The sequence below is a fragment of a genome, unplaced genomic scaffold (assembly GCF_019419815.1).
Source record: "Pyrus x bretschneideri cultivar Hongxiangsu unplaced genomic scaffold, Pyrus_bretschneideri_v1 Contig38, whole genome shotgun sequence".
NCBI lineage: Eukaryota > Viridiplantae > Streptophyta > Magnoliopsida > Rosales > Rosaceae > Pyrus > Pyrus x bretschneideri.
This window is the reverse complement of record NW_025999701.1, coordinates 3,459,950-3,527,694: the sequence shown is the minus strand read 5'-3', so window position 1 is coordinate 3,527,694 and position 67,745 is coordinate 3,459,950. Positions and strand designations below refer to the sequence as shown.

Sequence of the window (67,745 nt, the reverse complement as noted above, 5' to 3'; positions counted from 1 at the left end):
CAACCATGATTGCAAGACAAGGGTACATGCCATAAATTATGTAATGTACCAGAATGAGTTGTACCAAAAAGGTGAAGACGATATGTAATTATTATGTCTTGGCCTGGAAGAAGTAGCCTAAAAGATTACAGAGGTAAATGAAGGAATATGCGGGGTGCACCAGACTCAAAATGCATTGGATGCTTCGCCGACATGGATATTTCTGGCCAAGTATGTTAAAAAATTGCATTGAATACGCACGAGGGTGTGTACAATGTCAAATCCATGGGCTTATACAGAGGGTCCCGGCCGAATTACTTTACTCAGTCACCAAACCATAGCTGTTCAGAGGATGGGCCATGGATGTAATCAGCAAGATCACGTCGTCTTCCAGATCAGCAAAGCATGCATGGATACTCATAGCAACTGACTACTTCACCAAGTGGGTCAAGGTGAAATCTTATGCTGAATTAACGTCTAAAGAAATTTGTAATTTTGTGGAAGAAAACATTGTAACCAGATTCGGCATACTAGAAACCATTATAATAGACAACGACACAATTTTCATGGTTGACAGGTTTAGAGAATACGCGGCGAGTTTGACAATTCGATTCGATCAGTCCACGCTATATTATCTACAGGAAGTAATAAAGATTTAATTGGTATCCTCGAAAAAATGATAAAAGAAAAGCCTGGGATGTGGCATTTAAAGCTAAACGATGGGCATATCGAACTTCACTTCGATCAACAACAGGGATGACGCTATATGCATTAACTTATAGGCGTGACTCGATACTACCAGTCGAGCTAAGCATAAACTCATTACGAGTTATCAAATAAAGTAGTTTGTTTAGTGCCGAGTACAGTCATACCATGAGGCAAGAGTTAAAGGACTTAGAGGAAGCTCAACTTGATGCCTATAATTTACTAGTGGCGTAGAAGAAGATTGCTGAGCGAGCTTATAATCAATGAGTTAGGCAAAAGACGTTCAACGAAGGTAACTTAGTGTGGCAAACCGTGCTACCAATAGGGATTAAAGATCCCAGATTTGGACAATGGTCGTCGAATTGGGAATGACCTTTCATCGTCCATAAAGTTCACGGTAATGGGGCATACCACCTCAGAGATCGAACTGGTTTGGTCCATAAATTACCTATCAATGGAAAATTCATAAAGAAATATTATCCAGTCACTTGGGAAATGCAGGAATAAGGAATTTTTTTATTAATTTTCAAAGTACGTACAAGCAAGATTACAAAAATCAACCAGCTTACAGCTAAAAACAAGAAGTCCTAAGGGGTCGAAGAAAGGAATGCTTCAAGAGTGGCTTTCAGTTCTAACCACCTTACTTCACCCATCGTGACTTCCGCCTACCTTATCCTTTTATCAAGTTGTAATTGTTGTATCCGCTTTATGCCAGCCACGTATTATGCTAGTCGAGGCTTATTCGACTCGAAATCCTTTTTGAGCTCCGAAGCAACGGTCGACCTTTGACATTAGAGTTCAGCAATTTGATAGTCAAGGTCGCCCAATCATTCATTCTTTGCCTTTATTGCCTCGAGCTCCGGTCAGATAGCTTCATGTACGACCATTGTAGCCTTCAGCTCATCCTCTGCCTGGAGAGCCCTCTCAAAAATAGTAAAGTATTGCCGAGTTAGCTATAGGACATCGGATAGGTGAACAACACTCTCGTTGCTCAGTAAGCCGCTGGTTACAAGGTCATTTAGGCATTCCCCTGCGGAGTCGAGGCCTTCACGTTGGAAGATTTACGGGGCCGAAAGGGACAAAAACTTTTGTAGCTTGAATAAGGCATCAGACTCGGTCGCAATTGCAAAAGGCTTGGCCATAGAGGCAGAAGGCCCAGGCATCCCAGAAGTGTTGGAGAGAAGGGCGTCGAGCTCGACTTCCCATGAAGACTATACATATATAAAATTTGTTATAAAAGAGAAATTAAAAGAACGGTAGATAAGGAGGTTGGGTTAGACCTGCCGAGAACAGTATTCAGCCATATCTACTGGTTCATTACTTGAACTCAGAGAGCTTAATGGGCAAGCCCAGTGTTTAAGGCAACCTTTTAATTCATGCGGCCAACGAAGGTTATCTACGTTTGATGACCATTGGTGTGGCCAACAAATATAAATAACGCCTTTCAGCGCATAAAATTTTCGATGAAACGAACGATTTTGCATCTGACATTTAATGTTTTTCTTGGTTTAGAGTTCTTTTAAGGTTTGGAAATTGATATAAAAGAACAAGGACAAGACTTACAAAGGCCGAGGTGACCTCTTGAGGATAGATGCTAAGATTTTGGTCTTGAGGATAAACTGGCATCTCTGGTGTCGTTTCTGGCTTAACTGAAGATGCTACTTCCTGTCTTGGACCCGTTTTCACAGCAGAAGGGTCGGCCTGGTCAGCCGCCTTGACCTTCAGTTGGGGATTGGTAGTTAGAAGTTCAGCTGGTCGAGGGCGCCTCACCAGTCGGGGTACTTTACTCTCGCCTTCCTGGTTATAAGAAGATTGTTCGTTAGTTTGAAGACCCAATTAAAACACATCATTTTTAGGAAAATAAGAAGAGGCGTACCTTTTCTTCCAGGATAATCATTAGATTCTTCTTCGGATTAGGGAGAAGGGTTTTCTTGGTCATGGTAGCCGCCTTCTCCAAGGCAACAACTGCTAGGCTGACTTCAGGAATAATGGTCGGCCCCGGAGTTACAAGACCTTCGACCAATGGGGCAATAACTGGTTATACCACGGCTCGAGTGGTAGGACGAACTTCAGTTGTTTAGTCTAATAGAGGGTTTTGCGGTACTCCTGTAGAGGCTTGGACGACATGAGAAGGGAGATGGACACTAGGAGTAGTTGCTCTTATGGTTTGACTTGAGATGACGTGAATTTCCCGTTCTCCCTTCTTTGCCTTTTTCTTGGTACGCTTTTAGGGTTGGGCAATGTTATCAATCGTCTTGACCTCTGGGCAAGGTCGTTTGCTCGGCACGGTCAGTGCAGCAGAGGTCACCATTGAAGTTAGTTCGGCTGAAGGAGGAGCAATGGTCGCATCCCTCTTTGGGGGAAGAGAGAGTTTCTTTTTGGCCGCGACCATTGCAACCACTTCGGCCCTTTTTATTGAACGAGCATTTGGAAAAACTGAGTTTGAGTTAGAATAAAGTTTGAATTAAGTATATATAACAAAGAGAAGGAAAATGTATATACCTTGTGACATTTCTTTCGATTTTGGGGCGAGAGTTTTCCTCCGCCGATCGCCAAAAAGTCTCTTCTAAACTTCCTCGACCAAGATACTAAAGAAATCCTTGACATATGCATCTCACCAGCCGGCGAAGGTGTTGGTACTGTTGGTCTCTGGGGTATATGGCCGAAGGCAAAATTTGGCGCACTGATCTTGGAACTTTTTCTCGACCTCTTTGCATTCCCTCTCCGAGCAACCGGAGATGCGCTATCGGCTTAGAAGCGAGTGAGAAGTAAGTAGTGGCAAATCATAGCCTTGGAGGTAGCCTAGTTGACGAGCCATGAAGTAAGGATGGTAGACTTCCCAACTGGCCTGTCAAGCATCGCAACCGAAGGGAAGGTCATGAGACAAAACAAACGACCCTCAAGACTATCATGAGGGGGTTTGCTCCTCATGAGGATCGATCAAATCCTTTCATGAGGGGGATTGGTTTAGATAATAGTGGGGTAATCAAAACCTAGTGTAACAATGATTCTTTAAGGCTAAGACCTAGAAGATGAATCTGGTTTGTTAAAGAGCTTGGTTCAAAGTTATATTGGCGTTAAGATTGGTTGATACCTAATCAGATTAGGATGAGGAGTTCTAATCCAAGTAGAATTCTAGCTCGGCTATGAGGGGGTTTGTTACTATAAATAGAGAAGGGAGTGCATCATTCAAGGCCCTTCTAATTCAACATATAAATTGCCCTGCGCAAAGCTTCTCAAAAACCTTTGAGATTTGATCTTTCTCCCCTTTATTCCTGCCAACACATCTTCAGTTTGGATAAACAGCACTGTGAAAGCAACCAACGACATCTTCAGTTTGGATAGACAGCACTGGAGCCATAGAATCAGCCGATCGATGAACACCTTCAGTTTGGATAGACAGCACTACTTCGAGGTCGACTAGTTATTTATCTAAGTCTTGGTTGAGAAAGATTTTCGAATCCTTATTGGCAGAGGTCATCTCATTAGCCTTTTCAGTGAAGTGAGGTGTTACAGATTGCTAGGCTCGGCACATTAATGTCAAGTTGTTTTATGATTGGATACTCGCAAGTAAGTTTTAGAGTTCGGCATTCCGACGGTCGAACCACATTTACCATCAAGACATACATATCTTTCGGGTATTTGTGTCCGTATAGTCTGGTGCTAGTTCGACGTGCTTATACTTTCACGAATATAATCACCGTGACTGAACCTGGCGCCGACGATTTATGAACTTCGCAGAACTAGTAGCCTTGTCTTCATGCTCTAGAACCCAAAGGTCGAGATGTGTTCCTTCATCGACCGCAATCGCAAGACACATAAGTCAGCAGCGCACCTAACGCGACATCAACACATTTTACTCCCCGGTCAAGCTCGGCCGATGAGTTGGTATACCCTACACATAATTGAAGGACGTAGTTAGGTTATTAGTTACTTGGCCTACGCGACACGTAGGCTTGGTAGTTTTTAGGGTCAACAGTATGTCAAAAAGATAATAACTTTAAAAATAAAACCAATTATCTAAAAACACGTGGTGTACCACCCGTGTTCCGGTCTTAATGAAAAATTTCCCTGATTACTGAGTGTAAGTAAGCAGTGTGTTTTCTAACACTAAGATTGCAAACATATCCTTCAAAGGCCACTACAGTACTACACAAATCCCCAATCTTAATTTATTGTAGGACGTTCCCTAATATTAATGTACATCTCCATTGCACCTGAAAAAATATATCTCCTGTATAGTTGTTACAAGGGATTCTCTCTGGATCTCTTCCTCCTAATCCACCAAGTTCGGAGATTTGGACCATTGAAATTTGATAAAGTGAGCCCCTGTTTGTAGTCGTTGGATCAAATTTCAATAACCCGTATCCCAAAACTTGGTGGATTCGAAGGAAGGGATCCAAAAGATCCCTTTCCATGAGAATCGAACCTAAGACCTCTCACTTACAAGTAAAAAGGAAACCACTAGACCGTAGTACTAAATGACAAATGATCCAAAAGTTTGATGTGGGGTTTAAGTGGTGAATATGGGATGTATGCAGTGAAGTGTGAGGTGTGAGGGTAGTATTAGAATGTATTTGAGGAAGGTAGATATAAGGTGTATTAAGTATGTATGTGTATTCAATAATACATGAGGTGTTAATGCAACAACTCTTTTAAAAATACAATTTATTAAATATTCAACTATTTTATTATACATCTGATTATTCTTAAAATACATAAGAAATAATTTATTATTTATTTGAAAAACAATAATCCAAAACTGCCCCTTTTTTTAATTTTTGTTGTCAATTAACCGGTTGCACTTAACAAACCGGTCATGGTATATCCACGGCCCACGGAGCATCCATTTCTAAAAGACGAAATATCCCCCCCTCTCTCTCTCTCTCTCTACTACTTTCTCTCTCTAAATCTCGCACTGCTCGTCCACTCGTCCCCCCACTGAATTGAAACCCAAAACTCTCTCTCTCCTCTCTCTCACTCGCTCCCAAACTCACAAACAAACTCACTACATTATCAAAAGTTTAATCACTCACCCAAATAAACCCCTCAAATTTACCCGCCAAAAAAGCTTTAGTCTTTCTCCCTCACAAAAAATTCGCCTTTTCAAATCCCCAAACCCCCAACGGCTAAGCCTCTCCGGCTCTCTCTGTCCTAGCTAGGGTTTCTCCCTCCTCTTCTGTCTCTCTCTCAGCTCCCCCTTCCTCTACGCGCTGAACGGCGTCGTCTGGGAGCGTCGCTCTGTCAGCCCCTTAGTTATGGATCCGCCTCTGAACGCCGAACTCACTCAGCCGCTTCCGCCGGCGGTCTCAATTGGGGAAAAGAGGCCGATTGGGAACGGAGAAGGAGATTTGGGGACCCAATTGCACAAGAAGCCCAGATTGGGACCCAATTCGGGGAAGGATCTGAGGAGGGTGGCGGAGATTGTGCTGGCCTTGTCGACTATGGCCAAGATTCGAGGGGGCAAGAAGCCCACGGAGCCGGAGATTGGGCTTATGGGGGAAGCTAGGTCGAAGCTGGTGGAGCTGTGTGAAGGGTTGGCCCCTAAGGATATTGTGGGTAGGGATGCAATTGGGGCTGTGATTGAGGATTTGGGGCTCAATGCTATGCTTAAGGAACAGAGATTAGGATTCCGGGGTCCCAAGTTGACGATTGCGGAGAAGTTTTTGCAGACGAAGAGGAAAGTAAGGACTCAATTTTTTGATTTGGTATGGTTTTTGAGTTTTGCGATTGTTGAGTAGGTTTTAGTTTTTAATTGGTCCGATTTGTTGTTTGATTGATGGGAAAGTGTTCGGCAAATGAATAAAGAAAGAAGCTTTGGATTCTGAATTATAAATTATAGGTAAATGGACTGATAGTAAAATAGTTCATATGGTTTGGCGTTTTGATTTTATATGCGTTCAAGGTATATGTGTATGGTTTTGAGACATTAAGGGTGAAAGCATTTTTTGTTATGGTTTCGTAATTGGTCACGGTGGAACTATTTGGCTTAGTTGATGTGAACATCTTGGGCTTGTTGGTTACTTTTACCATTATACTTTATATATGCAGTTCATTGCATAGTGATAGTCTTCGGTTATACTGAAAGGTTTAATTTTTATTCAAAAAAGTATCAGATTTCTGTAAGCGTGTGTGCCAGTGTTTGAATTAGTAGCTAGTTGTGAAGTCTAAAGTCATTAGACCAAGAAGTTGTCTTTGACATTGTATGGCTAATGCCATATTACAGCATATAAGGGTTGCCAAACTTTCAGTTTAGGATTTTTTTGGACTGTAAAACTATTTTTGCTGAACTTGAAATTCATTTTTAGATGGAAGAATCCAAGAAATTCTCTGCACTAGCTCAACCTGCTACGCATCCAGCTCACCAGTTTAAAAAAAGCTTCAATGCAGCAGCTGAAACCCATGGAATGCCGCATACTGTTCATATGATTCCTACAAGCAAACCAAGTCATGCACCAATTTCCTCAGGTGGTTTCCCCGTTACTCCATCTCTTGTTCATGTATCTACAGCAACTCCCGCACCTACACAGTATCAGTTTCCCAACAATGATGTTAGAGCATCCATGGTGTCTAGTGGTTTTCCTAGCAGCCATCTAGGCAGGGATTCTACTACCCCAACAGGGCTTAGAATTGAAAGAGCACAGTTCAGATCAGATGGAGGACCAAATGCAAATGCATCTTCTTATGCATCTCAAGTACAAGGTAACTAATGTCCTTTAACTTTACTTGTATGAAAAGGTATCCTTTTTATGGAATTTTTTTTTGCGTCATTACTACTGATTCTGTCTCCTCTCTGCATATGTAAGTATTTACACCATATTTTTCCATGTGCAGCAAATTTGTCCTCAAATCATCCACTTCCATCAATGAATGCTCCAGCTTGGTCAGTGCAAACTCAATCTGCCAAAAGTGGACCAGAACACAAGGTGCCAAATCATATATCCGTCAAAGTTGAAGGAAGTACTGGTATGAGTATGCCACAAATGACTCCTGTAGCTGCATGGAATCAGAATACCAAGCCATTTGTCTCCCAATTAGCTTCTGGAAATCTACCCGTTGTACATCAGCCTTTGCAACAGATGGACTTTGTTAAAGCTCATTCACTTTCTAACAATCACAATGACATTGCGAAAATTATTCAGAAATTATTACAACCACAGCCTCCTGATCATCCTACATGGATTCCTCCATCGAGGGATTACATGAGTAAGGCTTTGACTTGCCAGAGTTGCCAGCTTACCATCAATGAGGTAGACAATGTTCTTATTTGCGATGCGTGTGAGAGAGGATATCACTTAATGTGTGCACAGTCATCTAATCAGAGAGGAATTCCTAGAGGTGAGTGGCACTGCATGAGATGCCTGTCATTGAGCAATGGAAAACCTTTGCCTCCCAAGTATGGACGTGTGATGAGAAGTAATATACAAGTAAAAGTCCCTTCTAACATAGCTGGAGTTCAAACATCCTCGGAGAATAAGCTGGGAACTTTAGATCCAAAGGTCAATCAGCCGAAGACAACTGCAAATGGAAGTTCTGTTTTGCAGAATATTGCTGGTATAGGTGGTGGGGCCAGCAATCACGTTGAGTCAGCACCAGATCTAAAGATTTTAAATGCAAAAGAATCTCAAGTACAGAATCTCACATCAAGTAGGAAAAATATGGATGAGAAACCTCTTTCTGGAAGTTACCTGTCAAGTGAAAGATCTGAGGAGAGATGTTCTGAATCAAAATCAGAGCCTCCTGCTGAACCAAAAGAAATTACTAGATCATCTAGAGTTGAAGAAAGACATTCTGAATCAATTGCAGAACCTCCTGCTGAATCAAAAGCAGAGTGCCCTGCTGAATCAAAAGCAGAGCCTCCTACTGAACCAAAAGAAATTACTGAATCATTTAGAGTTGAAGAGAGACCTACTGAATCAAAGGCAGAACCTCCTTCTGAATCAAAAGAGGACCTTCCTGCGGAATCAAAAGCAGAGCCTCTTGGTGAACCAAAAGAAACTACTGAATCATCTAGAGTTGAAGAGAGGCCTTCTGATTCAAAAGCAGAGCCTCCTGTTGAACCAGAAGAAACTACTGAATCATCTAGAGTTGAAGAGATACGTTTTGAATCAAAAGCAGAACCTTCTGCTGATTTTTTCAACAAAGGTGCGGATAAGTCTGATCACTCCCGACCCCCTTCCAACACACAAGTTGCAGACTCTGCTGGGCTGCCCAACTGTTCAGAAGTTCCATCAATGATATTCCATGACCAGAATTCTGCATTGAAAAACCCAGAAACTTCTCACTCGGTAGGAAACTCTGGCTCCTCTTTAAGATATGACATCAAACAGGATGACCAAAGCGGTGCACAAGCAAGTACTGGTGAAAGTTCTGTAGCTAGTGGTCGGGCTCTAGAGCATTTCAGATTTTGTTCAGATGGCTTGAAAGTTGTTGAATGGATTGGCAATATAGTTCAAGGTGGTGATGAAAAAATATATTACCATACTTGTTGCATTGATGGGGTAACATATCAACTGCAAGATCATGCTCTTTTCCAGTCTAGTCATGGAAAATTGATACCCTTGAAGCTTCAGGTAAGTGAATTATTAAGCATCCCTTGATACTTCAGTAGCAGAATCACTTCTTGTTTGTTTTAGAAACATTTTCATCTGTTTATGGTTATATTGAGCTTTTTTCTTTTTATTAGAAGGGTTGTCATGACTTTGTAATTTCATTACAGTCCATGTGGGAGGATAGGAAAACTGGGTCAAAGTGGGCTATTGTCAACAGGTGCTACTTTCCTGGTGACTTACCAGAGAATGTTGGTCGCCCATCTACACCTGAAAGCAATGAGGTAAACGTTTATTCCTGTACGTATACATTCTATGAGATGACCAAAAAGTACTGTTCTATGTATTTATGTCTTTTGTAAGATGTTCATATCAGTTGACAAGTAGAATGGGACTATTGATTTTGTCATATGATGCACATGATTGCAAACACATATGCACCAATATGATATATCTTTCTAAAGGTACTCTACTTTGCATGGTGCAATTTAATTTGACACTCTATGGTGATCTAAAGGCCTCTCTCTCTCCCATTTTTTATTGACATGTACAATATTTACAATATCCGTATGAAAGGTAATATTTTTTCTTTGTTTGTGTTGCAGGTCTATCAATCTAATCATGATAGCACTGTAATGGCTGGTTTGATTCGAGGTCCTTGTGAAGTTCTTTCTCCTGCTAAGTTCAGTGGGGAAACTGAAAGACAGAGCCAGTTAGAACAAGAGGCAAATAATGAATTGCGACCAATCTTCCTTTGCAAGTAAGGCTTTTTAGATCTTATATGGCACAGAAATAAATAAGTGTTTTGTGCCTGTCTTCTAATGGAAGAGTGCAATTCTTTAAGTGTATGGATCATATGGGATACTTACTCGTAGCCTTCTGTGTTTTCTCCACAAATGCCTAGATTCTTTACGCACGCGCGCACACACACACACACACTCACAATGTATGTGTGCACACGTGGCTTCGCTTAATGTGAGTAGCCGTTTTTTATCCTATTATGTGGTAGGATAATTCTATTTGTTACTCTGTTATTTATTTCTTAATATTTTCATCTTATTTTTTTTACTTATTTTATATGCAGATGGATTTATGATGAGTTTAAAGGGGTATTGGAGCCTGTTCCTGAGTAATCCACTTATGCATGTATTTGGTTATTCTTCTTGGTTATGGAAACTCGATCATGCTCTCTTTGATGAGGTATGTGACAACTGTTGTGATACTACAGCATTATATATTATAGCTTTTGTGTTTATTTTGTTGTAATTTGGAGTAGGCTCCTCATAGGACGTATTAAATGGGATGTGATAATGAATAACTTATGTAGTTGAAAAATGACATTGACAATTACCCCATAGAGCGTTCTTTTTCTTCTTCTTCATATTGGAATGGTGCATAGTAGGTTCATAAGACGAATAAACAGCATTATTTGTAACTTGCCTGAGAATTTTGTGTGATTTTCACCCTCCCATATCAACAAATATAAAACATAATAAGTATGTGGTGTGTTAGTTCTTTTATGCTGCTATTGTTGCGTGCCTAGCCTTTTGAGCTTGTGGTGCTTAGGACCTTATAGATGTGCCCTTGTTTCAGAACATCTGTAATTTGGCAAACAATTCATTTTCTTTTCCATGTGATTCTGAATTTGCGACCTCTCGCTTTCCTCAAACTCTTTCAATTATCTGTACTTAGTTATTGTGTCAATATATTACAGGTAGCCTAGTGCAAACGGGGCATGCTTAGCTAATCTGCAAAGGAAGTTTCAACAATCTTGTACTGTATGATATGTAGCTGTAGCCGTAGGTTGTATTGTAGTCGCAATAGCAATTCAAGCTATAATCTTTGAGGCCCAAGCCCCTACGCGGTTCTTCATTCTTGTTATTATGTTATCGTGTTAGTTAGTATTACTAATTAGAAATGAATATTTTCTCCTCTGTTGTCTACTATCCTTTGGATATCATTGACAATCTCTCGTTCTCTGGGACTGCTCTATAAGCAAGGGCAACGTTTTGCACTGCTTTCCCAGAAAGTGCTCTCAAGAAAATGAACCTGTCGGATTCCGAGGGGATTGTCTATTACTCAAGACTTGTTGTATTGCCTTTTCTTATTTATACATCGATGCTTTCCCAGGAAGTGCTTTCAAGAATGTGAAATAGTGGTTGTATTTGGCTGAAGCAAAATTGGCTAATAAAGGCTTCAAAGAGCGTACATGTGAAAAACCCCTACTTTTTGTTCTCATATGGGAAATTTTTCAAAATTTTCTTTCGCTTCTTTATTATATTATGGGGGATACCGTTGTACTTTGGGCATGTAGTCTTTCAAGTTGACATTCTACTACTTGAAGCTACAGATTTTAATTTTTTTTTTTTTAAATTTTACTATTACAAGCAGAAGGGAGAGACTTTGAAACTATTATGAGTTTCGAACTTGGGACTCGTGCGTAGAAATCTAACACTTTATTTACTAGAAGATTGGACTTTATACAGTTGAACCTACGTATTTTCACATCATTGATCTCTTCATCTGCTGAACTACGAAGTGTACTATTTTTCACATGGCACTCGATAAGCCTAATATTTGCTTACATGAAAATAGTTCTTCTTTATAGTCCAATTAGCACTTTCCAGGCCATTTGTCATCAGTATGACACTACGAAAAAATTGGTCAATTGAGCGCCACCTCTAAAAAATAATCTGACATTTAGACAAACTAATCAGCTAATAGTGTACGGATTTATAACTTGAGCGTAAAGTGTCCAGCTAAAAACTCAAAAGGGTTATGCTAGAAAAACCACATTTCACATACCACGTAAATTCACCAATCAACAACTTTTCTCTATTTTTTGGTACCTATCTTCTTTGTTCGAGATTTTCAACAAGACCTTTTCATCAGGGAAAGTGTTTTTTCATTTTTCTAGCTTCTCACACACCCCTTTTATTTAAGAAAAATTAATGAAAATGACTTGAAAAATTTTAGTTTTAATCAAAAACCATGTTATAAGTTTTGTTTAATGATTAGTACAAGACCCATATTAAAGTAATCCAACTAAAAATGGTCTGACTATAATAAATTATGATTTGTTGATTTTACCCCTAACTTTTTTAGGTTGAGTTTCAGATTTTCGTCGTTAATGGAGTTCATCGTTGTTTTGTATACCTTCTTCTTTTTCTTTGAAACAAAAATATAGATCCTCATGCTATTTAATTTATATTTTGTATTATTTCGTTGAAATGTGATCGTTGTTATTATTCATAATGTATTCGAGATACTGTTTTTCAGTTTTTCTTCATCAGTGGAGTTCATCGTTTGTTTCTCCAGAAAATAAATTTGAGATCTGCATGTTACTCAATAATAACGACGGATCACTGTTTCTGGACTGTAAAAATAAACTATTTCTGGATTTTAAGTAACACTGTTTCTGGAATCTAAGTTACTGTTTCTAGAATCTAAATTACTGTTTTTGAAATCTAAGTCACTGTTTCTAGATCCAAATGAAATAGACACACTGTTTCTTAAATGTAAACTAGAAAAGAAATAATGAAATTCATCATATTTGAATTCAAAGCAAAATAAGCATCATGTTTCTTAAATATAATCAACTGATGCATGAAAGAAAAGAAACAATCAAAGTCTAAAACATAGACTGTTTCTAAAATCTAAGTCACTGTTTCTGGATTTTGGTTCTTTTCTTTCGAGATACAATGTTTGTTTGTGCACAGACAAAACAAACACTGTATCTGATTTTTTTTTTTTTTTTTCCCAGAAACAGTGTTATGTTTTGGATTCTCTGGAACTAGTTTTATGTTTTGATTTTTTTTTTTTTTTTTTGGTTTCCAAACACTTTTTTCGTTGGTTTCTACCATTAAACTTTTTTGAGCTTGTTTCGGCGGCTTTCTTCCAATGAATGCTTCATTTTTCAACTTTGATTTGGTAAGCCTATATTACAGTAGTACATTTCCCAGATGAAAGAATGCCTAATACCTATGCGTTTGCATTTTCAGCATTAACCTCTATGTTTAAGTGGTCTTTTTATGTTGGAAAGTTATTCTATCTCATTAACCGTTTCTAGAATAAGAAGCCAAGGAAAAAGAGAAATAAATAAACCGAAGGGAAAGGAATACAAATGATGGCACTATTTCAGAAAGTAATGAAGTCTCAAACGAAGAAAGTCATGGAAGAAAAATCAAAATACACAAGCTTCCCTCACACAACCAAAAAACACATCGTTGGATGCGTATGAAATGCATATCTAATATTTTTCTTCCAACATGCTCATAATTTTGGGTGCACCTTATGTTTTGTCCTGATCTGACAAGAACCTTAGATAAAGACCTAAGTTAAGGTAATGAATCTCAGCTATTTACAGACGCCTGACATGTACGTACATCACCGGGATCGTAGGTCCTTATTGGATCTGATTGGAATAAAATATTAACATTATAAATTGTTTGTGGTGCAGATAAGAGGATGAGAACGATGAAGAGGAAGAGGAGGATAAGGACACAAAAAAGGTAGACAATAGTTTTAGATGAGTTTTTATTAAACTTTGAGCCCTTTTGGTTAAATGACATTTTCGGATGGTTTTTGGTTAAATGTTTGTTGGCCCAAGCCACTTTCATTAAAACTCTCTTTTATTTATTGCAAGTAAATTGGATAAATCGGTGATTAGGATTAAACAAAGGTGTGTAAATTTTTTTTTTTTAAAAAAAAAAGTGAAAATCACTTTCCCTTCACCCTATACATTTGATGATAAGGCTTGAATAGGGATGGGCAAAATACCCATGAGTTTGGGTAACCACAGTCATCCGCCTATTTAAAAGTTCACAGTTACGGTTATAGGTAACCGTTTAGACGAACAAACGGTTATGGGTATAACCGTTTATCCGTGCAATTTAAATGGACGGTTATGGGTATTACCCGCAGTTATAACAGGTATCCATTTACCCATTTAATTTAATATATGTAAAATTTACTATTTTAGCCTAATTTTAATTTACTAGTGAACTAGATTCAAACTCTACTCCTCGTGTTGAAGATTCCTCATTCGGTGATGATATTGATGTGAATGTGGTAAAAACTAATTTTTATTTTTCTTTTTTTCTTTGGAGTTATTAGTGATACTAATTCTATTTATGCAAATTGATGAATGGTGATACTAACTCAATTAATTTGGTACTTAGCTTTTTCTTTTTTTTTTTTTTCCCTGATAACTGAGTGTACAATGTAAACCCATGGTTCTAAAAGATGCTAGACGCTAGTCAGGCGGCGAGCTAGGACCTAGTGCCTAGGCGGCTAGGTGGGTGACTAGGCGAACTAGGCGGATTTAAGTCAATCTATTATATTTTGTGTAAATAAGTGTGTTTATACTTAAAATAGAATGACATATATATTATGAAGTATTGGAACATAATTAAAACATGGGGAACATGCATATAATGTATATTCATTTAAGCATTCAACAAGTCTCTTCCAATTTATTAAAAATATAAAATGCAAAATGAAAGTTATCTATTTTTTGTCTAAGTGAGTCGCAACCTATGCAGATGCCTAGGTTGGTCTAGACGGGTTAGGCGGGTGCCTAGATGGGCGCCTAAGCAGCTCTAGGCTCCCTTTCTTAATTTTCAAACGCCTAGGCATTAATTGGGGGCAGTGGCCAACTGCCTAGCGCCTAGGCGAGGATTTTTAGAACATTGTGTAAACATTCTATGATCACTTACCTCTATTGGATTCATGCTAATTGGTGTTGGTGTTCCTAAATGGGATACTAATTCAATTTATACGTTTCTTTTGTAGTCCTCTTTTGGTGACAACATGTCGATAAGACTTTGTGATTGAATATGCTAAAGCATTAGTGTTCGAAAGAGTTTAGTTTTGGAATATTTTCGAGCTTTGAATCATCTAGTATTCAAGATTATGACTACTTTCTGTTTTTAGAAGCTTTACTTTGTAATCATATGGATTATAATTAAAGATTTGCTTGGCTGTAGCAGAAAAATATCGTTCGTAAACTATTGTTTCAATTATTGGGATTGTATGAGGACTTAAAGATTAAAATAGGGAAATGCATGCTAAAATGTATCTATAACGGTGTTTAATTGTCAGAAAATGAAAATTATGACAAATTTTTCTTTTGTAATTTTCAAGTTGTTAAAAAAAAGACATGTAGACATGTGAAAAAGGGGTAAATGGGTAAAAAAAGGATAAACGGATTCAAAAATGGGTAAATGGGTAAGTGGTTATGGTTAAATGGGTAAACGTTATAGTTAAATGGGTACATAGTTATAGGTATTGTTAACTGTTTATAAACAGTTATGGGTATGGGTATAACCGTTTATGCAATTACCTCACAGGTAAACGGTTATGTAAATATGAATATAAACGATTATAGATAAATAACTACGATTTCCCGCCCGCCATGACGGTTGCCCATCCCCTAGGCTTGAATGAACCCAACGGCAGTAAAGTAAATGGAGGGGGCCGCTCTAAGCACCACGCCTGATTTTCAAAAGACAATGACCATAATGTTACTGGTCTTTGTTTTTTTTTTTTTTTTTTTTTATATTTTTTTTTTTAATTTTTGAGTACACTGATGGTTTTACAATAAGGGGAGGATGAGTTCGGCAAAGCCGCACAATAGACAGCCTAATTTGGTATCGAATTCATCATCTACGAGATTCGAACCTAAGACTTCTAACTTTCAAATGAAGAGGAATATCACCAGATTTTAGTATTGAGTGGTAAAATGTTACTGGCCTTCAACTAAGGGCGTGCAATGTTTCTGGTCATATTCTATATTTCCAAAATGGATAAACTCAATTGAGCCGAATCTTGATAGGGATGGATTTATCCTTGTACGAAGACAACGCGACAAGAGACAATATTCTACATAATTAGATTATAGTAATAATAACTTATCATCTCTCATCGTAGTGCCATATTGCACCTGTTCAAATTAACCGAAGACATGCATAGAAGAGAAAATCTCTTATAATCGGTACACCATATAATATCTATTGAACAAATAGTGTACTGCACTTCTACTTGACCTACAAAGTAAAATAAACCAAGCAATTGAAAGCGAATCCTTGAGCCATAGTTATCAACTGTCTAGCATAGCCAAAAAAGAAAAAAAAAGAAAAGGAAAACTAATGAAAAAGACTTGAAAACTTTGAGTTTTAACAATAAAGATAAAATAAAAGGTAAAATGAATAGTACCAAAATTGACTTTTTAATGTAAAAATATGATTTTTCGTTAAAGTTAACAGTACCGGAACTTTTCGTTAAAGTTTCAAAAAAAAAAAAAAACAAGAAAAAAAAAAGGAAAATGAAACAAAATTCTTGACCACTAAACAAAAAAATTATTTTCTTGCTTCTCGTGATTGATCGCTTTATTTCTCATTAGAAATTTTCTAAAACCCTAAGTTTCATGTAGGCCTTCAATTCCCAATACCGTTTAGTTTCTATATCTAGTGAACCTATACCCCTTTTATATATGATGGCCGTTTGCTTTCTACTACATCGATCTTTTAAGATCAATCATACATAAAATATCTTAGTGCATAAACTAACTCAGAGCACAAAGCACAGTGCAGCAACTCAGAATGTCTTTTATGTCCATCGCGTCACCACCATATCACCCTTTGGATAAAATTTATTTTCTGAGGACATCGTCCCAGTGCAACCCTATAGTGCCATGTAACACCCCCTCATTACGACTTAATGTCATTTTAAGAATTACGTAGTGCCTCTGTCGGTATTGACTTCTTTTTTTATCTGCTTTTCAAATTTTAATTAGATGGTAGTGCCTTTAGAATTTAGTGCCGCTTTAGAAAAATCATATGGAACTTGACCTAATTCTCAACCATATTAATTTATTTCTTATATGGACACACAATCGGAGGAAAAAATCTTGTAAACCAATCAAGCATTGCAAAAGTCCTACACTAGAATTTATAACATATTAAAAACTAATTAAGAAATCAAATCTAAAAGAATAAAATGTTTATTGAATATATATCCACCTCTTAGGCTTATCTTTGTCGTCATATAACCCTACACCATGTTTGACTTTGCCTCATAAATTAGTACCAAGCTATGACTGTGTTTGAAGGATTGTGGGAAGGCTGTTCCTCCACTGAGTTACAATATTATGCTTCTTGGATAAGGTGGTGTAAATGGATAAGCATTTTTTGGTGGCACTCCCTCTTACGTGTAGCCGTCTCATGCCTATTACCAAAATCACATTTCCAGAGTTTATTAATTATAAACAAATCCCTAATTAGAAGCTAATTAACTATTAGTTTGTATTTGTCTCTTGGCAGAGAAATTGTTGCCTGCTTTACCAATGTTTCGATAGGCTCTCATGCTCTATCATCTACCTACAAATATATAATGGAGTTCCTTCAAACACCCCAAACTAGTGTCTAACTACTTAATTCCTAACTACGATTACTCACAATTAAACATATGCTAACGACAGAGGCTCACTTGTACATGGATGCACTGGTGGATCTATATATTGTAAGAAGTGAGATCTATCTCCCCCGCGCAACAACTTCTTGTCTTAATTTGCCTTACCTATATTGATGTTATCCTTAAAGTAGAGATGAGATGTTTGATGACATGCTTGTAAGAAGCTCAGGTAGCAGCGCTGGTTGTGTTTTCTCGTTGTGGCGAAGAAAAATATATGGAACCTTCATATTGCATATACGATTGCTATTCATGCATGCAACACCAGTTGAAAGTCCTCCCCGTACGCTAATACTGATTGTCAATTAAACCCCTCACTAACTGCAGGCTCTGTGTGTGTGTCTATATATATCAAGTACAGGATGAATTTGCAAGGGAAAATATTATATTGATAGCAATAGGATTACTGGTCCCATCTGTTCCCATAGGAGACGAGCCGCCCGTTAAGCAACAATCATAAACTTACCATATTTTATAAGGAAAACTAATGAAAAAAACTTGAAAACTTTAAGTTTTAACAAAAATGACAAAAATGTGTTCTAAGTAAATAGTAACAGGATTGACTTTTTAGAATAAAAATGTGGTTTTTCGTTAAAGTGAACAACACCGTGAGCTTTTCGTTACAGTTCCCTATTTTCTAAGGCCTTGACCTATTGACCCAGATCTAAATGTTGAGAGATTTTTTTAAGGGACTTTCGCGTCACGTTATTTGTCGCTTACAACACATCTAAAGGGTTGCGTTTTGATTTCATATGGACTCATTTTAACCTATACAAGTTATGTTAGACAGAAAAATACTGAAGATAACATGACACGAAAGACCGTCTTCTAAGATCTCTCCTCAATATGAGGAGCCATAGCGAATAGCAGCAAAAAACTCATGACACACAACACAAGAACAAAAGAAAATAACTGCCCTCTCTTTTTTGATCACTCTTACTCAGCTACATGTTCAGCTACATGTTAACTTTTCCCACCCTTTTCTTCAAAACCCCCCCAAGATAATAATGAACTAATTCAAGTACTACTCCATTGATATAAAAGGTCACCCGACCATCCAACGGACAATATCAGTTCAAACTAATTAAGAGTAGTCATATCCACATCCACTTACTATCATAATAGAAAAAAGAGGGTACGTAATCACTTTGTATGGACATATTGCATGGCTTAATTGGGAGGAATGTGAATTATGGATTATAAAACCAAAAGCTATGTATGGCTATAAATATAATGTTAAATATAGAGATGAGGGTAGTTAATTGGGAAGTTAAAGATAAAGGTGATGGAGAAGAAGAAGAAATGGTCTGGCAATCGGCGACCATCACGCTGTTTTGTAGAAGTTGAGAGAGCAATCAGCAAAACAAAGAGCAGTTTCCGGGTCTTCATAGTTAAATTTAAAAAGGGGCACATCAAGGTCACCTACAGATTAATTACACTACGTTTTGTGAAAACTGTGCCTGGCTTTCCCACTCTCTTTTAGAGTGCGTATCAAGAAAATGTAGCTCAACAAATTTCTTTGGTCTCCTTTTCTGGGGGTACTAAGAAACCTTATGTTCACATGGTGATAGGGTCCAGAATGCTGAACATATTTTTCTGTAAGCAGGGAACTCTTGCACTTATAGAAGCAATGACAACCAACTCCCTTCTATCGTGGAGGGTTGGTTATTTTTCCGTTGCTTCAAATCCTGATCGTGTAGAGGTGGTTGTGATTAGTGCTTCCTTTCAAATGCACGATGAAAGTATACCCCTCAATTATATGATATAGCTTTCCCCATATCCAAACTCTTATTAATTTGTATTACCAACATATTATTTCTCCTTTATCTTTAACTAGTTGAGTCCACACAGAATTCTCACATCCTCATGAATAAAAAAAATATCCAGATATTGTAATTTAGAGAGAAGAAAAAAAATGTGAGAGTTGTGGTTGTGTTCTCTACATCGAACATTGGATATGTATAATTCTCCTCCTAGGCTTTATTACACTGGTAAAAAAAAAACTTTGTGCGATAAAACACACATCGTCCCGCAAAGTGGCTTTGCGCAAATTTTTAAAATCGTCGCACAATGTATATAAAAAAAAGAGAAACTTTGATTCTAGTTTCTAGTTGACAAAAATCTTGGATTGAAACTTTATTAATTCGATTGAAAGACAAAATGTTAAATTTCAATATTAATTAAGAAATTTAAGAATGAAAATTTATAATTCCTCCCTATAATCATACAAAGTTTATACCATATAAGGATTTTTAATTTCCTCAAATCTAGACTGTGTGAAATCGGATAAGATGTTTTATTTTTTTCAAAAATAAAATGTTTTATTTTAATTACAAAATACGGGTACATTTTATTATAAAGAGGGTGATTAGATTTTACATTAAAAAAGAGTACATTTTGCTTACAAAAAAATTGTGTACATTTTACATAACAAAGTGTTACAATTTTCATGAAAAATGGGTACATTATAAATAAATTAGGAGCATAAGTAAAGGATTAAAAATTTATGAGTACAAATAAAAATTTAAAAATATGGTCACAAAAATAATTAAATATATAGGTACAAATTAAAACTAGAAAGAAAAATGGTACATTAAAAAAAATGGTTGCAAATTGAAAATAGAAATATATGACACAAATTTTAGCCACGAAAACAAATATACCAAATGTATTTTTAACACCAAATGGATATATTTGCAAAATAAAATCTAAATACACTGACATGTAAATAGTTTATTATTGAAATAATGACGTTGAAAAAAAATCAAAGGAACTTGGTTAAAAATTAAAAATCAATAAAATTTCAATCAATAAAAATAGAAAAATGAGGATGAGAACCTAATTTTTCCTATGAAATAAAAATTTGCATGATGAAATTTTTGTTGCTGAAACTATAGATTTTCATCACGCAAAGTAATTTATTTTCTTTTTTATTTTATTTAAGAAAACTATTTCTTATTTTTTATTTTTTATGCAAAACTTTGCAGTAAGAAATTCTAATATTTAGGTTGGAAAGTAAATTTATTTATTTTCTATTTAAGTTGTAAACAAAAATTATTAGTATTATTTATATTATTTTTTAAATATTTTGTGCGGACAAACTCCAATTTTCGTTGCAATTAATTTTATATTTTTAAGTTGTGAAAGAAAATTATTTCTTATTTCTATCTTTTATACTTTTGCAGAAAAAATTGAAATACTTCGACGCGCAAATTGAATTATTTATTTTTATATTTTAAATTGTAAACAAGAGCTATTTATTATTTTTATTTAATTTCATATCTATTTCTACTATGTGTTGAAGGCCTGTCGGCATTCATTGCACAAAATGAGCAACTAGGGGAGTTGAGTGGTATTCCATTGTGTGAGGAAGCTCCCACGATTCATCACCTTTTGTTTGTTGACCACAGTTTCCTTTTTAGTAGAGCGAATATAGATGAATGTACGGTGATTCAACATATTTTGGATATTTACTCTCAAGCTTCTGTCCAATCGGTGAACTTTGGTAAGAGTAATGTTGCATTTAGTGTGAATGTGCTTCAATATGATCAACAAATGTTAGCAGGTTTCATTAGTGTTCAGTTGGTGGAACAACATGAAAGATATTTGGGGTTGCCGACATGTGTGGGGAGGAATAAAAAACAAACCTTCTAGTATATAAAGGAGCGAGTGACACAAACGCTTAACGGGTGGAAAAATAAGCTTCTAAGTAGTGTGGGGAAGGAACTTCATATTAAGGTTGTTGCTCAAACCCTTCCTTCTTATGTGATGAATTGTTTCTTGCTCCCAAAGACATTTTGCAATGAATTACATCAATTTATGGCCCAGTTTCGGTGGGGGAATGCTTTGGAGGATCGGAAAATTCATTGGCGGTCATGGGACAAGTTATGTAAACCCAAAGCTGAAGGTGGGTTAGGGTTCCGTGATATCTATTCTTTTAATATGGCGGTGTTAGCTAAGCAAGGGTGGTGGGTGTTCCACCATCCCTCATCATTGGTAGCGCAAGTTTTCAAGGCACGATATTTTCAGAATTCTTCTTTCTGGGAAGCAGAAGCATCTGCATCATCTTTGTACTGTTGCCAAATTATCATTAACGCAAGGGAGGTCTTGGTCCGTGGGTCTAGGTAGGTGGTGGGAGATGGTCGGACAGTAAGGTTTGGTTGGATCGGTGGGTACCTCGGCCTAGTACTTTCAAGATTATCTCGGCACCTCCCTCAGGATAGATTCAAATGAAGGTTGAGGAGTTTATTGATACTTCTACAAGGGTATGGTGTACCGATTTGTTATCGGAAAATTTTAGCCTAGAGGAAGTATCCTTGATTCTATCTCTTCCTCTCAGTTTCCGTGCTCCAGAGGATAGGTTGGTGTGGCAATATGATGAGAGAGGTCATTTCTTTGTTAAGAGTGGGTATTGGGTGGCTCGGCAATGGTTACAATCCTTGGATAGTAGTGCATCCTCCTCTACCATAGTAAGTGCGTATGCAGGACTTTGGAAGCATCTATGGAAGGCTAACATTCCTTCTAAAGTTAAAAATTTCACCTAAAGGGTATGTCATGATATTCTTCCAACCAAAATCAATCTCTATAAAAATGGAGTGGGAGTGGAGATGGCGTGTGGGGTGTGCCAAGGGGAGGAGAAAACTGCAGCACATGTGTTACATACATGTTAGTTCGCTAGAGCAGTGTGGTTTAATTTTCCATTTGGTCTTCAATTGTTCAGGAGTATTCGAATGGCACTTAAGGATTGGCTGGTTGCGGTGATAGAGAATAAGGAGGTGGATTTTGAGTTGGCTTGTTTGATTATGTGGGGCATTTGGCAATAAAGGAACCCACGAGTGTGGAAGGGTTCTCAAGCATTACCTATGGTTGTGTGGCAAAAGGTGTCGTCTTGGTTATCAGTGTTTTAAGCGTCGAATTGTGAACCTACTAGGGTGGGGGTAGTGCCAACTCCACGGTGGTCTCCACCTAGCCAATGGTGGGTTAAGATTAATACAGATGGAGCGGTGAAAGGTCCTACTAATGTAGGGGGTTGGAGTAGTGTTGTAGGACTGAGGGGGGGTTATTTTAGCTGCAAGGGAGCAACAATTTCCAGGGGTCACTACGGTAACGCTACTGGAGTTGTTTGCCGTGCGGTATGGCTTGTAGGTAGCACAATTGAAAGGTTGTCAATAGGTCATGGTTGAAAGCATTTCTCTAAAGGTTATTACAGTTCTTAATGGGACCTATGCGGATTTATCGGCTCTAGGAATGATCACGGAGGATGTGTTGTAGCTGGCTTCCACCTTTTCTAGGGTGAAATTTATTCATGCCTCTCGTTTAGGTAATGGGTTTCCCAACATCTTGCTAAGTTTGCTTTGTCTAGTAGTAATAATCTAGTTTGGTTTGAGGAGCCTACTACTCTTATTCAAGAACTCTTCTTCCAAGACATATGTAACTCTGGATGAGTTTAAGTATTCAATATAACGCTTTCTTTCAAAAAAAAAAAAAAAAACCAAACAAACAAAGCAATTTAATTTCAATCCTCTTCCAGGGCAGCAGTACCATGCTCCGCATCCCGCAGTACATCAAACTTTCACTGTTGGAAATGCTTCTTGAAAAGGTCATCTAGATACTTCCACTGCTTCTCATCGGTTTCATCAACATCCTAATGAACCTACATTAATGTAACAATAAATTAGTAATTTAAAAAGGGAAGTGTTATTGGCACTCCAAAAATCTCATTCTACACTGCTCACAAGTGTATTTTTCTTTTCAAATATAGAAAGTTTGGAGTGTAGAATGAGATTTTTGGAGTGCTAATAATAATTCTTTTTAGAAAATACTATTTTGTAACAAAAATAATTATACATCACTTAATACAAACTTATTGATAACTCCCCCAACATGGACTTCTATAACTCCTCAGGCACATTTTTCCAAGACTCAAACTCGATAGAACATTCCCTCCGCACCAAACCCCCAATATCAAACCTAAGTTTGACGTACGCATCAACCATACTTTTGTCTTCTAAGTAGGGCACTTGCTTACGTCGGTACCTCTCTATTCACAATACTACTTTCCTTTCGCGAGAGCCTTCTCCCAACAAAATCTTTGAAAATTAGGATTCTAAAATTGTGTTTATATAGCACTCGGAGCATTTTGCGCGACGAAGGGATTCGTCACGCAAATTGGTTTATTCGTCGAGCAAAGTGCATCATAAATGCACAGTAAATGGGAGCAGTTGGAAGGCATATGACTGTTTCAGTGAAACTTTGCACGACGAATATGTGGAAATTTTTGTCGCGCAAACATTTGACGATAAATTTTGTTTTTTTCCCGCGTTTTCTTGTGCCACAACAGTAAGTGTTCGTCGCGAGAAGTATTCTTGCGCTATGAATACTTTCATCGCATAAAAAAAAATCCCATTCCTGCCATTTTTACGCGACTAATATGTTTGTTCGTCGTGCAAGTGCCTCTTATGCGATGAAAAATATTTTGTCGCTCAAAATGTCATCACGAAGCTATTTTTTCTACTATTGTCTGTCATTCTAGTTGTTCTGTATATCCATTCCTACTAGTAAAAGGAATGGTTCACCTGAATGTTTCCCCTAACTAAGTATAAATATTAATAAAATACATAAGGATATTTTGAAGTCGGTATTACATGTAGGGAGGTGCACACAAAGTAGGATGAAGGGAAAGTTCACGAAGCCACCTCCAGCTTCACAACATGGTTTAGGTATTATCCCAAACACTCTAATTATAAACAGAGAAATTAAGAATAAATATTTAAAACCAAAACTTTGTAATGTAATACAATGATTTAGGAAAATCTATTTATAATAATACAAACCCAAAATAAATAATTTATTCCATTCAATGATATATTAGGCCCACACACAATGTACATATATATATATATATATACACACACACACACATAAACCTAATCAAAGAAGGATTTCAGCCTCCCTACCACCACCACTAGTAAAACAAGAATCAAACCCAGATTCTTCATCGGCCCTAGCCATTACCAATCGTTTCATTCCCTTAGGTTCCACAATAGGAAACCTCAGACCAAATTACTAGTCACCTCGTCCTAATTAGCAGACAGCCTTAGTTAGCCAATATGATCCATATTCAATTCCAACATACCAATCATCGCGTTCATCCTAACCAGTCAGTTATACCAAAACATCTCCATATGTCAAGAAAAATCCCAGTGAATATCTTTTCAATATCCTTTTCAATCTCAGCCAAGAACAAACACCAGAAAAATTAGTCAAAACTATCTTTCCACCCAATTTTCATTGTCACCCTACAAAGTCATACAAAACATTGAAATTCTATCAAGCCATTCTCAGTGAAACAGAGTCCATTTCCATCAAACCACTTTATAGTAAAATGATAGGAGCATATTCATGCGACTTAAATGGCTTGTTCTCGTGCATTTACGTTATGTTTCTATAGTTATTTTAGTCCTTTATGCTTCTTTTGTGTGTTTTCAGGTTCTAAGGGCTTAGGGAGCAAGAAAGTGCATTTTGAGGCTATTTGGAGCATTTTTGGGCATGGATTGGATAGCTTATCCATGAAGCCAAGAGGATGGACGAATTTGAAGGCCTTGTATGCTCTTTGGGACATAAAACAAAGGGCCTAGCCCAATCAAACAAACCTTTGAGCCATGCAAAACCTCTAGCCCAATCAAACAATGCATCACAAACCCAAAACCATCAAGAAACCATCCTTTGCCGTGCCTTCCATATCAATTCCAGCTTGTCTTCATCATTGCAGCCACTTTACCCTTTTATTTATGCATTAAACCTATTTCCTTTCCCTAAATTGCAGCCACAATCCATACCTTTCCAACCTAGCTGCACCCTACATACATTAATTAGTCATTCTTTTCATATTGCACTCACATGCATTCACACACACTTCACACAAACAACCAACTCAATGCCGTGCATTTCATACCCTTTCTAGCCATTTCACTTCATCATTACACCACCATTCACACCCCTTTAATCCACATGCAGCCACATATTCATTCACTTAATCATTAAGCCACATATTCACACACACACACCCAAAACACATCCATGCCGTGGCCTACCTTCCATTTCCAGCTTTCACATGCCTTCACATGCATTTCCAGCACATCCTTTGCTTTACATCTCCACAAACACATGCATTTACACCACCAAAAATCCCCTTGCCGTGTACCCCTTATACATTCCACCTAATCCACATGCATTTCCAACCTAGCAACACCCCTTTAATCATTCTCCTAGCTCTCCCATCCATGCTCTCCCATCCATTCTCTCCCTATATAAACCACACACACTCCATTCATTTGGCATTCAATTCCATCTCATTTTCATACACACTTCCATTCCATTGTAGATACCACAACACAAACACTTCCCCCTTTTTGCCGTGAGTTTCTCTCCATTTTCTGCACCATTTTCTCCACCACTCCTCATCCATTTCCATAATTCCCCAATCCATTCAACACACCAACAACATCCCTTAGACCTTGTGCCACAATAAAGAGGAAGAGAAGAGGGCCTAAACGTTCATACAATTCAAGTTTGAGTTGTTAGAATGTTTAGGCGTTTCTTTGATTTCAATGTTTAATTTCAATTCTCTTTGTTTTGTACGTATGAGGAATTAAACCCCCCCTTGGCTAGGGGGGGGGATTCGAAATACATGTTTATGCTTGCAATATGATTTGATTACTTCTAATTACATTTCATAAGTTGTGAATTCAATTTACTTATCTATGTGATTGACAACTTATTTATGTATGTTTATTGAGAGTGCACGCTTAATTTTCATGCATGAATATGACGCTAGAATATAAGTGAGTTTCACCTAATAGTTATGAACTTATATTCATAAGTAGTGGAGGTTGCTTATAAACAATCGCGTTAAGTAAATTCTTGGCAGAAATTTCATGCAATCATAGTAACAAGTGCTTCGTCAATGCTTATGGTTTCATAGAACGTAATGATTCTTGCTTGTATCCCTATTATGCAATCATGTAGGGGACTTGTGGGGAATGTTTTGGGTTGTCGTATGCAATCATCCAATTCAATAACGTTAGGAAAACCTGAGGGTTAATTAGTGCAATTCACGGTTAATCTAGGGCGTTGAGAATTCATGGTTTATTGAAAAGCAATTAGAAATCATTTTGTATGCAAGTATAACATGTTTGGAGATGAACCCCTTAGCTAGCTTCCCATCCATTCATTTCCCTCAAATTCGTATTTACAATTTGTTTTCTTTGCAATCTATCCATTTTAGTCCAAACCTAAATCCCCTCTCCATATTTCGTTTAAGTCTTAGTCTTAATCTTTCTTATTTTTAGTTTTGCATTCTTCGCATTAAATAGTGTGTTAAACTTGTTTTTACGTTTTTGAAGTCAAATCCAATTGATTAACAATCCCTCCTAATCCCCGGTCCAGAACGATCCCTACTTATACTTATACTACAATTGACAAAAAGAGGGTTTAATTTGTGTGCGTATAATTCACGCATCATAAAACCCATGAAAACAAAATCCTCTACCATTCTCTTTACATTGGCCAATTCCTAATCAAGTCAAATTGGGGAATTCCCCTTTACAAAACGAAACCTCTTCACACCCAATATATCCAGTTACCCAATATTCACTATAATTATTTTGATTACATTGATGCATGGACTAACATCTTCCTCCATCAAACAAAAGACTTCAGTTATTCATGGTTCATTAATTTTGACAAGAGTTTTAGGTTAAATTTTCCTGCATGGTTCCTATAATGGTGGTCAATCATGGCCTAATAGCCAGTCTCCTAGACCTTATGCAGGTACTCTCCACCAGTTTTCAACAAAAAATTGACAGAAGCAGATTTAACTACACAATTACACTTCTCCCAATATTCATGGCCAAATACAAAGTCCTGTGGATCTTGAAGTTGAAACTGGTGAAGTTAACAGAGTAAGATCATTAAAGTGGTGGGATAAATTCAACCATCAGAAGGTCATCAGTCAGGTCCTCTCTGAATTTCCCATTACTCCACCTCTAGCCATTCCAACACAGCCATTCTTGCCAATCATTCTGGCACAATCATTATTGAACATTAGTCCATCCTCATCCCTGAAAGGAACAGTGAAGTCACCCAAGTTAACGAGCACAAAGAGTAAGGACAAAGATGTCTAGCTCCATGATTTAGCTCAACAATTACTTGTAGAAGCAACGATACTCCACACCGAAAATGAAGAAGTTTTAGACTCAGAATCTTTGGATGAATCTCACAACAACCATCTGATCCAAAAAGCCAAGCAGCTAAAACAGCCGACTTCAAGACCCATTTGTATAAAGCCATGTGAAAATTCAATTATCATGTCATCATGTGAACACTATGATAATTACCATGTCAAAATTTAGTCATCTTTCCAAGGTCACCATGTGAAGCATTCAGACAAAGTTCTCATCACTAATTCAGACAGAGCAAGGAATCATTTAGTCACCTGCACATTCCATAGTAAAAGTAGCAGTTATTCCAACAAGTTTACTATTCATCAATAGTAAAAGAAAGTCATCATCCATCCTGTGCTTCAATAGTAAAGCAATCAATCATCCAAGTCTTCTTTCTAAGTTTATAAAAGAAGGACTGTGGAGAAAAAGAAGTCAAGTTAATTTCTACTTATAATCTCAGTCAAAATTTCTTTGAGTTCACATTATGCTCAAGGAAAATCAAATTGTAAATAATTTAAATTCTCAAATGTCAAGGATGCTTGCGTGGACCAATAACTTTTTCACCAGTCAATTTCTTATTTGCTGACTCAATCGTCAATAAGCTAATTGTAAGTCTCAACGTAAGTTTTCAATAAAACTTATTTTCAAATTATATCTGCATTATTATTTTGAATTCATTACTTTCATTATGAATATTTTCACTATTTTTATTCATTTACCACAATTGGTTCCATGGTTTATTCAACCCTGGATATGAACCCTATTTGAAAAATCAAATTGTAAACAATTTAAATTCTCAAATGTGAAGGATGCCTACATGCACCAATATCATTTTCACTAGTTAATTTGTTATTTGTTGATTCAATCATCAGTAAACTAATTGTTAGATTTGCAATGTTTTGAACATCTTTTTGTAAAACATGCTTTGCAGATTTGCAATCAACTCTGATTAAAACTTTTGATTTAATAAATCATCTTGGAATTTACTGATGCATAATACTATAGATAATATTTCTTTCTTAATAGTACTATAATTACTTTGTGCTGGATTTCATACTCCTTAATGGAAACAAACAATTTGTTTAGGAGATTAGGAAGAAATTGACTAAGAATACCTCCATAACCAATTTCAAAGGCATCAGTTTCAACAATTTTAAATGAATTAGGACTTGGAATGCCAAGACAGGCCAACGCCTTAACATGTGACTTGATTTATTTGACTATGGAAGTATGACTATTGGACCATGATGAAGGATTTTCTTTTAGACGATCAAACAAAGGTTTGCATTGCAACATAATTTAAAGATCCTAGAAATCTCTGTAATTGGGTTTTGTCAGTGATTTCATCTGGGAACTTATCTGCAAACTGAATTAGTCTATCTATTGGCTGAATGGTTGACTAGTGGATATTGTATCCTAAAAACCTAATTTTGGTATGGAATAACTTAATTTTGGTTGCTGAGACAACTAATTCATTTGACTTAATTATCCTTGCAAACATATTTAAGTGTTTCCAATGCTCATCTATTGATTTGGAATAAATGAGAACATCATCAAGTAAACAATTGAGAAATGACTGTATTGATTAAATATTTCATTCATGATATTCTGAAACTCATTGGGTGCATTCTTAACACCGAATGTCATTACATTCCATTCATAATGACCAAAAGGAGTGACAAATGTTGTTTTGTATTTATCATCCTCATGAATTTGAATCTGCCAAAATCCAGACTTCATGTCAAATTTTGAGAAGCTTTATGCTTGACTGATTCTCTTAATTAAATATCACTCGTTGGGAATTGGATACTGTATCCATTTCAAGACTTTATTAAGAGGTTTGTAATTAATGACTAACCTGGGTGTTCCTCTTCTAATTCAGCATTATTTTGGACATAGAAAGCAGGGCAAGGCCATGACGATTTACTTTTTCTGATTATTCTTTTATTGAGAAGTTCTTGAATTTCTATTTTGCATAATTCCATAACTTCTTGACTCATTTGAATTGGCTGGGCTTTTGTTGGTATTTTCTTTTCATCAAATTCCTTATTGTAAGGAAGTTTAACAATGTGTTGCTTTCTATGCTAGAGAGCGTTGGGAATATCAAAACAAATTTCCTTAACAAGTTTCTTTTGAAAGTTATTAATGGTTTGTAACAAAGATTTGTTTGTTAGTTGTTCTTTAATTCTTTTGTAATTAATTTCTTATTGAAATTGTCTTAATTTTTTGAGATCTGTTTATGTACAGAACTTAAATGTGATTTTTTTTGTCCTTGCATTTTCGTGGTTATGCGATTGTGCTGTACTTTGAAAGGATATAATAGAGCTATGAAGGATAGCCCTAAGATAACTGGGTCTGATATGTTTTTTATCAGGATAAATGGTGTTTTAAAACAAACATTGTTCTGACAAACATGTGCTTTTGGAATTTCATTTTAATTGCATTGGTGATTGGCTTGCTACACTAAGGATTTTTGTTGATTTATGGAAATATTTAGTAGGAACTAAACCTTCATGTATACATTTTAAATATGCACCTGAATCGATCAAGGCAATTGTTTCTAACTTAAAATCCTCAATTATTATTTTGACTTTAGAATACCACTTCAGGATTCTGATCTTTTGTAATAATCCTAACACTACATTATCTGTTGAATTTTCTTCAGGGTTGGATTCTGATTCTTGATTGGATGTAGAATTATTTTTGTCTGATGGGGATTGGATTTCATTGTTCTTAAGAAATTCTTGTGTTTGAATGCTACTAAGGTGTGAACGAATTTGTAGGTTTTCTGATTTTAGAAACGTAATTTCTTCTTTGATTTTATTGACTTCTCTTTGTAAATCATTGGCTGTAATTACTTTTTTATTTTTACTAAACCTTTCCAGGGTTGTACTAAGATAGATTTTTGGGGTTACTTGTGGTTGACTAGTATTGGCTTCCTCTTAAGAGACTAAACTCTTAAGTAAAATGATTTTAACTTAGGGTTATCTACTATACTGATTAACTCGATAAGAAGATCTTCTTGTTCTTTTTGTTTATTGAGTACTGAAATTCTCTTACAACAAGTATTTGTGCATCCTATCTTGATGTCAAGTAATGAAAGGCTACTTGAGGAGTGACTGGGAGAAGATGAATTAGATTCTAAATCATCTTTGGATTGACTAGGGTATGTGTCTCTTAATCCTAGTACTTGGATTAACTGAGTTTTCTCTTCTTCAGAGATCTTTAACTGGTTGATTGTTTTCTTGACTCTACATTTGTTTGCATAGTGATCGAATTTGCCATATTTGTGACAATTTCCTTTTAGGGCTTGGCTTTTTTATTGGAATTTCCCTGAGCTTTTTCGTCCACTTGTTGAATTTGGTTTTTTTTCGTAAAAATTGCTTTTTCAAAATTCTTGTGTTTGAATTTATATTTGTTCGGGTGCCTATTGTAGGTTTCTGATTTTTTTTGTTGTTGTTGGATGGAGCAATAGAGGGGTAAGCCATATAGTTCACAAAATGTTCCTAATTTGTATTTAGCTATTGACTTGTCTTTGTTGACTTGTTTGTAATTTTCATATCAATACACATTTTTAATCCTTCATTCTGGATAATATTAATAATATTTCCATAAGCAAGGGTATTACATGGTATGATACCTTCTTCAGTGACTAAAACTTGTCTGATTTTATAAGCAAACAAGTTTGGTAAACCATTAACAAATTTTTCTTTCTAAAATGGTTGATTACTATCTTCTCTAAGCATGACTCTAGATATGAAAACATCTTTGTTCCATCTAAAATTGCTTAGGGTTGGACATCTTAAGTTGCTAAGTTGGTCATGAATTCTTGAGGTGACATTACTAGGTGTTCCTATGAAATGTTCTATGATTATGAAAAGTAACATGTTAACTGCATCTGAGACTCCCCTTCCAATTCATTCATCAAAAACAGGTAGACTGATATCTGACCATTTGATAGGTATGGGTATTTTGATGTTGGCATTTTGTTGATTGGTTTGTATTAAGAGTGTGTGGTCTCTAGGACTTTTGACTAAGGCTTGGAAATTCATGTTTGTTCCTGTAACTTTGTAATAAACTCTAAAGATTAAGGCTAATGGCTAGACTCCTTCAAGGACTTGGTATCCTGAAGTTTTTATGTTTAATGTGAGTGCTTTCAGCATGTAAGGATTTGAAAAACTTATTGTGAGATCTGGTAAGCAATCGAAATGTACTAGCCCATTGTAAGGGCTTGACTCGATCATTCCAAGAATGCTATCACTGAAGTCAGTGAATCTTGCATCTCGAAGACATAGCAAAATAAAGGTATTGAGGCCTCTTCTTGTTAAGGGTTTGACTGCAATCTGAACTAGACCTATGTGAATATAATTATCACCATCTTTTCTATGGGTTCTAATTTGTTCTGATGTAAATAATTGACAAGTCTCATGTTCTTTACTGAAAGCATAAGCCTTTTTGACTGTTTTAACATGATGTTCACTTCTGAAGGAACTACTGACCATTTCTTTTTGTAAATATTTTTACTAGATATTTTGGGGATGTTTCAAGCTTCAAAATCGAGACTTTCATTTGTTTGAAATTCTAATTTTTGTTCCCCATTTACTATGTTTGGAATCCTACTCAAAGTGGACCTAGAGCTAGTGCTGGTAGTTGAATTAGATTTAAATAATCTACTCATTGTTCAAAATGCAAGTTTTTTAACTACAGAATTCTTACTGGCTTTTACCTTCTTCGCGTATTTGTTAAACTCTCTCCTGCTTATGCCAATCCTATGGACTTATTGTTTGGAACACGCCTTACTGTTTGGTTTGAGAGCAAATAGTCCTACTTAGAAAATTTAATAGATAAGGTAAACTGTAACTGAAAATTTGAAAGATTGAGCAAATAAATGGATTATAAAAATGATAACTGAATTACCACTCACTTGATTTGCTTGAAAATCAGATTTTGTTGGAGAGTCTTGTTTTCCTTGATTCTAGGTGTTAGGTTGGTCTCGTGGATAAGTAACCTGAGAGGTTGTTTCTACCATTTTTAATTTCGTGTTAATCAAACCATTAATCAATTCTTGTTGGGTGACTATATATAGGTGTCACATCTGACTAAGTTATTTTTTAAATTCAGGTTTTCACAATTCATTAGGGCTCTTTTTCCTCCCGTCAAAGAGGAAAAGGTTGGGAGTCTTGTATCCATTGGGATATGGTAGGTGGAGAAGGTTGACTGGGTATGGTGGTTAAGGAACATACTTCTAGTCCTCTAAAATCCTGTGCAACTCATTTTCTGGCATGACAATAATGCCTTCCTCAGTGAAAAAAGGCATTTTTTAAGAACCTTTGCCTGCAGCCAAGGTTCTAAAAAACATTGGGCGCTAGTCTGGCGGCAGGTTATGGCTTAGCGCCTACGACTAGACGGATTTAAGTAAATCTATTATATTTTGTGTAAATAAGTGTTGGCTTATACTTAAAATATATCTAATTTCATCATAAACAACAAAATAGAATGACATATATATTATCAAGGATATAATGTGTGTTCATTTAAGTATGCAACAAGTCACTTACAACTTATTTAAAAAAATGCATAATGAAAGTTATATATTATCTGTCTAAGTGAGTTGCAACCTAAGCGGGTCTGATCAGGCTAAGCGGGTGCCTCAGCAATCTAGGCAGGCACTTCAGCAAGTCTAGGTGCCATTTCTTAATTTTCAAACACTTAGGCATTAATCGGGGCGATGGCCAGTCACCTAGCGCCTAGGCAGGGATTTTTTGAACAATGTCTGCAGCAGCAGCAGCTAACTCTTCCTAGGTAGTCTTTTCCCTAAGCATGCAGTCTTTTTCATTGGCTTTCTCGCTTGGCTTTGGGATTGAGTTTTTCAACTCATTCATAAATCAGCAATCTCATTTTGAGATTCACCCAAAGCATGGATGGCTGCGATGATGTTTGGCATGGCATATTCATCCAGGTTTTCTTCGCTTTCATGGTATTGGCCTTCATGTTGAGACTCGTAAAGTTGGGAAGCAGCCTTGCTTGCCTCTGAGCAATTGCCACTCCTGGTAATGTTTCGTCTGGATCTTAGAGCCATTGAATCAACATTGTGACGTATTCCTAGTAGAGTTGCCAATTTATGTTGGGAGACTTTTAGGTTAAGGTGGACTTGGGCTTTCTCAAAGCCCTATTATCTCCCTTGGTTCGATTTTGTACCAAGCCCTAGAATATCTCGAAAGGATTAGCACATCTTAGGAAATATCTGGGTTAGATCTATGACTCGAAGCTAACATGATTAGGCAAATAATGACTTGATCAAGATAAGTGTGGTGTGGAAGCTAGAAGTTCATCAATTTAGCATGAAAGAAAGAGAGAGAGAGTTTGCATAGTTGTATGGTGTTCTAGGTTGGATAATTCGGGTTTCCTAGGGTGGTAATGAGGTTTTTATTTTTTATTTTTTTTTATGGCAGGAATACTTAGAAGAAGGTTATGGAAGATACTAAGGTTGCAGATGAGGCCCTCTACGACTTATGAGGCTCTATGTTATCATGGGATCCCCTCTTTAAAGCTCTTGACCTATATTTGTACTTGAATGATTCCTTCCCCAAAAATCTCTAATTGTGGCTTGGTTCTTTCTCCCATTTCTCTTTAGTATTTCTACTACCTTCCATTTCGGTGTAAGATGGCTAGGCGCTGCCACCCTGTAAAACTTACATCATGCCCTATTCCCAAGGCGTTGCCTTCTCGGGTCAGCCTTCCACAAGTGCTACTTTTGGTAGCATCTGGCTTTTGCTACTTGAACTTTTGAGTGAGTTGGGAAGGGAAAGTTAGCCTCTATCTTCATTAAATGCCTATCTTCCTAGGCTTTCACATGAGCTTAGAGCTAGGATTTTATTTCTTCCTAATTGGATTGGTTAGCGTGACAGGAAAAAGGATAAACTAAGTCTGTTCGCTCTCAATGCTAGCCTATGTGGACTACAAAGGTTATGGACTTAGATCTTTTGGGCCCCAAGCAGCTCAAAGTTTTCCATAATCTTGACTCTGCATAGGCCCAATAAACTTCTGTAACCATCCACACCACAATTCACTTGACAAGCCCCAAGCATGTGACTTTGGCTAATTTTAGAGTAAATAGTGGTTAACGTGATAAAGTTTGGCATGATGAATAGGCATGGGCATGACATGATCTATATAAATATCCAGTTGAATTACCGTAGTGTGGCACGGTTGTGAATATATTTCTTTCTTGATTCAGCATCTTCGCAAATATTTGGGATTGGCATGAGGTTCGTATGATAATTGGGCCTCGAGGCTTAGTTAGGCTTGCATGTGACATTTTTGGGCCTCAACAATTTTCTATTGTACAAAGATGATTAGTATTTATTTCCTATTGTAAGTAGATTAGGAATGTAGTTTCCTTGCCTGCCAAGGATTATATCACTATATATATATATATATGCCTGCATAAAGAGAAAAATATATAACAAATTAGGATTATGGAGGATTTTAAAAGATATTAGAATCCTAGATTAGTCAATTTGGATATTAAAAAATTTTAAAACAGTCGATACGAATCTATATGTAGTAAAAAGAGATTTTAAAAAATTTTAAATTACTACAAATCTAGATATATTTCTTTTTTGTATCAATGAATATCGTACTTATTTCTGAAAAATAAGTGCAATTCTAGATATATTCAGAAAGTCATAGATTTTGTAGGATATTAAATGGTGTACTGGAGGATTGTGGAGGAGTTGATGGAGGAAAATATATATATATATAAATGCCATAAACAATATGAGCCGCCCCCTAGAATTTTTTATCTCCCTCTCCACCCCAAACTTCTCCTGCGTGCTTCTTCATCCCAACCGAAGTGAGCCACCCACCTCCCACCTCAGCCACCACACACCACACACCACACGCCACTATTAGGGAATGGCATGGTTAAGGCATTTGCTTTTGCGCCCACTTCTGCAGGGCCCTTTGCAGTGTTTGTTCAAATTTTGGAACATGCTTCTCTGGCTTTCTCAAAGGTATTGAAAGTCTCAAACCATGTTGTGCGTGTGTTTATAGGTTTTTTTAGAGCATTTATAAGAGGTAGTGAATGCCATGGTTTTTGTAGTCTTAAAGCTTCAATCACTTAACCAATAGTTAAAGATTTGACTGAGATCAACCCAAAAATTCATATTTTCGAACCAACTCATGCTTTCTCCACATGCATTGCCTGCAAACACGGAAGCTCGGAAAGAAGCTTTTAATTTTTTACACACATTTGGACACCCATTTTATAGGGCACACTTCGTAATCTATTTCAATGATCCAAACATCTATCTTTTAGGTCTTATATCAAATATCATGTCTACCAATAATCACCACATTTGAAACCAAATGATCGCTGTTAAATGATAGTCATTTTAGTATTTTGTTGCAAAAACATATATGTCCATTTTTAACTAAAAATGAATGTCTTAAAGGTTTTGGATTTATCTAATTTTTTGCAAAAATGATTTTTGAATTGATGAATTGAAATATAGATGGAGTGATCCCTACAAATTGTGTGTGAAAAAATAGAGTGTCCCCCATATAGCATTTGTTCAATTCATCAGTGTGACGCATTGAAAGCACAATATGGGCTGATTAAGTGTTACGTCATAAAAATAAAGTTACCTTGAGGATTAGACTGACAAAGACCAAATTGGCATAACGGAAAAAATAAGAATTTTTTAAATTTTCTGTGTAGAAATAGAGGTTTTATTGGATTAAAATAGAAGCACTCGGCAATGGCTCATGCAACTGTTTTGTCAGTTTTCTTTTCTTTCCTTGCTTCCAGAAATTTTGTCAGTTAACGTTACCAACATATGTGTCCCTGATCTGCATCAAGAACTCCTTTATATTTGGTAACTGTGGGATTTAGATCTTACAAACTTGGAAAGAAATTAATATTGTACTTATTCAGCATTGAAACCTCTAGATATTTAAGAAACTGCTGAAAAATCTACCATCACGCTTTCTGGCTCCCCTTGCAGATTGAGTTGTTTTTATTTCACTACTATTATTAAAAAGAGTTAACTAATTAGTTCAGTCTTTAATTTTCTGACCGGTCGCAATTATCTTGGCTCTCAAACCACTAGTCACGCGCATAGTTTTCTGAGAGTAAGCTTGTATATATTTACCACATATATATGTATAAATTAAATGCAATAGCAGTTCTCATTGTCTCTGCATTTTTTTCAATCTTTTTTTATTGACATTGTCTCTGCATATTGAACAATAGGGTTTTTTCTTCCCCGAACCATACAACTATTGCTTCCAGTGGACACCAAATTGTTTCTGATATGAAGGTTCAGAACTTGAACAAAGGCAAAGGAGAGGCCAACCCTGCCAACAATTCCGAATCCCAGGTTAGTTTTTGTTTGTTTTTTTTTTTTTTTTTTTCCTTTTTTCATCTTTGTATATCTCACCTTTTACATTAATATTTTTATTCATTTATTTATAGAGAGTTAAAATTTTTGTTAGACTCAATTTCTTTATCAAATAGTCACGAAATCACAATTAAAAACCATCAAGTGATTAGGGTAAAGATTAATGAGTGATTAGTTGTTTTTGACATTAAAAATGATTATATAGAGAATTTTAGTCAATTACAATTTAACTCTGATTTAATTCGATTATGTTTCAGGATAATTTTGTTAGTTTAGCATGAAAGTGACTCAAGTGCTAAATATTTTATTATACTTGAAAAAAAGATACTAAGAAAATGAACTCAACTACCACGAACCTAATTTTGCTCAGACCAACACAGTTGGGCATACTAGTACTGAACCCTAGCAGAAGTAGAAGAAAGAGAAATCATCTTTCTGCTCGATTTGAGGGAAATTCTAGGGTTTCAAATATTCTACTTTCTAATATGAGGTTGGAATAGATCTGAACAGAGTGTTTGTCGATCAAGTTTAGAGGAGGAAAGGGACGGAGGAAGTCGGCTTGCGGAGAGCCAAAAGGAGATAAAATGCCAAAGTGAAGTCAATTTTACAGTATTTAAGTTTAACTTTCAACTAAATTCTTTCTTCATGTTGCTTAATTAGATTTAGCTAGGAACTATTCATCAAGTGACTTTAGCATTTGGGATAGCTAGGTAGTTGAAAGTTTGATTTTGAGAGTTTTTAGGTTAAAATAATCAGGTTTGTTGGAGATACTCTATGTTTTAGATTAGGTCATGCCTTGACAAAATGTTGAAGTTCTTTCCATGTGGTTTTATTTATCAATTTGGTCACGGTCCTTGTTTTTGTTAATATTTAAGACATAAGATTTAATTTTTCTTTAATTAACTACACAAAAGAAAACTAAAATTTGATTAAGCGCATAAAAATTACTCAGTATTTTTTAAAATTTGGTGCACATGGAAAATTCTTTAGGGAACACAATTAAAAGAGCTAGCTTGCCATCATGCCACTCCAAAATGCACTACTATATCATCATACTTTATTGTCACTCTTCTAAAAAACAACTCCATTTCCCTCTGATTCTCTCCTCCTCCCTCTATATATACTCCACCATTTACCAACGCCGCCCTTTACCCTCAAAATACACTTGTAATCTTAAACAGCAATACTACTTCTCACTCATCATATTCTTAATTTCTTATGGCTCCCAAGGGAGACAACGTCGTAGTTTCTAGTATAAAGCTCGAGAAGATATTTAGCATGAAAGGAGGCAAAGGAGAGTCCAGCTATGCCAACAATTCCCAAGCCCAGGTAATAGCTAATTCATTAAACTAATTTTTATTTTATGAATTTAGCACTTACTATGTTTCAATATTTAATATTATCCAAATAATTGTGTTTTAATTAAATTTTCAGGCCATACATGCAAGATCTATGCTTCACCTGCTAAAAGAAACCCTAGACAGTGTGCGACTGAGCTCTCCAGAAGTGCCATTTGTGGCTGTGGATCTTGGATGCTCAAGCGGAAGCAACACCATCTACATAATAGATGTGATCATCGAACACATGACCAAGCGCTATGAGGCCTTGGGATATGACCCCCCTGAGTTCTCGGCATTTTTCTCTGATCTCCCCAGCAATGACTTCAACACGCTGTTCCAGCTCATCCCTCCTATGGCCAACCACGGCGGCAGCATGGAGGAAACGCTTGCCGCTGACAACCACCGCTCCTACTTTGCTGCTGCCGTCCCAGGTTCATTTTACCGGCGGCTCTTCCCATCGAGGTCCGTTGACCTTTTTCACTCGGCGTTCTCCTTGCATTGGCTTTCTCAGGTAATTAAGTAAAGTAGTTAATAATCTTAGTCAGTTACCTAATTACATGGGATTTTTTAATAGAATAATATAGTATGTACAAAATTTTAAGTTGGTGATGACAAATATGCAAAACCAATTAGTACTCGTTTGTATCCAAGGAAACTATGCCACATATCCCCGCTGATGCAAATAAATACTCAAAAGAAGGCAAAGAAAGAAGAAAAGTATACGTCTTTCTTGCTGGTTTTGAATTGGTCAAAAAAGTTGATGCCATGAATTATGGTCTCGAGGTTGAAAGGAACTTGTCATATGAAAGACAATTATGTTTTATGTTCGTCCTTTTAAAATGTCATCTTTGAAAGTGAGATGTGTAGTGGTATTTCTCTTCACTTGTAAATGAGAGGTCTTAGATTCGATTCTCACCAAAGAAGAAGTTGAATCACATTATTGCTAGCATATTGTGAGGTTAAGATGACCCTCCTTCCCTTAATGTAGATAATATAGTTTTTTAAAAAAAATAAATGTCTTGATGCTAGACAATGGCTTAACGTTACGATATATGTCGATAGTATACTAAGGGAAACCTTTTGTTTGTACGTCATTCAACTCTATTAGTTATCTAATTACTTTATACGGTTTTAGTAATATATATAAAAACTAAGAATAATATGGTAAATTACACTGCTCAACTGCTTACTTACTCATTCTCATTTCAGATTCTTTATTTTTACCGTGATTGCTATCTTATTCAACACACATTTGAGTATGTACGCTTCATCAAATATTATTACCTTATCCTAACCATTGTAAAAATAAATTTCATTATTATTATTATTAAAGTAAACTTTTTGTTCAAACCTTAATCATCTACAGCTAGTTAGATTGGCTAATTAAGTTTACAAAGATAAAATAAAACTAATCATGGCTTGTTATATTTAATTAGAAGCAAAAGCTTCTGAATCATTTCATTCAAGTCCAATTTACCTAGCTAATACTTTTCCTGAGTGCTCAAGTAACTAATAACTGCTGTATAAAAATAAAAAAGTAGCTAGTAACTGTTCGACCATAAAAAAAGTAGCTAGTAACTGAAAGCGAAACTACGTTGAAGGAAACGGCTAAAAAGTCAAATAAGTTGAACCAAAACAAAAAAAAGGAGAGTGAGCCTGGTCAAAATGTCTTGAAGAATTTACGCAACATGGTTCATGATGCATGCTTTTTTGCGAAATGCTTGGGATTTTCAACAGCCATAAAACAATCTTGTTGTGTGGTTAAAATTCAAAATACACTTAGATGAACATATAAAGCGTTTCTAGTTCAAATAATTAACCATATGTATTTTTATACTCAAAAGTTTTAAGAACGGTTCTTTCTCTTTTAATATCGTTTGTATAAAATCAAAACTTGGACATCGATAATATTAGCAATAATATGATAATTGTTAAATCTCTTATATATGGGGACCCAGGTTCCAGAGAGTGTGCTGGACAAGAGATCAGCAGCCTACAACAAAGGAAGGGTGTTTATTCATGGGGCAAATGAGAGCACAGCTATTGCCTACAAGAAGCAGTTCCAGTCAGACTTGGCAAGCTTTCTCAGGTCCAGAGCCAAGGAGCTCAAGAAGGGAGGCTCCATGTTTCTTGTCTGCTTGGGTAGGACCACAGTGGACCCCACTGACGAAAGTGGCCCAGGCCTTCTCTTTGGGACCCACTTTCAGGATGCTTGGGATGATCTTGTCCAAGAGGTAATCATATATTTAATTATATATGTCACAAGAAATACATTATATAGTAATGTTTGTTTTGTGTGCAATGTGCATGCATAATACCATAGGCCTATAGGGCTATAGAGCTAAGTCACATTTTATTTTTGTGCTTCAATTGGCAGACCAAAAAGCAAAAGAAAAATTAAACACCAAAAACAAATAAACAAACAAGAAAGGAGATATGCATGATTAGATTAGGTGTTATTGGTTTCACAAGACCTTTATCATGAATTTTCACTGGTCATGATTAAGTTGGGTTGATTCTGGCCGTTGGATGCTAACCCTAAAACTGATCTGGCATGGCCCTTCCATTTGTATATTAGTACTGTCGGCAAAATAATTATATATTATTGGTTGCCGGGTGGGCCATGTTATTGAAAAATGGGATCAATGGGATAGCTTGATTTTAAAACCAAAGTTATAATCATTTCTTGTATCACAGGACAAGGGCCATTTGGATAAGTTAGATGACCAGTGTTCATAAAAAAATAAAAAAATAAATAAAAAATTGAAGAAAGAGACCTAAATTACGCACTTATGATCTTCTAATAAGTGGTAAATTTATTATTGCAAAATCTTCATGGTTGGTATGTATTTTTACATGTGCTCTCTTATTTTATTCTCCTTTTTATCGCTAACTCATTCAAATTAATCATGGAACAAATTAATTATGAAATTATAGCATATAAAACTTGCCTTAATTGAAGACCTTATCTTTTATAAGAAATGTGATCAATAATATAATAATTTATATGGCTACAAATAATTTCAGAAAATCATAAATATTTGGATTTGGGTTTATCCTTTCCTTTAACCTTACCACACTACTTTTGAGTTTTTACATATAAAGTTCTGATCCATTGATTAATTAACTATGAATGTATGTTTTTTTGCAGGGACTTATCACTAGTGAGAAACGTGACAGTTTCAACATTCCTGTGTATGCATCAAGTTTACAAGACTTCAAGGAAGTAGTGGAAGCCGATGGCTCATTCACCATAAACAAGCTCGAGATTTTTAAAGGAGGAAGTCCCCTTGTTGTGAGCGAACCTGATGATGCTGCTGAAGTCGGTCGAGCCCTTGCCAACAGTTGTAGGAGCGTTGCTGGAGTCCTTGTCGATGCACACATCGGTGACCACCTTGGCAATGAGTTGTTCTCAAGGGTGGAGAAAAGGGGCACAAGCCAAGCCAAAGAGCTACTGGAGAAGTTACAATTCTTTCACATAGTGGCCTCACTTTCTCTTGCTTAATTAGGGGGTGTGCCCTTTTGTTCTTCTATAGTTGTGTGATCTTTATGTTAAGCAATATGCAGAAAAGAGAACAGAGAGATTGCAGAAGAAGAAGAAGGAGGAAACAGAGAAGGTTTAGAGAGAGAGAGAGAGAGAGAGGGAGAAAGAGAATAAATTTTCACTTGTATTTTCTTGTTTTCTTGAATGATTTATGGTTACAAGGATACGGTTGCTTTATAGGTGAATACTCAGCTAACTACAGTATCCGAATCTTACAATACCAACAATCCTAACTACCTTATTTGTTTAACTAATGACATGTGTCATGATCCACACCCTCCATATCCTGTATACTCTAACATACCCACCCCCCCCGGGAAGCTCATGGTGGTCTAAGCATGAGATTGTTGCAGTGAGTATTGAACAATGGTGAACTCAAGCCTTTGGTAAAAATGTCAGCAAATTGCTCAGAAGAAGAGAAACTGAACCAAGAAGCTTCTTGATAGATGACCATGGTATAAGATTGTCTCCCTCCGTCAACCTCATGGTTGGAGTATCAAATATGAGATTGTTGCAAGGAACATAGCACATTATCTTTAACGAGCGACAAGTCAAACTAATGCCTTTGTCATCAACATCTTTAGACTTATACAGTTCATGAAGAACATAATTTGAAATGTTATGAAAGACCGATTGAATTCTTTTAACCAATTGCATAAGTAATCTAATTATAGCAACAAGAAATTCTAACTCAAATTGGAAAGCCAGCTTAGCAACCCAGCAATTAAGAAAGAAGAAATCATTCTCAAAGTACATCCAAGATAAATGCTTCTGAACAAAAACTTGGGGCATCCACCTTTGTTATAGTAATTAGCATATGGTATATATGCTAGCTTAAGATTAACAATACTTGCACCATCACATAACTTACTCAAGGTATGCATTTCACCAAGTTTTCCAATGTTGTCATAGTCTTCTTGCTAGTGGTAAGAGCATATATCTGATAAGGTATTACTTGTATCCAGAAGAATGCCACCAGTCTCCAAATTTCCCAAAGGGAATCGTGTTGATTTTTCATCAGGTGATTTGATGGTAAGATTAGATTTAGTGATGGAAGGTAACTTGTATAATAGCACAAGGAAGTTGATTCATTGATTTCATGATTTGAGCACTGAAATGATGGTGTCAATGGAGTGTGGTGAGTGTGGTTTTGTAAATCATACAACTCAATAAACAAAGTAGCTTTCTTTGTTGCCACTATTTCCAGCTTCTGACCAAACATGCTTTCAATTTTTTTCCTTATCAACTCATTCACTAGTCATTTCATTAGTCACATCATGTTCTATTGGAATATAATCTCCCCTCATGCCATAAACCTGATTACATCCATTGAAGCATCCATCATTGGGCCAACAACATTCACAATATTTTGTCAGTGGATGATGAGAGTTAAGAATTCCTTGAGATATTTTCAATGTACTTTGACATGATTCAAGGGCTGAAATTGAAGAGTGAGTAATAAGTATGTGATAACAATGAGCAGCAAAATGACCCTTCTGTGAATTAGGATACGAAGATGGAGGTGAGCCAAGAACTCCCGGTGAAAATTTAGGAAAAGACTTGTATGTATTAAACCTTGGACCATTATTGTAATGGAATTGACCTTTAGCACATCGCACGACATTAGACAAGTGAGATGGCATAGAAGATGGCATTGAATACGATTTGTTTTGTCCTTTGAAACTGGTATGTATAACAGTCATTAGAGGTGCAGATGAATAGGTCCTATTTCTATACAAGCAAGTGACAACACTATGGTTCCTCCAATTACATATTTGACATAGCTCAGGTGAATCAGTGATTTTGTAAATACAATTAGCTGCACTATGACCTTGTTAAGCACATAATTGGCAAATGATTGTAGAATAAAAATCTCCATTGTTAAGCTGGGAAGTGAATTCATGTACAACACATTTAGGATTAGAATACCTTTGGTCGTGATTATACTGAAACTTGCATGTACATTTGATTTTGAGTAAAAGGATTGATTGTGTCCACTGCCTCCATTGCATCCAGGACTGGCATAGAAACTAGAATGACCATTGCCTTGAAAACCCAGATTTTGTGTAGAGCCATTTGATGCAGATGATCCATGACGATAATTGGCAGTTACTGAGTCTTTGGAACCCTGTCTTTGATCATGTGCCACCATAGTAGAGAGGAATGGTATTGATGAATTGTTTTTAACAAAAACTTCCTCTGCAAGCAATTGGGATCGAAAATCTTTGAGACAAATAACATTTTCTCTGCCATGGATTACACATCTAAAGGTGTTATACTCGGATGGCAAGCCATTAAGAGCAAGAATAATAATATCCTCATCTGCAAATGTGACTCCAGCAGCAGCATGAAAATCTCTTGCTTCCTTGATTCTTTGCAGGTATTGAGTCACAGATACAATGCCTTTTTCAAGATTTGATTTCATTTGAAAGATTGTAGCCCTACTCACAATAGAGAATTGTTCTTGGAGCCTAACCCATAAATCCCTTGCACTTGTGTTACCAATAGCACAAGAAATTGCAGAAGGGGATAAGGTTGTAGTAATGAGATGCATAAGTGCCCTATCATGCATTTTCCAAACCTTGTATTCATCTGTCTCAGTTCTTGAAGATGAGACACCAGTCGTTACCGCAGAATCCCCAAAATAAATAGAAGGAAATTGGGAAGGACACATATTTGTGCCATCAACAAACCCCGTAATCCTATGACCTTCAAGCATCAATTGCATCTAAAAGTGCCATTGAAGGTAGTAGTTCTCATCCAACTTGAGTGAAACTGAAGTTGAAATGGATGAAATTAACCCCGTGATCAGTGAACGCAAGATCTGCAATTGACTCGCGGTAACCATGTTGGTCAATTTTCTCAGAGAACTTAAAACAAACACTTGGTGTGTAAGAACTTGCAAAAAAAAGATGGCAAAAATGGGTAATAATCACAACCTAGAAATTCAGAAAAGAAATCATAGAAAGATTGTAGAAGAAAGAAATAGGTAGCGGAAGAAAATAACTAAGGATCCAAAAAGCTTGCAACGAAGCTTATTTGGCTCTAATACCATGTTAAGCAATATGCAGAAAAGAGAACAGAGAGATTGCAGAAGAAGAAAGAGGAAACAGAGAAGGTTTAGAGAGAGAGAGAGAGAGAGAATGAATTTTCACTTGTATTTTCTTGAATGATTTTTGGTTACAAGGATACAGTTGCTTTATAGGTGAATACTCAGCTAACTACCTTATCCGAATCTTGTAATACCAACAATCCTAATTGCCTTATCTGTTTAACTAATGACATGTGTAATGATCCACACCCTCCATGTCTTATATACTCTAACACTTCAATTATTGCATAGAAATCCAAAACACAAGAACAGAGGAAAAAAGTTATGGTTGGGGCATACTATTTTTTCTTTCTTTTTGTGTGCTTGTACTTTGTTGACTGTGGTAGTAACCTTTATTAATATGCCTATAGGGCTTTGTGACTACGTGTTCCTTTGAAATGAATCAGGTAAATGAAACATTAATTAGTACAAAGTTAAAATCCCTTCTTACTTTAATCTTCCTTTATTTCATGTTATTGTGTCTGGTTTAATGTGATATATATTTGTATGAATGAGGAGTTTCAATTTTACCTAACACCTTTTGGGTTTTTGAAATGCCATTTGATTTAGTTATCTATACTTTTCACTCTTCCTTAACAACAATTTAATTGTTTTTAAACAAGGTTGCTGGGTTGATAGTGAACAGTGGTAGTTATTTCAGTCGCTAACTTATCAATGGTGTTCTTTCCAAAAGTTTTGAATTACTTGCTAGTTTTTAATTCACGTAGGCTGCCTTGTTATTTTTTTGTCAAAATGATAGATTTAATCAATACAAATAGAAATGTTTACATCCTCTGCAAGAATGTTGAACAGGAAACTTGGGAATAGAAGTCCCCATCTATGAGAGCCCCCTCTACTGTTTACAAACGAAACCACCGAGTGAGCTCAGCTGCCCTATTGCAAGCCCGCGGCACAAAACATACTCGATGGATTCCATTTGAATAGCTAGCTCTCGGATGTCAAATAAGATGTAAGCAACTGTAAAATCTGGTTCCCTTTCTCCTTTGAGCATTGAAATTAATTAAGTTGATGGAGTCCGATTCCAATATAACATGTTTAAGTCCTTCCTCCACGCATGCAGTCAGATGATCCCTTACGGCCTCAGCTTCCATGGCGAGGCTCGATGAGGCCAGCAGTCCACCCTGTCCTCCCTCCATTTGAAACCAACCTGCACTATTCCTCACGACCCGCCGAGTTCCTCCTGATATTGCGTCCGCTTGCCATGCTTTACCGAATTGACCTTCAACCTTCCTATTTCTGGCTTCCTCCGTTGGAGATTATGTTGGGTTCCACTAGGAGGCCAGCATAACAGCTTCGCACAGCAGCCCCTTTGGTTCGCATCAGTCCATTCTTTCCGGGGCTTCTTCATCACACTAATAGCCTATTCAGGCGGACAAAGCTCTCCTTGAAAGGTTGCTGCATTTCTGCACTTCCAAAGCCGCCAGCAACCAAAGGCAAAAATCTGCAACAGCTCCTCGTTTTGATCCATTTTGCTGCAAAGATCAAATATTTGGTATCCTTGTTAATAACCTGATATTAATTCTAAACCAGATAACTATTCCTACTAAGAGCATCTAGTCTTCAATGCTAAGTCAAATTGTAATCCAAGACATTCTATAATACAAATGGTAATACTTGAGCAAAATACTTTATTTTTCATGTTCATTTTAGATTATTACTTAAAATAGTTTTTTTTATTATAAGCTTAACTTCCCAAATGTAAATATTTTTAAAAACATATATAATTAGTTGTTGGAGAACATGTAATGATAAGTAATGGAAAACCGTTACATTAATTAAGAACAGAATGCAATATATAGCCACTGGTTGCAAAGTTGAGGTGAGTTGGCTTATGGGTAAAACTAGGTTATGTCAGGTTCAAAAACCTCGATGTAACAAAAAAAAAAGAAAAAAGAAAAAAAAAGGTGTGCAATAGAAACATTCATTTAACTGCTAGGCCACTAGCAGCTAAGCAGCAAGCAAGCTGTACACACACACACACTATAGTCTCCAAACCTTATGTATCTAGTTCAAATTCAAGGTTCAAACCTTATGTATCTAATTCAAATTCTCTACATTCTTCTCCTCTAAACCATAATGCCATACCAATTTTTTATTTTTTTACAAACGATAATGTTACACAACTACATTGAACAGTTTTCTCAACGAACAAAAGTTCATCACGCAAAGACAAAATTCCATCGCTTAAGTATCGGTACAACGACTCCTTTGTCACACATACGTCATTGCGCAAAGGTTGTGAAAAATGCATTTGCATGACGAAGACAAGTAAATGTCGTCACACAAGACACCTTGCGTGATGAAGCATAGGTTCGTCGCCTAAAATATAGGGGAACAAAGCATATATCGCGCAGAACTAAGGTACGACATTATATCGTCACGTTGAGTTTATGTCGACAACAGGGCATCGTTGGGTATGTATATGCACGACAAATAATTTCTTCGACTAGACCTTTCTACAACGAAATTTGTCCAACAATATTTGATTTTGAGTAATTTTAATGTTATGTAATTATAAAATTTTCGTCGTTAATGATTATGCGTGACAAATTGCCTCGTTGCTTTTAATCATATGCAACGCAAGCCATTCATAGCGTAAATGACAGATCCCGACCCGGAATGTCCACCTGGACTCTGAATCGAGCCGTGTTGGCGGACACCAGGAGGGTGACGAAGCCATAAAGTGTAGTAATATGGAAAATATGAATAAATTTAAACCTAAAATGCCTAAATATAAGAGTGTGCTTATGAGTGGAAATGAACCTATTTCACACGTGATGTCAAAGCATAAGCAAAGTACAGTAAAGTAGGATAAGAATTATACCATCGAAGGTAATCTCCAATACCAAGATTTGCCAAGAATGCTCGTCGATATGAAAACACAGCCACTAAAACCTGGAGGGGTGAAAAATAAGGGTAAGTGGGCCTAAAAATAAAGTTTTATAAAAATCTTTTTGAAAATATTATAACCCCTCGTCGTAAAATAAGTATAGTTTCCAAAATATACATATTACGTATAGTAAGAGAATACTTACCGTAACATGCAAAACCTCAAGAATTCAATACGACACAATATTTCGTAAGTAAGCACATGGCGTCCGTAATCACATAATCTCGCATAAGCAAACATATCATATCGAGTGCTCATCGACATATGCTGAAACACGAGTTCATGCAGAGATATTCTGACATAAACATGACTGGGTGTAACAAAGATATACGCTCTAGTACTACAATCACGTGAAGACTGGCGCTATGCGCAGCATATAGGAGTCCTAATTGCCTATAGCAATCTAGAACAGGATTGGCACCTACAATAGATCCAAAGTGAGTGTACAGTGCGAAGTGCACATACACATGAAAGCTTGGCCCTGGTTCGGGCAAGTATTAACACCAGTGTAAGAACGATGAGCAGATAACGTAAACAAAATCATACAACAGTAAATCAATAACTTACACCAACATAATACTATTCACTGCTGTAAATATAAATAAGGCATCTCTTAATAATATGCATACATACGCATCCCGTAGGATTTAGGATAATTTCGTAAATTCCGTTATTTTGCTAATTCTTATAAACATTAGTCCAATCTAGGCATATGTAGGAAGTTCTTTTTCAAATGTATAAATGGAAACTAAAAAAGTGTATAATATTTAAGAGTAAAGACCCATTCACAAATACTTGCGAGACTGTAACTGTTCGAGTTAGGACAGTCGGAGTCTCTGATAGTTATCACACCTAAGCATAACATTGGGAAAACGGAGTGTGGATTTGGAATCAGAGCGTCGAGATACACAAAGAAGGGTCCCGAGCAATTTTTCTAAAAAGTCAATGAAAAGTCAATAGTCAGCCCTAAAAAGTCAATTGAGATGCCCAGATGGTTAACTACATTAAAACTTTAGAATTTCACTAAATGGATACCAAAAATGTACTCGGGGCATCGAAATTAGCCTTGGAGGGTTTTCGAGAAAATTCCAAAAAAGTCAACAACGAATATTCCCAGAATATTCTGAGCCCATTTTGGAACAGAACTGGGCTGGTTGGGCTAAATATTTGGGCCAAAGACTTTGGACCGGAGTTTTGGGCCTAAGGCCCCCTTTTTCTTCTTCTCTTGCTGGTTGCTGCTGCAACCATCGGAATCTGAGAAAATAATGGTCGGATAAACCTCGGCTCCGACCAAACAAAAATTTACTAAACCTAGCGTTCCCATATATCAAATCAAAGCTTGAAAAACAAGGAATTGAAATATAACTTTGGTTTCCTCGGCGGTGGTCGAAGTTGGCCGGAAAACGGCTCGAAAGCAATCGGAATATCTGGGAAGTTCTTCCCCATCCGTTTCTTGGTTTCGTTGGGTTCTAAGTAAACTCGCTGGAGAAAATGGCAATGCTAGTCTCCACTTAGTTGTTCTGTGTAGTGGGGAAGACAAGGAGCTGAAATAGAGGGTACAAGTGTTGTCTCTGATTCCTGGGTTTTCACAAAAGAGAAGCGATGATGGCCGGGTGGTATGTTAACCTAGCCAGAGTCGACCATGACAAATGATCACTATTCATGTTTCTATGCAGTGGGCACCGAGTTGAAAGAGTGAAAATGAGGGGGTTTAGAAAACCAGAATGGACGAGTGGTGGTGCTCTGGTACGATTTATCTTCAATGGGCACGGCGGCTTCATTGTTGGTCATTCCTACATTTGTAGATAAGATGGGTTAAAGGACTGGGAGAGATGAAGGGAAAGAGAGAGTGTAGAATTTGAGAGTCAAAGTGGGAAAGAGAGAGATAGTGCAATGAAAGGGAGAAACGGTATGAGGTGGCAGAAAAAGAAGATAGAGAGATAAGAGGGAAACACGGGAGAAAGGTGAAGGAATGAGGTGTGGGCCCCACTTGGCACACGGCTCAAAGTCACCAATAAAGAAATAGAAAATATCTCTTGTAACATGAATTTACCAAAACACCCATCACGCTCCGTAGTTTCTAAAATCTTTGTTGTAACTCCAAATTTAGTTCTGCTTACCCTTATGCATTCACACCGTCAAGCACTTCGAGAATACAGTAAAATAATACCTCGTATGCATCACAAAAATATGATCAACGAAGGTCAACAATCTCTCCTCTAGGTGCATTTTCGTCAATTCACACTTTTAAAATTTATAAAACCGTAGAAGTAGGGATGGGTCATCACAATCTACCCACCTTAAAAGAATTTCATCCCCGAAATTTGAAATAAGTTGATATACATAAAATACTCAAAGAAGAAAGAAATATATATATAAAGAATAAAAGTTAGAGTGGTTGCATAAAAGAGAATGCCATTCTGTCACGATCGAATTGCAATGATTCATCTTTCATACCTCCAAACTCAAACTTTCATTCTTCTTCAATACAATACCAAAATAAATTAAGTTACAAACCAAAAACAAAAATAAAAGCTTAAAGTTTATAAAGATTGTTGGCCTTTTCGGCCCCTTGATCTTGTTGATGGTTGTGGTTGCTTCCTTAATGTTGGTACTGGTACTTTTCCCCTTGATGTTAATGGTTGAGCCTTTCCCCTAGATGTTGATGGTTAAGCCGTTCCCCTTAAAATGGGTGGTCGTGGAGGTAGTTATTGGACGTTGAACCTCAACTTGAGGTGGTCAAGGAGGTGGATGTGGCATTTCATTTCCTTGTGTTGTATTTTCCTCACCTCCTAAATTAGCCGTGCCTAAAACAATAAACCACAAATAATTTATATTGAATTATATAAATATATAATAAATACTACGAAAATAAAAGAGGAAATTAAATTGTTTACTTCTTTCTAAGCATTCAAGTTCCTTGTAGAAATAGAATTCGTCGAGTGTAGGCTCCTTGTAGAAACAAAATTCATTTCCTCTAAGCCAATCACTAGTACACACTAAAGCCTTAACCATTTTAGGTGTTAAGGAAGCTCTAAAAGGATCAATAACTCTTCCACCAAGACTAATGACATTCTCACTAGCAACAGTGCTACTAGGAAGGGCCAATACATCCTTAGCAACTTTACTAAGAGTTTGATATGTACCACTATTTCCTTTCCACCAATCAAAAGGATTGAAACCCTCATATGTTAGGCTTTGATGTGGATCATTGAAGTACATATCCACTTCATTGGCTATCTCATTTTGTTGTGCCTCCGCTCTCTTTCGTTGGATCTTTCTTGTCATCCTTGAAGCAACATCAATATCTACTATCACACCCCCCCCCCCATCATCTAGTACAACACTTGATCTTCGCTCCACATTTGAAGTAGCACTACTACTAGTACTACTAGTACTACTACTAGGGACCACTCCCTCTTTATATATATGCATTATACAACTCGGTTACATAGCCTTTAACCCTTACTTTCCCCTCCCTTCCATAGCCGAGCTCTTCTAGATTTGTCTCCAACATATCAAATTTGTACCTCAAGTCAAGTGCTTGGGCTACAAAGAGAATAGGATTCACCTTTTCAATGTCACCCCAATATTTGTCAAACTTGAGCTTTACTGAGGTAGCTACACTTTGCAAAGTGGTATTAGAGGTGTTTTTGATTTGTTCTTCTATCTCCACTTGCAATGCAATCACCGTGCTAAGTATTAAGTGTGACGTTGGAGTAAGGGTTGCACTCAATGTCAAGGTGGCATCATAAATTTTTTTGAGAAAGTGAGCAAAACTCACCTACCTCTCCCAATCATCCACCTCCGGAGGATCCACCCTCTTTGCCTTTGTTGTCACCCTATCAACCTCTTTTGAGACCTCCTCTTTAAAAGAGTCACACTCAAACGCCATCCTAGAGAACACTTCTTTAAACTTGAAAGCATTATTAAGCATTTCATACGTGGCATTCCACCTTGTGACAACATCAAAAGGGATACTTAACATCCTATCAAATCTCGACAAGACACAATATTCCCTAAAAGACTCTAACCTTGCAAGTGATGAGTGTATAAACTTCACATAATTTCTTATGGCATCAATCTCACATCTAATCATCTAATACATTAAGAAGAACCTTCACTTCATATACATTGACATAGAAGCCAAAGTCCAAATTCATACAGTTATATAAAAGGGAGCTCAAAAAGGTCTAGGCACTATCCACAACCTGCTAGTGTTTGCAGCACTTAAATTCATTATGACATGGATATCTTAAACCACTAATGCCAAGTTTTCTCAACATGTAACCTTAAGCAAATCAAACAGTGCAATTGTAGAGAACATTAACAAATAGAAAAGCACACGTATTTGTCTTTGCCCATCTTTCACATTGATAACACAAAACTTATTAGAAACAAACTACGCATTGTGCCTCAAAGAACAAAATTTTAACAAAACCAGATAACAAAACTCAAATTTCTTAAGGTGTAATCAGTGAGCTCCAATTCCAAACATAGAATAATCACCCAATTAACATAAACTAGCCATCATTAACCAGTTAAACACACATAATTTAAAATAGTTTCCTCATATTCTTCCACAAAAGCCAACTAATCATGGGGTTTCAACTTTCAAGTATTTGATCAAAATCAAAATGCATAATGTACTCATAACAAGCACATGAGTTAATAAAAAACTGCTAATTTACAACAAACTATAAAAACCCATCTGAGGAATTTACCTGTTGGTAAATAAAGCTCCAGCACAGAAGTTGTAGAAGCAAAGTAAAAGAGCCTAGTTCCTTCACCAATTTGCAAAAACCCAAGAACCATTAGATCAACTAAATAGAATCTGTGAAACCAAATATTTAAGAATTCGAAAATTAAATTTTAAAAACCCTAAATTTACAAACCATAGTTTAGAATTCGAAAATTAAATTTCACAAACCCTAAATTAATTCCCATAATTATTTACTTGTATCTGGATCTGAGAGAGAGAATCGTGTGAGAGACTCTTGAGAGAGAGACCGGTGGTTATGGCTCTGTGTCGTGAAGGAAGGCTCCACCGTTGGAGAGAGACAGCGGTGGCTCCGTGTGGTAGTGGGCCGGTGACTGGCCAGAGTTGGATTTGAGAGTCGAGACAGAGATGAGGAGACTCAGGAGAAGGCTCTCAGAGGCTGAACTGAGAGACTAAGTGAGAAATGAGATCGAAACAACTCGACTGGGAGAATCCCTAACAAGGAATGGACGGCATATATTATTAATATTATCAGTATAAATATATATATAAATAATTAAAAATATATATTTTCGGTTCGGTATGGAAATACCGAAATATTGGGAAGACAATCTCGATTCCCATACTGAAATTTCAATATTTTTTTCTGGATAGCATACCGAAAATTTTGGGAAAATCGGTTTGGGACATTTTTGGTTTGGGATCTGTATTTTTTTCATTCAGTTTGGGATTTGTGGGAATTTTTTCCACCCCTAGTAACCGCAGTTACACATAATTCTAACAAAGATAAGTGTCTACTACAATCATTCTAAAACTATAGATTAGATAAACGCAAAATGCCACAAGGTCCGGATAGTTCGTTTAGACTGGCCATTAGTTTGAGGGTGAAGTGTGGTACCGGACAACAACTTTGTACTCATAGCCTTCAAGAAGACTTCCCAAAACTTGGAAGTGAAACGCGCATCACGATGAGCACAAAAGTCACATGCATACCATGTAATCGAATAATGTAGTTCATAACGCCTTAGCGAGCAGATTCATTATGAATTTCCATTAAGCTTTAGTGAAAAATTACGCTGAAAAGTCTAAACAGACACTTAAGAAAGAACCAAAACAAGTCCATCAAATCTAGAGTACAAGATAACTGGATTGCATATTGCATGTATATATATTGCTACAATGATAGCTTCCGAAATATTCAATCACCTACCATAAAGATTTGTTTAGCAGAGTATTTGTTAAGTGATTGAGTAATTAATGGTCACAACTAAAACTTTAATGTCCGAGCAATTCTCCTATACGGTCTGTCTGCATCAAAAATAATATGAAGTGCAGTGGGGAGGACACGTACCTAAGGATGATTGGAATGCCTTCTGGCATAAAGAGGTGAATATGGAATCACAATCAGAGTAGATGTTGATTGAAATGCCAGAAAATCTGATAAATTCAAGAATGAGCAATTTTACCAAAAGATCTATATGTTGTCCATCTGAACCAACGGAAAAGTGAGTTGACTTGTTAAGTCAATCTATAATCATCGAAACATCATCATAATCTCCACATGTACAAGATACCTCGTACCAGGAGCTTATTGTGATATTTCCCTATCTTTATTTGGATGCAAGAAGTGATTATAACCACTCGAACGATTTCTTAATGATTTGTAAGTAACGTCATATCAACAATCATGAATTCCAGCTGGAATGAAATAAGACAGGCTGAAAGTGTTCAACGATATATATGTCTTTTGTTGTGGTAAACAATAATTACACTTGCACAACCGGAGTAATACATAATAATGCAATCGTAGACGTTGATTTGGGTTTTCTTTTTTCAAGTAAAAATGATAATTGTTAAGTTGAGGTCATGAGTAAGATAGTTCATTTCGTACGGTTCCAACCATTGGAAACATAAGCGATACTTTGTCACGCTACATCGGTATGCAGCCCAAGCGTTCAGTGGAACGTCACAGTAGATTCCAAAATAATCGGTGTCATCTAAAAGCGTACGAACAAGGGTAATAAATAGACAACACCTCGGTTGTCACAACTTTAATTTTATTCCACGTCTCAGCTAAACTGATTTTCCTCAACCAACATGAAAGGAAAAACACCACTGCTGAAGAGTCACTAACGTACCGATCTAAACAACGGTAATATTTGACGAATTTGGTATAAAGCTGACTGTCGGTACTTAGAAAATTTGCTCTCGTTGCTAGGGTAGGTGAGAAAGTCGTCTGTAAGACTACTACAAATTCGACAAGTTACAGGAGAAAACTCGAGTTCCAAAAGTTGGCCAGGTAGACCATCAATTTGAAGTATGGGTTAATGATTTTAATCGTCACCCGATTAAGTTGCTAAAATCTAGGTACGATCCCAAGGTTTAGTCTTTCGCCTTCGTGAATAGATTTGAGATTCCCAAGATAAGGTGTTTGGTGGGGTAAATTCTAAATCGGTAAACTTTCGTAACTAAGTTTTCACAATGATGTAGGGGTTGTTTGAAAAGACGCAAGGAAAACTGGTGTAGTAAGAGAAAGTGGATAGATGGTGTACCTCACTTCACCATTTGGTGATATCCTAGGTAAATTTTTTAGAAATGACGCCAAAGATATACATCCTCAAAACATACCATACTACTAGGCCTGACAAACAAGTCATGTCTATTGTGTTCGTGTCATTTTCGTGTAACACTTGTTATCTTAACGGGTCGGGTCGTGTCACACCCATTATCTTAACGGGTCCTTAACAGGTCGGGTAAAGTGACCCGACCCGTTATGACCCGTTAAGAAAAATATTTTTTTTTTTCTTAAATTTGCACATACCACACATTGCCACAAAACTTCAAAACATTAAAACACATTTGTCGTTTAAGTACTACATCTACAATAAAAAATAAGAGCCTAATAACTACTAGTCTATTACAAAATATTAAATGTGCAAGGATATGCAAAATGAAAGAGTTGTTGTTTTCAAGGTTGTGAAGCCTTTCTCAAAAGTTTAAAACCTTGCCAATGGAACTCAAAGCTTGCATGTTATTCCTTTTACAAAATCCTAAAGTTTCACAGATCATCATGAGGAAATTGTATTGGAACTTTGGCTTGATCTATTGCCTTCAAGAGTTATGTTGATGATGTTTTCAGTAAGGTTTTCCACATCAGAACTCTCTTCTGCATAAACTAAGTATAGAAAAACCAAACATTAAAAGTCATTCAAATTATGAGAAGTTTACCAAAATAATTATGAAAAGAAATAAAACAATAGTACTATACCATATAAAAATATATTACCACCTTTTCCAAATAGCCAATCTCATGTGCACAACAAAAAAGCTTGAATTGTTTCTGGTAACAATGAATTACAATACTGATCTAGTGCTCTACTCCCAATACTAAATGCAAATTTTAATGCAACAGTTGAAATGGGAATTGTTAACACATATCGTGCTAACTGAGAAAGTATCGGATAATGAAAACGCTCCATTTGCCGCCAAGAAAGAACATCTATGTCTACTTTTTCTATCTATTCTTTTATCCTCCAAATACTTATCAACATTTTTTATAGTACTACTACTACAAATATATAAAGTAAATAAAAACAAACTTAGGTTACCTCAAAGAGAACATCTCTAGATTATGTTTGATGATTAGGCATTGAATTCACTGGAGTATTTGAATTATCAAGATGTGAAAGTTTTTCCAAGTACACACCAAAAAAAACATTCAATTTGTCATTAACCTTTGTAAATTCGACCGAATTCACACCATGAAGCTTTATGTAAGCCCAATCCACAAAATGCAATTTATAACGAGGGTCTAAGATGATTGCAATTGCCAAAATCAAATTGTACTCTGACCAATACTTCTCAAACTGTGTACATGTAAGCCCCCATCTTATTCATGAAACTTTCAAAGTCATCCATGGCTACCTTAATTTGAAGTTGGATTACAAACACCTTAGGGAAGAACAAATTTGATGCGGGGTACTTTGTCCCCGAGAATAAGCATGTAACCTCATAAAAGTACCCCCAAAAACTTGGAAATCTTCATTATTTTATCCCACTCTTCAAAAGAAGGACAATTACTAAAATTGGAATCACTCAACCCTAAATGAATCAAAGCATATCGATAGAAAATTGCACTATCTAGCAAAATATATGTTGTGTTCCATCAAGTAGGGACATCTTGTCTCAAACCTCTTCTACTATCCAATATCCCTACTTGTCTAACACATTCATAAAACTTTAGTTTCCTAGCCTCAGAGCCTTTTATGTACTTGATGCGTTCACGAATCTTTATCACCGAAGAATCAATATCTTTAAGTCCATCTTAGACTATCAAATTTAAAACATTAGCACAACAACGCACATGAAAGAAGTCACCACTCATCACGAGAAGACTTATAAGATTCAATTGATTCTTCAAAATGCTAACAAAAGAAATATTTGAAGAAGCATTATCCAAAGTAATAGAAAATAACTTCTTCTCGATCCCCCACTCAGTCACCAATGCATGAATTTTCTCAGATAATGCAACACCGGTATGCGGAGGAGGCATATGACAAAAACTTAAAATTCTTTTATGGAATTTTCAATCTTTGTGTACAAAGTGAGCAGTAAGACTAAGATACCCATTAGTATATTGCAAGGTCCATAAGTCTGAAACAAATTATACCTTCAACTGAGCCTAACAAATTATGAAGCCTTTGTTTTGCATTTTTGAACATCCTTAACACACATGCTTTAACTGTATTTCTACACGGTAACTTAATATCAGGAGATATATATGCAAACAAAGCCCTAATTCCCTCATATTTTGAAAAACTAAAAGGAAGATTATGCTTGATGATAGCCTCTACCAATAAGCCATGGAATACCAAAGCATCAAAGTTTTGAGAACATAATTCAGACACTGACAATAATCCACCAGTTGGTCCAGGGCATGTTTTCAAATGTCTATTCATATTACCCGTCCCATGATGACTATCATCTATTACCAATTTCTTACAATCTTTACATTGAGCATGACTTTTACCATCTTCAAAAATAGTAGTCAATTTGTTGAACGTTTTCCAAACAAGAGACCTAAGTGTTCGCTTACCTAATTTGATTACTCTAGCCTTTTTCTTTGTCGGACTTCTATTTGTATCTTTTGTATTTTCACTTCCATGATTAAGTTGTATTCCCATTGTAACTTCCATTGACCCTAAGGTTCGTAAAATCTTGCTCTACAACATCCATTGCTTCAAGAAAGAAAAACAAAACTATAAAATCTTGCTCATACCAATTTCATACCATATGCATTTCAATTTCAATTTCACATATCCATATCCATTCAAATTCACATATCCATTTCAATTTCATATATCCATTTCAATTTCACAAATCCAATTCAATTTCACCTATCTATATCTATTTCAAATTCACATATCCAATTCACATATCTACAAATCACAATCCAATTCAAATTTACTTTCAAATTCACAATTCAATTAAAAATATCTTGCACTTGCAGGTTGCAACCTTCCTTAAATTCTTTGCTTGTTCCAAATCTCCAAATCTGGAAAACAAATATAGACCCCACTTATTAAATTCAAGTAAATAGACCCTCAATGAAATATAGATACAAATGAACTCGCAGCATTCATAATATAAAAAAAAATACATGCCTAACAATTGTCAATACTTGGGACAAATAATTAAGACATTGCATCTATTATAGCAAAACTAAAATAGGTGGGGCATCACTATTCTATCGTTGCCTGCCTCACAAGCCACCTGAATTCTGACCTCCCCAGTGCCCTGATAACATATCCCCAATATATATATATGACATTAAGTAATGAATCTCACCTTACGGCTTACAATAAGACTAAATGGCATGACATAATAAAGTTAATTTACATAACTACATCTATACTCCCAAATTCCAATGCTTGATTCTATTTTTGCCTCATCCTTTTATGATTTTCAAGCTTGCGAAGCCAACGCGAAGCACGCTTGCTTGATCGCTGGGTTTTTTGAATGTTTGTAAACATGCCCTAACCCAGAAACTCCAAAATCTTCAAAATCAGAAAACCCCAGAAAATCCCCAGCCATTAGTTTTAATTTTAACAAAACCCCAAATCACTAGTTTTTGAAAACAACATAAAATACCCAAAAATACAAAATTCATACCTTTAGCGTGTGCTTGCCTGTGTGTGGTTTTCTTGTGGCTGTCGGAGTCGAGTTGAATGAAGTGAAAGGAGAAGGATGCGAGAGAGATGGGGATTAAGGAGACAGTGGGGGAATAAGTTTGGACTGGAGAGATCAGAGTGAATGAGAGAGAAGAAAAGGATAGCCTCCAACCTAATATACAATGGACGGCTGAGATTAAATCTCAGCCGATCCAATGGTCATCAATTTTTTAAATTTAGTTTAATATATATATATATATATATATATATATATATAATTATTATAGTTTTTAGGGGTATAAATTGTTAAATTAATATATATAATTATTATAGTATTTTTTTTAGGGTTATAAAATTATTAAATTAATATTTTGCCTATCGTGTATTGTGTTACTCACGTGTATACTCAAACCAACCAGTTATCTTAACAGGTGCTTATTAGGTTACCCGATAACGACTCGATTCGTTATCGTGTCAACCCGAACACCTGTTAATTTCGTGTCGTGTTGGGTTATCGAGTCATGTCAGAAATTGCTAGACCTACATACTACTTCCTCTCTATACACCACATAATAAAAGGTTTTCGTAACTTTCTCAATACTCATTTTGCTCTTACAACTGGAATTTAACTCGTGCTCTGATTCTAATGTTTGTCTGTGAAAGTGACCTTAAGGATGACTAGTCAAGAATGTTCACGTTACCTAAATGGGTAATGTGGTTAAACCAACTATGGGTTTACTATCCTCCTACAAGGCTTGCCCTTAAGTTTCCACTATTTTAATTTCTTCGGCTCAGATAGTCACTGTTAATCGATATATCAGTCGTCCTGCTAATTAACGCACATATGATATTTTGATATAGTTTGCTACCTTGAAACTGTGAACTGTCTTTCTGGCATAAAGGTATCACTCCCAGATACTAGTACCTGTGTCCAGTATCAGAAATCATACTGCCTGAACACTGGTTAACAGTTCCTGGATATTAGACAGTATCGTCAATTAGTGGTGTCACCGTAGGCTGATTACATATTAGAGCCCACTTGGTAGATGGTTTCGGACGATTGGTAAGGAACTAGTCATGTGAGGTGGTTTCATTAATTCTAGGGAAAATTGATTACTACTTTTGGAATTTCTACTACCTGAAGGTATAACAACTAGTACTCACAAGCCTATACTCATCGAAATGATGAGTACAACATCAAAAGGAATTTTGGGATAATGTTGGTTGAAATGTTCGAAGGCCGGAAAAAGGATTTGCTAATAACCTACTTTAGAATAGACAAATGGAAATCGATTTTCCTCCTGAAGATCCGAAATTTTGAATACGCTTGAAAGATTTGTAAAGTCGGGGACCAAAGGTGACTGTCCCCTAGAAGTTCTTCTGTCGAGTGTTACGACTTTAGCACCACATTTTCACTCAAGACATTTCCAAACATTTCGACAAAAAGTAAACTTCATAGGAATTCTGATAGGTGGTATTCCAACAGGTACTAACAAGGAATCAAAACTATTTCAGGTTTCCTATCTCGAAAGGGTTGGTAAAGATGACAAGATAATAGTAGTGGAATTGATGAACAGAGTCTTCGATGGTACGCAATTACCGACACATAGCCTTGCTTCAGGGCCACAAGCTCATTCCCAAATCAGGATTTTCCTTGGCAAGAAGGTTCTTTGTTTAAAATTTAGAGGTGGTCGCCGAAATGTTCATCTAGAACATCGATAAGTCATCTAAACTACCCAAAACTTAGGGAAAAACTAACACATTTTTCATATTCGGTAAGGTGGCAAGATTCGACACTTAGGTTCAAGAACCAAGAATGTTCACATCAAGCGTATGATGAGTGTAGTACTGCCCAAACTTATGCTCTGATACCAAACTGACATACCATAACACGAAATATCCACCTGGACTCTGAATCGAGCCGTGTTAGCCGACACCAGGAGGGTGACGAAGCCATAAAGTGTAGTGATGTGAAAAATGTGAATAAATTTAAACCTAAAGTGCCTAAATATAAGAATGTAATTGTGAGCAAAAATGAACCAATTTCACACACGATGTTAAAGCATAAGAAAAATACAGTAAAGTAGGATAAGAATTATACCATCGAAGGTAATCTCCAATACCAAGATTTGCCAAGAATCCTTATCGATACGAAAGCTCAGCAACTAAAACTTGGAGGGGTGAAAAACAAAGATGAGTGGGCCTAAAAATAAAGTTTGTAAAAACCTTTTTGAAAACATTATAACCCCTCGCCGTAAATCAAGTAGAATTTCCAAAATATACATACTACGTATAGTAAGAAAATACTACCACAACCTGCAAAACCTCAAGAATTCAATATGGCACAATATTTCGTAAGTAAGCATATGACATCTGTAATCACATAACCTCACATAAGCAAACGTATCATATCAAGTGCTCATCGACACATGCTGACACATGAGTTTATGCAGAGATATTCTGACATAAACAGAACTGGGTGTAACGAAGATATATGCTCTAGTACTACAATCATGTGAAGACTAGCACTATGCACAACACATACGAGTCCTAATTGCCTATTGCAATCTAGGACAAGACTGGCACCTACAATGGATCCAAATTGAGCGTACGGTGCGATGTGCACACATGGAAGCCTAGCCATGGCCTGGGCGAGTACTAACACCGTGTAGCAAAGATGAGCAGATAACGTAAACAAAATCATACAACGGTAAATCAATAACTTACGCCAACATAATACCATTCACTGCTATAAATATAAATGAGGCATCCCTTAATAATATGCATACATGTGCATCCCGTAGGATTTAGGATAATTTCATAAATTGCGTTATTTCGCTAATTCTTACAAACATTAATCTAATCTAGACATACGTAGGAAGTTCTTTTTCAAATGTATAAATGGAAACTAAATAAGTATATAATATTTAAAAGTAAAGATCCACTCACTGATACTTGCGAGGCCACAGCCGTTCGAGCTAGGATAGCTGGAATCTCTAAAATTAATCGCACCTAACATAATATTGGGACCCATTAGTAAAACTCAACTAAAACGATTAAATTTGGGAAAACAAAGTGTGGATTTGGAATTAGAGCATCGAGATACGCTAAGAAGGGTCCCGGGCAATTTTCGTAAAAAGTCAATGAAAAGTCAACAGTTAACCTAAAAAAGTCAACCGAGAAGCCCCGATGGTCAACTACATTAAAACTTTAGAATTTCACTAAATGGATACCAAAAATGTACTTAAGGAGCCAAAATTAGCCTAGAAAAATTTTCGAGAAAATTCCTAAAAAGTCAACATGTGGAATATTCCAAGAATATTCCCAGAATATTCTAAGCTCATTTTGGAACTGGGCTGGGCTGGAACATCAGCCTAAAGGTTTGGCCCGGTTAGGCTAAATATTTAGCCCAAAGACTTTGGACAGGGTTTTGGGCCTAAGGCGCCCTTTTTTTTTTTTTTTTTTTTTCTTATTCTTCTTAGGCCAGTTGCCGCTGTAACCGTCGGAATCTAGAAAAATAATGGTCAGGATAAACCCCGGCTCCAACCAACCAAAAACTTCACTAAACTTAGCCTTCCCATATATCAAATCGAAGCTTAAAGAACAAGGAATTGTTATATACCTTTGGTTTCCTCGGCCGTGGCTGGAGTTGGTTGGAAAACAGCTCGAAAGTAGCCGGAAAATCTGGGAAGTTCCTCCCCATGCATTTCTTGGTTTCGTTGGGTTCTAAGTAAACTCGCTGAAGAAAATGGCGATGCTAGTCTCGGCTTAACTTTTCTATGTAGTGGAGAAGATAAGGAGCTGAAATAAAGGGTCCAAGGTTTTGTGTCCGATTCCTGGGTTTTCACAAAGGAGAAGCGATGATAGCCTGGTGGTATGTCAACCTCGCTAGAGTCGGCCATGGCAGATGATCACTATTCATGTTTTTGTGCAGTGGGCACAGAGTTTAGAGAGTGAAAATGAGGGAGTTTAGAAAACCATAATGGACGGGTGGTGGTGCTCTGGTACAGTTTATCTTCGATCGGTACGACGGCTTCGTCGTTGGTCGTTCTTACATTTGCAGATAAGACAGGTTAAAGGACTGGGAGAGATAAAGGGAAAAAGAAAGTGCAAAGTTTGAGAGTCAAAGGGGGGAAAAAGAGATAGTGCATTGAGATAGAGAAACGGTATGGGATGGCAAAAAAAGATGGTGGAAAGATGAGAAGGAAACACAGTAGATAGGTGAAGGAATAGTGCGTATGCCCCCACTTGGCACACAACTCAAAGTCACTAATGAAGAAACAGAAAATATCTCCCATAAAGTGAATTTACCAAAACATCCGTCATGCTCCGTAGTTTATAAAATCTTCATTGTAACTCCAAATTTAGTTTCGCTTACACCTATGCGTTCGTACCATCGAACACTTCGAGAATACGGTAAAATAGTACCTCGTACGTGTCGCAAAAAGACGATCAATGAAGGTCAACAATCTCGCCTCTAGGGGCATTGTCGTCAATTTACACTTTTAAAATTTATAAAATCGTAAAATTAGGGACGAGTTATCACAGTAAATGTTGTTTTTTTATTTTTTATTTCCTTTATTTATAATTTTTTATTAGATTACATAATTTAATTAATTTTTTTAATTATTTTAATTAAATTATAAACTATAAACAAAAAAATTTATTTGTTATATGTGCATAAGTTCATACAAGTCGAAATGTTCTTATAATATCCAAATATACAATAAACTACAAAAGAAGGTTGTTGAAGTCTATTGCATCGGCCTGTTGGGTATTTCTGGATGGAAGGGCTCGAAGCTTAAAGGTGGCTGAGGAGCAGCTGGTGGCTGAAGAGAAGTTGGTGGAAATTGGAAGTCGAACAACTGAAAGGCTTGTAAGATCTAGGTCATCTTATCCCTCTGGGGTGCAAGCCTCTACTTCATGTTTGCAACTTCCTGCGTCAACTCAGCGACCTATCTAGAAGATGTGACAGTAGTGTTACAATGTCGCACATACCCATCCCCCATACAACCTTACAAAGCATCCAATCAAGGGTGTGATCCAGGGTCTCAATCAAGATTTGAAGCCCTACTTCCTTGCTAAGAGTCACGTCCTCGATCGAGGTCTTTAGGGGAAGCTACGATGCCACCTCCTTGATAACAGTCTTACTCTTCTTCACCATAGTATCCTGCAATAGTAAGAAAAACAAATTAATATTAACCAATCTTTAATTATTTTTTATACTACTTATAGATGTAAGAATTTTAACAATTATATATACTTACATGGAGTTGCTTAATAATGTCATCACTCGGTCAAACATAGACTTCATTGAACATGTCGATCTCTGGGAACTTAGAATTGTCCTAGAATAAAAAAAATAGTTAAGAAAAATGTTATTAATCCTAATAGAGATTAATATTTATTAGAATTAAAAATGAATAATATACACTTACCTTCCATCGCTGCTCTAGCCTACCGGAAAAAGGTCTCGAAGCGGACTAGTGGACAAGTTTCTTTTTGACTGGTTGATCTTGTTGGCTTTAGCTCTCTTCCATTCAATACAAGATCAACGTATTAGTGCATCTATTTGAAGCAAAACATTAAAAAAAAATAAAAAATTACTAATAAATTATTATTAAAATATTATTATTAAGCTTACCAAATATTTATGCTCCTAAAAATGCTTGCAGAGCCACTCCTAATTCTCTGGGCGCTCCACCAACTCCTCAAGGCAGCCTTCTAGGAGAGTGGTCTTCGGATCATCATATAGCTCATAATGCTTCTGGAGCTCGATCTTCCACAATTGGTATCGGGTTGCGAACTACCCATATTTGGCCATCTTGTCATTAATGTCCTCAAAAGGATAATGCTAGGGAGACCAAATTTTTAAACCAAATGATGTGTCACCACTAAAAACTAAGCATGTTAATCAACACTTAAGTAATAATTCAATCTTCAACAACCATATCATTTGGTTTACAAAATTTGGTTTAAAAATTTAGTCTCCCTAGCATTATCCTCCTTAAAATTATAGATTGTATACAAATAGGAAAATATTAAAATAATATTGATAATATGAAAATAATATATACTTTTATTAATACTTCTATACTTTATCGAAAAAAAAAAAAAAAAGTTGAGAATTTGTAAACTTACCAACAATTGATAGCGCACTACCTTCATCATGCTGACGTTAGCCAACACCTTGACAAAAGGCTGGGCACATCTTGCTCGGGCATTTGGATACGTTTTGCATAGCCCACCAGTTGCCTTGCAAATTTGGACTGGTGGTGGTTGCTTTATGGGTTAGAGGGCATCTTTTAGGCCTTTCCTCTTACCTTCTACCAACCGATGGAGATGCTCCAAGAGAGCCATGATTTAAATATGTTTTACAAAATGTTCACATCTCATATTTTTTTTAAATGTGGTTTACAATAAGTTGATGATCCATATTACAACCTCTCCCCTAATTGAAAACGCATATAAGGTATAAAAATTCTAATGACGGGACAATAATAGCTATTGATAAAAGCTTGGGAGCATTAAGTTACAAGTTCTGAGGAAAAATCAGTGAACACAATCTTTAAAACAAATACATGAATAATATGAGGTTCAGCCCTTCAATACCAAATTTTCTACATCCTTCTCCTATAGCCAGACGCGACCTTGAGGGTAGCTAAAGTAGGCAGGCGGCCTAGGGCTCCCACTCCGGAGGGGCCCCCAATTTTTATTTTATTTTGTATATAAAATTAATATTACGAACTTTATGTCTTTTGAAATAAGAAGTTTACAGACATTGAGTCTTTGAGTCTTTGCTTATGGAATTTTTTTAACCAAACCAGTTATTGTTACATCTGCAAAAAGAAGTTCTTCACAATTAAAGTTGATCAAATCTTATCTTCAATCCACTATGTCACAAAGAAAGATTGAATAGATTAGCTATTTTATCAACTGAAAAAGAATTATTTGAAAAATTAGATTATGTAAACTTGACATTTGCATTTAAAAAGCTAGACATAAAATATTTAAGTAATGTTTGTATATCTTTCTTCTGTTGATATTAATTTTTAATAATATTTGATGTAGAAAAATCTAAATAGATTTTTCATGTATTTAGCAAATGTTTTTTTATACACATATTAATGTACAAAGGGTCGAGGGTCAGAGAACTAAAGGGCCTCACTTTAAAGACTCGTACAACCCTTAAATTCTCAAGCTGGCCCTACCTCTATATATATCAAAGAAAGCTTCCAGCCACTCTACCACCACCACCAGTAAAACAAGAATCAAGCCCAAATTCTTCATCGGCCTTAGCCATTACCAACTATTTCACTTCCTTAGGTTCCATAATAGGAAACCATAGGCTAAACTACCAAACACCAGGTCCCAATTGTCAAACGGCATTAGTCAGTCAATATGATCCCTATTCAACCCCAACATACCAATCATCATTATCCCAATCAGCCAGTTATACCAAAACATCACCATATGTCAATAAAAACCCCAGTGAATACCTTTTCAGTATCCCTTTCAATCTTAATTAAGAACAAGCACCAGAAAAATTAGCCAATATAGGCTTTCCACCCAATTTCCATTATCATCCTACAGAACCACATAAAACATTGAAATATTATCAAGCCATCCTCAATGAAACTGAGTCCATTTCAATCAAACCTTTCTACAGAAAAACCCATGAAAACAAAATCCTCTACCATTCTCTTTACATTGGAAGGTTTTTAAACGAATCAGATTGGGGAATCCCCCTTTAGAAAACCAAACCTCTTCATACCAATATATCCACATTCTCAATAACAACTACAATTACTTTGATTATATTGATGCATGGACTAACATCTTTCTCCATCAAGTAGAAGACTTTAGTCATTCATGGTTCATTAATTTTGACAAGAGTTTCAAATTAAATTTTCCTGCATGGTTCCCAATATGGTGGTCAACTCACGACCCAACAACCAGTCTTCTACCAGAACTTATGCTGGTCATCTTTGCCAGTTTCCAACAAAAATTTGACAAAAAACCAATTCAACTACAGAATTACACTTCTCACAATATTCATGGCTAAGTATAAAGTCATATGGATCATGAAGTGGAATTATGAAGTCGAAACAGGTGAAGTCTACAAAGCCAGATCAATGAAGTGGTGGGATAAATTCAACCATCAAAAGACCATCAGTTAGGTCCTCACCAAATATCCCATTACTCCACCTCCAATCATTCCGGCACAACCAATACATCCATCTCTGCTAATCATCCCGAAACAGTCATTATCGGACTTTAGTCCATCATCATCACTCAAAGGAATAGCCAAGTCATCCAAGTCAAATAGTTCAAAAGGCAAAGAAAAAGCCACCCAGCTCAAAGACCTACCTCAAAAATTACTTGCAGAAGCAGCAATGCTTCATACTGAAGAAGAAGAAGCTGCAAAATTCGAATCTTCAGACACATCCTCACACCAACCAACCAACTCAACAAGCCAAAAAACACAGTTAGCCAAGTGGGTGGACTACCAAGATTCCCAAGACCCATTTGCATAAGGTCATGTGAAAATTTCAGTCATTTTTCCAAAATCAACCATGTGAAGTGTTCAGGTGTTCAAGCATTATTCGCACCAATAATTCCATGGAATAATTCAGTCAG

At 36.4% G+C, this 67,745-nt stretch overlaps 3 protein-coding genes across 5 annotated transcripts; 2 read left to right on the top strand and 1 right to left on the bottom strand.

Moving 5' to 3' along the window:
- Window positions 1-5,583: 5,583 nt before the first annotated feature.
- On the top strand, window positions 5,584-11,316 carry LOC103927011 (protein piccolo). 2 transcript variants are annotated; one of them, XM_048564217.1, is made up of 7 exons: window positions 5,584-6,392; window positions 6,993-7,386; window positions 7,519-9,257; window positions 9,404-9,517; window positions 9,839-9,993; window positions 10,318-10,433; window positions 10,948-11,316. In XM_048564217.1, exons 1-6 carry the CDS (start codon window positions 5,943-5,945, stop codon window positions 10,364-10,366), a joined length of 2,901 nt encoding a protein of 966 aa, XP_048420174.1. In that variant the 5' UTR covers window positions 5,584-5,942; the 3' UTR covers window positions 10,367-10,433; window positions 10,948-11,316. The 2 variants fall into 2 exon arrangements, with proteins under 2 accessions (XP_048420174.1, XP_048420175.1); XM_048564218.1 differs by having other exon boundaries at window positions 5,585-6,368.
- A 27,050-nt stretch (window positions 11,317-38,366) lies between these two features.
- LOC103927001 (indole-3-acetate O-methyltransferase 1) lies at window positions 38,367-42,390 on the top strand. The gene is made up of 4 exons (XM_009335893.3): window positions 38,367-38,658; window positions 38,764-39,180; window positions 40,628-40,903; window positions 41,821-42,390. Exons 1-4 carry the CDS (start codon window positions 38,548-38,550, stop codon window positions 42,172-42,174), a joined length of 1,158 nt encoding a protein of 385 aa, XP_009334168.1. The 5' UTR covers window positions 38,367-38,547; the 3' UTR covers window positions 42,175-42,390.
- Window positions 42,391-58,263: 15,873 nt separating this feature from the next.
- Window positions 58,264-63,331, bottom strand: LOC125468418. Of its 2 annotated transcripts, none has more exons than XR_007250778.1 (3): window positions 62,728-63,331; window positions 61,207-62,117; window positions 58,264-58,489 (listed from the first exon to the last, which is right to left on the bottom strand). XR_007250778.1 is itself a non-coding variant. In XM_048564111.1 (3 exons), the coding sequence occupies exons 1-3, from the start codon at window positions 63,005-63,007 to the stop codon at window positions 58,458-58,460; spliced, it is 375 nt and encodes a 124-aa protein (XP_048420068.1). In that variant the 5' UTR covers window positions 63,008-63,303; the 3' UTR covers window positions 58,264-58,457. The 2 variants fall into 2 exon arrangements, 1 of the variants encoding a protein (XP_048420068.1); XM_048564111.1 differs by having other exon boundaries at window positions 62,055-62,117; window positions 62,728-63,303.
- Between the last annotated feature and the right edge of the window lie 4,414 nt (window positions 63,332-67,745).

Bases quoted from the DNA above. Each gene is read 5' to 3' on its own strand.
- LOC103927011 (XM_048564217.1), top strand. From the start codon at position 5,943: ATGGATCCGCCTCTGAACGCCGAACTCACTCAGCCGCTTCCGCCGGCG. The intron at 9,258-9,403 runs GTAAGTGAATTA...ATTTCATTACAG, and splicing joins TGATACCCTTGAAGCTTCAG to TCCATGTGGGAGGATAGGAA. The intron at 9,518-9,838 runs GTAAACGTTTAT...TTTGTGTTGCAG, and splicing joins CTACACCTGAAAGCAATGAG to GTCTATCAATCTAATCATGA.
- LOC103927001 (XM_009335893.3), top strand. From the start codon at position 38,548: ATGGCTCCCAAGGGAGACAACGTCGTAGTTTCTAGTATAAAGCTCGAG. The intron at 39,181-40,627 runs GTAATTAAGTAA...ATGGGGACCCAG, and splicing joins CCTTGCATTGGCTTTCTCAG to GTTCCAGAGAGTGTGCTGGA. The intron at 40,904-41,820 runs GTAATCATATAT...GTTTTTTTGCAG, and splicing joins GGGATGATCTTGTCCAAGAG to GGACTTATCACTAGTGAGAA.
- LOC125468418 (XM_048564111.1), bottom strand. From the start codon at position 63,007: ATGGCCGACTCTAGCGAGGTTGACATACCACCAGGCTATCATCGCTTC. The intron at 62,118-62,727 runs GTATATAACAAT...ATATTATGTTAG, and splicing joins CACGGCCGAGGAAACCAAAG to GTGCGATTAATTTTAGAGAT. The intron at 58,490-62,054 runs GTGAGTGGATCT...TTTGTTTTCCAG, and splicing joins CTGTGGCCTCGCAAGTATCA to ATTTGGAGATTTGGAACAAG.